This window comes from Metopolophium dirhodum, chromosome 1 (assembly GCF_019925205.1).
Source record: "Metopolophium dirhodum isolate CAU chromosome 1, ASM1992520v1, whole genome shotgun sequence".
In the NCBI taxonomy this organism is placed as follows: domain Eukaryota; kingdom Metazoa; phylum Arthropoda; class Insecta; order Hemiptera; family Aphididae; genus Metopolophium; species Metopolophium dirhodum.
Window position 1 is genome coordinate 117,891,989 of NC_083560.1, and position 60,948 is coordinate 117,952,936.

General features: G+C 29.9%; 2 protein-coding genes across 5 annotated transcripts; one reads left to right on the forward strand and one right to left on the reverse strand.

Moving 5' to 3' along the window:
- The first annotated feature begins 4,671 nt into the window (after nucleotides 1-4,671).
- On the forward strand, nucleotides 4,672-6,636 carry LOC132934524 (transcription factor Adf-1-like). The gene is made up of 2 exons (XM_061000842.1): nucleotides 4,672-4,810; nucleotides 6,473-6,636. The coding sequence occupies exons 1-2, from the start codon at nucleotides 4,672-4,674 to the stop codon at nucleotides 6,634-6,636; spliced, it is 303 nt and encodes a 100-aa protein (XP_060856825.1).
- Nucleotides 6,637-31,585: 24,949 nt separating this feature from the next.
- Nucleotides 31,586-60,425, reverse strand: LOC132935490 (calponin homology domain-containing protein DDB_G0272472-like). 4 transcript variants are annotated; one of them, XM_061002061.1, is made up of 6 exons: nucleotides 59,739-60,425; nucleotides 42,449-43,250; nucleotides 41,383-42,351; nucleotides 37,547-37,808; nucleotides 36,929-37,439; nucleotides 31,586-32,346 (listed from the first exon to the last, which is right to left on the reverse strand). In XM_061002061.1, exons 1-6 carry the CDS (start codon nucleotides 59,999-60,001, stop codon nucleotides 31,794-31,796), a joined length of 3,360 nt encoding a protein of 1,119 aa, XP_060858044.1. In that variant the 5' UTR covers nucleotides 60,002-60,425; the 3' UTR covers nucleotides 31,586-31,793. The 4 variants fall into 4 exon arrangements, with proteins under 4 accessions (XP_060858044.1, XP_060858043.1, XP_060858047.1 ...); XM_061002060.1 differs by having other exon boundaries at nucleotides 41,383-42,354; nucleotides 59,739-60,424; XM_061002064.1 differs by lacking the exon at nucleotides 59,739-60,425 and adding an exon at nucleotides 47,480-47,676 and having other exon boundaries at nucleotides 41,383-42,354.
- Nucleotides 60,426-60,948: the final 523 nt, after the last annotated feature.

The following is a 60,948-nucleotide window of genomic DNA, read 5'->3' on the forward strand; positions in this document are numbered from 1 at the left end:
TCATTTATAAAATTTTACTGAACATCATCAAGTTAAAACCAATATTGCATCAACTAAGTGGGTTTAAAAACAATATTATTATTACGATACATTTTCTGTTTATTTGATATTTAATAATTTGTTTGTGCTTTTAGTCAATGCTCATGTTGTGCTTTTAGTTGGATAAACAAAATAAAACGAAATTTGAAATGTTCTCATAATGATACACGTATAAAATAGCAATCCAGAAATATAATGTATACAACTCTTCGCAAACCCATGTTTGTTTTCCCACAGCAGCTGCGGCTACTAAAGTGCAAAATGTTTCGTACTCCCCTCGTCATACATTAATTCCATATACCCAATAGTTGTAACGGGTTTGACGTACGAGAATTTAAAATGTACCTTTATAAACATATACATGCATAAATATAATATTCAAACTTGATATAATATTATATGTACAGTTAAGAATATGACAAAGAACTCTCAGGTGGTGAGTAATTCAATTTTCGATTATTTCAACCTCGGGAATATTAATTGTTTCGAGTTTTCGAATATAATATATAGTATAGGTACTCACATATTACATACATACTACCAATATTTTATATTATTATAATATACACAGTATTTTGTTGCTATAATAATATATGCACAAGAATTTCCTGGGCGTCAACCGGAGTGATGGAGCACTCAAATTTGAAAGTTGCGTAGATATAATGCAATTGAAATGCAAATGGTACTCACATATTAGTATATTACATTATCACATACTACTCACATTATAATAAATTATAATATATACGTTTAATGTTTTTGTACTCAATAATAATTGTCTGAGTGCCAATGGGACCTATACTTAAAGTTGAAAGATCCGTATCTACTAAGTAGGTATAATACAATTGTAATGCGACCGTTGCTGCCATAATACATCTTACAGTCTTATCACGCGTGTGTTTACAGGAAGGTACGTGGTGTAATAATTTTAACACGATTAATAATAACTTTTCATCTTTATAACAACTCTTATATACAACCCTTCAACCAAGCACAAACGAATACACGATATATGTTTCTTTTCCTTAGAAACGATCCACTTTGAACGAAAAATAATCCATTGCTGGGTACTGTATATACTACAATAGTTAGTATTTGATATGAAATTTCCATCTCAAAGTTACCGTAGGTAAGTGAGAACGGCCATATTTTAATAAATGATCTAAATAATATAGTGGTTAAACGTTTTAATTGTTTGAGAGTTTTAAATAACTGTTTATACAAAAAAAATAATGAAATAACTGGATCAGACAATACCAAAACTAATTTTCAATAGATACATATTTGATTATAATAAAATATACCTAATTATTAAATTTGAGGAGAGTTTTTCTTAGAACCCTTAAACCATATTATTATTAATTAATATTATAATTGGTGACTTTTCGTGTGTAATATTGTGAATTACACAGAGGACAACTAAGTGTGAACTGTGAAGTACGTTGAAATATACCGTTCAACGCATATATATTTAGTGATGCCTTATTTAATAATTGTGAACTCGCACGTCGTATAATGTATACAAGAGGACTTCGTAGAATCAGAGCTGTTAACTTGAGATGATGTAATTGGAAATAGGTTCATTATAATATATATTGGGATGAAGTCGAGCCTTGAACGGCTTTATCTACGTATATATATATACGTATTCCTGCACCGAGCCATCCCTTAATATACCATCACGACATTGTGTATAATTGTTTACTCGACTGTCAATCTATCTATGTTTTCCCACTGAGTGCTTTTGACAGGTCCTAAAACCAACGTTTAATTATAAAATGTATGCAGCATAGACATGATTTCGATTAAACACGAAGTTCGCTTTAACCTCGCAGCCGATTCGATCTAGTACGATCTCCGCGTTAATTGAATACGTGTACATTACAGACGATGACGGTTATCCCCTACGGCAAAACAACCCACCGCATCCATAGTTGAGTTTAATTATTATACTACACATAATGTTCAGAGTTTCAGAGAACCTATGTATATATTCATGACCTGAATGTTTGTGATGTATGAACAAAAGTCAAATACTCAAATATACCCGACGGAGGTCTCAGAATCACCATCTTGAGATAATTATATAAAACACGTACCTGTTCGTCTGTTTATGAAAATTTAGTCCAGAACACTTTGTGATTAAATTTTGAATTGATTCTTATTTTCTAAATAAAATCGATTTTTCAAACATTTAAAATTAAGAAATCAACTAACCCCCAGTTTTTCACTATAAAATTATGATGCTGAATATATTTCTGTTAATTTCAATTTATACATTTTTAATATTTAACATGTAGTTTTCTTGTTATACGCTTTAAATTTTAGTAGAGTGTATGCCGTATATTATGATGTAATATTTCGGTGGGGAAATATTTTTTCACCCCACGAATTTGTGGCGCTCAATATACGTATACGCAGCTGTTTCAGCTATACAAAACTCCTGACTTATACGCATACGATACAATATGGCGAATATGCCTATTGCCAGTGTTGGGAATAGATAACTAAAAAATTATCTAGATAAGATAAGATAATTTTAACAAAATATTATCTAGATAAAAATAAAGATAACATAAATGTAATTTATCTAGATAAAGATAAATACAACAATACATTTATCTAGATAAATATCTAGATAAATATCATTTTTTTACACTTATTTTTAATGTTTTTTAGTATTTTTGTAATATTAGATATATATTAATATAATGACATAATATTTATAATAACAACGGATTGAGCCTTTTAATTTAACTATTTGAATATTATAGCTATAAGAATGAAACATCAAAACATTTAAACCAATACTTGGAATACTGGTATCGGTTTGAATGTTCAAAATGATGAAGTTAGCTGACTCTTTATTCTTTAATAAGTACTATAATAATTCTACCCCTACTTAGTTATACAAATGCATACAATAATGAATTAATAATAATTTATACATTTTAATACAAACTAATCAAGTAAAAAATTATTCCTTTGTATTATCTCAAGGAAAAGTTGGTTCCAAATAAATATAGTCAAATGCCTCTGTATGCACTTATAGGCTATAGCCACTTGTAAATCATATTAAACCAATATAAAAAAGGATAAACTTCACCTTAAATATTTAAAAAACATATAAATAGTAAATATTACATTATAATCAATGTTTGGTAAGAAATAGTTGAATGCTAAAATATAAGCGTATTGTTTTATTATTGAATACAACATTTTTAATAGTTAATAAAACAAAATATAAATTATAAAATTACAACTGCAAAATATTAAGAAAAAAAAATATTTTAAAACAAAAACAAATAACAATGTTTATAAACCTTTTTTAAATGTCATAATTTTCATACAGACATACAGTAAATATTAACAATTATTAGAACTACATGCAATTAGAACTTGTTTGAATTAAGATTCTGACATCTACAACATAAGAGCATCTCAAATGTTTTATCGTTTAAACGATTTCTCCTCGGTGTCATGATCTGTGATCCACTACTAAATAAACGCTCTACCGGCGCAGAAGAGGGAAGTGTTGTATTGTATTTGAGAAAATTTTTTTTTATGATTGGAAATGAATTAAGAACAGTAAAATCTTTATTTTTTGAGTTAAAATATTCTATAGCTTGAACATTAACATTATTATGATTGCTTTGAATATCAATTTCCACATCTAAACAATTCTCTGATAGGACTTGAAAAAATTCTTGGTCACTGCTGTCACTATCTGCATTTTCATTAGTATTCAAAACAGCATCTTTATCAGTATTAATTTAATAGCACTCATCAAAAAATATTTGTTTACAATATGATTTGTATCTATCGGGTATCCAGGATAGTTTAAACTTTGGGTGGCTTATAGCTGATAAAATGAAGGATTTGCTTTTAACTTTTTTTAAATCTAATATATAATCAAATCTTTTTTCTAAACTGCTTATAATATTGAAACATAAAGGTCTACAGTGGACCAAGTTATTCATCTGTATTAACAAAAGTCTTAATTCCAGTATAGTAGGGCAAACAAAACCTAAATGACAAGACCTTTCACCCTGCAATTTATCCAATGAAATTGCAAGTGGACCCATCACCTTACAATATTCTTCTAAGAAACCCCATTCATTTTTTTTTCATTTTTTTCATTTTTAACTCATTAAACACCAAGACTAAATTCTGTTTATTTGTAACTACTTATAGGCTATTGCAGTATTGTCTAGTTGTGACATAATATATTCAAAAGTATTTTAAAATTTATTTTTTATACAACATCGTAATAAAGTACACTAGTTTACAACTATACATTTTTTTTTTTAGTATTGGTATAATAGCTAGGGACACACTGTTCACACGCCACGTGTTAACATGTCTTTACACGCCACGTGTTAACACGCCGATAATTTTAAACCGCGTGTTAACCCGTTTATTTTTAAATATTATTCGGTTTTGTGATTATATTTATAACACGCAACGTGTTCCCACTCGATTCCACGCCACGCGTTTCAAACAATTTTGAAAAACGTGTGACGTGTGATAGTAAAATACGACATTTTACTCCAGACATCGGTTGATGGCAGGCATGCAATTGGTTAATCATTTATTTTCAGTTAGTTTCTTAAATATAATACATTTTTTATAATGTCTTCATTTGAAGAGTCGTTAATTGAAAATGTCCGCGAACACAAGTCTTTATACGATGTTTTTTCCGCCGATTATAAAGATCAGAACATTCGTGAAGAGGCATGGGAAGAGATTGGTAAAAATCTACAAATGTCAGGTAAGATATTAATATTTTAATATATAAATATTTAAATAACTCTTTTTTAAACATCGAATTAATAATATTATTAATAATATGAAATAATACTTGTATATTGAATATTGATACAAATTGATATTATATTATACACGTTAAACCTATGATACTACCTAGCTATGAAGTTATTATACACCATATTAAAAATAAATGTATACATGTTTATTATTTTTTTATTTATTGTATACAAATAATAAGGAATAATTTTTAATTTAAAATAATTTTAACAAGGAACACATTTTGTTAATTATAATCGTTGATCAAATATTAATTCGTCCTCTTCGAATCATCTCGTACTGCCACGGTACTGCCCCAACAGATGACAAAAAAAAATCTTTATACTTCTCGCGTATTTCAAATGATTTTTGAGTGCTATTCCCTCTTAACGGTTCCATATTTTCAAGAACTTCGGTACTTTCATAATTATTTGTTTCATCCAATTGAAAATCATGGCTTTGGCATAACATATTATGAAGACAACATGCAGCAAGTACTATGTTGTCTACGGACTTAGGTTGCACTTGAATATTTGTTCTGAATACTCGCCAACGATTTGAAAGTATTCCAAACGCGTTTTCCACTACACGTCTTGCACGAGAGAGTAGGTAGTTAAAAATTTTGTTTCCTTCATTACCACCCAAAGTTACCCTACTATATGGTCTCATAAGATATGGCTTCAAGGGAAATGCCTCATCTGCAACAATTACGTATGGCATTGAGTCTCCATTTTCTTCAATTGGTGTATCAGGTGGAACATCTAATGTATCATTTTCTAACGCTTTCCCTAACGCTGATTTAGCAAATACATTTCCATCAGAATTCCGACCATAAGAACCCACATCAATAGTTATAAACCTATAGTGAGCATCTACCAAAGCAAGTAAGACGATCGAATTTACTCCTTTATAATTAAAATATGCCGATCCACCATTTATAGGACATTGAATATTAATGTGTTTACCGTCAAGAGATCCTATACAATTGGGAAAATTCCATATTTCTTTATATTCCCTGCTAATATTTTGCCAATCATCTTTGGTGGGTTTCGGCATATAGATGGGTCTTAATGTTTTCCAAATAACCTCACAGACTTCTTCAACGATTTCTCTGGTTGTGCTAAACCCCAGACGAAAACTGAAGGCTAAAGACCTATAAGATTCCCCGGTGGCCAAAAATCTGTAAATATTAAAAAGTTTAAATAAGAATGTTATACTTAAAATTTAATATTAAAATAATAATTTATTTATAATTAGTTAATTATAAGATATTTTATTACACTAAACAATTAGCTATAAAATATAATAGGAAAAAGGTATGATGACCTAAAAACTAAAAATGAATGGCAATACAAAATTACCTTAATAATTTTCAAATATATTACAACTATAATAATTATTTATTATTCAAAGATATAAGAATAATGCAAAATATATATTGAACAATAAATGTGTTTTCACCGTAATGTATATAGTATTATTTACGACTATTATTTACAATTCAATTTTAATATAAAATTATTAATATTAATTATTAATTCGTGCTTATGAAAAATTAAAAATATTCACTTAATATGAAATAAATTCATAAATCATCAAACAAGTAATAAAATATTTTTTGTAATAGCTGAAAAGTGTAAGTCAGAATGGACTAAATTGCGAAATTGTTTTCTAAATGCTATCAGAAGACGTAGAAGTAAGACAAGTGGTCAAGCTACCAAGAATATTCCACCTTGGAGGTTTTCCCAACAAATGGAATTTATATTGCCCTTTTTGGAAAGCCGAGAGTAATATAATATAATATTATAATAGATATATTTAATATAATATGGAGGGTGCAGTACTGTATAGGAAGACTTGACAAACTAAATAACTTTTTTTCTAATCAATATATTTTCATTTTTTTCATTCTTTTTTAATACCTAAGAGAAATAAAAATTTAAATCTGATATGAAATTATCAATTTGTAAATTTGATTATTAGAAAAATGCTGATTGTAAAAACATGTATTTAAGCTTATTGTAGTTTGTCGTTTAAATTTTTTTTAAATCTCATTATTTTTTTTAAAATACTTTTCAAATTAATAAGCTATTTCAAAAAAATTTACATTTTATATAAATGTATTAAAAAATGAACCACTTAGTTAACTCGAGTTACACCGAAAACCAAAATCGATTTAGTCGAGGTCTATTGCATAAAAATAACAAAACTTTATATCGAATACTAATCGTACAGGTAAACACGCACACACAAAAAATAAAATAAAAATAATAATAAATACAATTTATATATTCAAAGCTCCGCTCAGAATCAAAAATGTTGAATTATACGTATATCTCATGAGTCAATAAATTATATATAGATTATTGATTGCAACAAAATTAATTTAATTTGTTAGGTCTTCCTGTTCCACCCTGCATAACAATAGATAAATATGCATAAGACAGTTTAATATTATTTTTTTTTATTTAAATATAATTTTAGAGTATATAAGACTCACCGCCAAATTGATACATTGTTTGTTGCATTAAGTCTAATATTGAAAACCAAATAATTTTTATAACATTAAGACAAATTATTTAGACATTATATGCAAAGGAAGGCCCTAAAATATGTAAGAATTCTACAAATAATTGTCTAGCTACAATATATAACATGTTATGGGCAACAAATATCATCATAAGAATATTACCTATTTTTAATTTTATACCCATGAACCACTATAATTTCAATTATTAAAATCAGGGCTTGCATTTGAAAAAAATTCCGTTTTATGTTTTTTACAATTAAAACATTACACAATTTTTGCGTTTATCGTTGTTTAGAATTAAAACGTTCGACAAGTTTTGCGATTATCGTTATTTAGAATCAAAACGTTATACAAGTTTTGCGTTTAAGGTCATTTAGAATAGTGTCAATATACCTACCTATTACCTATTAAATGTATTAATAACAATTAATGTTGTAGGTAATGGCCCGGATACGGAATATAATATAATCATTTCTAATGTCCGTATGCATGAATTAAATATTTCTACGAAATCAATATAACTTTTAAATAAATGGATTTTAAATTATTTCGTTTTGCGTTATTTTTCATTCGACGAAATTACGTTTCGCGATATTTGTCGTTATGTTTTGTTTTGCGGTATTTAATTCTGTACCTGAGAGGCTAAAGGGTCTAAGACCATTATTGTACATTTTCAGGAGAGCCAAAAAACCGTTTTTCAACTATTTTTATTTTACTTAAATGGCTGGTGTAAATTCAATTTAATGATTATACCAACAAGGTTTGTTTTAAATAATAAACTGTAATATTCTCAATAAGATGAATATTTTTTCTTTTAATTATAACTTACCTATAATTGTTTATTTTACGATTTAAATGAAATGTTTTGGACTTAGATCATTTTGCTCAATCACACAGTGGACTTGGACTCTATTAATCTCCATGTTAATTTTGATTATTTTGAAAATATTATATCATTGAGTGTAGTAAATACTAAATTTTAATATAGATAAAAATATTATAATACAATATTGAATAATTTACAATTTTTATGAATTTTATTAAGGTATTAGTAAAGTTATATTGTATTCCAGTTATATATAAAAATATTTTATCCCTATAAAAGGTCTTATTAGACCAATAAACAAAATCTGATTAAACAGTGTTGATAAAATTCAAAATAAGAACAAAACATATTTTAAAAACAAATCTTTATTAATCAAAACATAATAAATAAAAATGCATAACCATCTTGGTTTGATATTATAATCCAGGTTAGGTTATTATTAACTAGGTACCTAACTACATACAATATTAGAATACAATATAAACTAAAATATAATATAACTTATATCATAATATCTATGATACCTATTATATTACATATTTTAATATAATTTTAAATCCATAATACTATGTAATTATAATAATTAATAATTATAATATTATTTAAACTAACCTTTGTTAGAATTTGCAAGTGTTGAATTGCCATTTGCAAGGCTTACAAGTTTTCTCCCTCTGTTCATATTATTTAGTATATATTTTATATAATTTTTATAATATTATATTCTACACCTTGTGTATCACGTCATTATATTTTATAACATTCAAATTAATATGCTAATTTACTAACAAGTAACAACTAACAACTTTGGTTCTCTTCATAAAACAATAAAATAAAATAAATGATGATGATAATAATAACGTTATAAATTATATCTAAGACACAGCAAATCCTAGCAAGAATTTGAGCCAAGTCCAAAAATAGAATGTTATCAACTGGGTCCAAGTCCTTACAAGAATTTTGCAAAATAATCCAAGTCCTAATCATGGACTTGGATCATAATTCATAAATCAAAATAAATATTTGGCCTTAGTTCTTTTTGTTATTTCCCAATATCTCGGTAAATATTCGTTATTGGACTAAAATGAAGATAGCTAAAATGACGCGTGTCAAAATTTCACATAAGAAAAAACCATAACCTCAATTTTGATAAAAGTGGACTTGGACCCTTTAGCCTCTCAGGTACAGAATTATTTTTCACTATCGCTTTCCGTTATACTTAAGTTTACAAATTTCAATCAGTGTTTGTCAAATATAATTTCATAATCGTAACGTTATTATAACGTTTGCAAGCCTTGATTAAAATGGATAACGAACTTCAAATATTACATTTGGCTAGACTTATTATTATTTTTATTTATTGCTTCGTATACAAACTTAATTATTGTGTGGCACTTAGAGTTTCAAAGTTTCACAGAACTTTTGCAACTATACTTATGTGTTTTTCACAAAGTTTTACATGTATAATAACGGTCATATCCTTAGCCACCCAAATTGGAAAATTACCACGCCGCAATAAAGTAGTATTATACATATTATAATATTATTATACTAGCTGAATTAACCGGCGTTGCAGGGAAAAAAAATTCTGATTGTTCAACTTTTTTTGGGTGTAATATGCTGTGGAAGCAATGTTTTTTTAGTGTAAATGGTATTATCTATATAAATATAATGTATATTAAGGTTTTTCACATTAAAACTCCATATTAATTGATAAGAAGCAAATTAGCATTATATCCAAATACTGTTTTATTGTTTCCTGAAAACCACGATTTTGGAGTTACTGCTAAGTGGCTTATGACGGCAGTAAATAAAACAAAATCAACTTGAATGTCAAAAAAATAAAATAACAATAAAAAACTAAAAATAAATAAAAGAATATAATGTTACCATAATATTAATATTATACAATCTATTACAGAATTTTCCACAAAGATGTTATGTATTCAATATGGTTCATCTTTCTTGTATTATCAGCAGCTCTATGTTGGCTAATTAGCCACGACTTGGCATGTACTTCTGGGTTCCATTAATTCAGAGGTGAACCGTTTATATTTAAAAACTAATAAGTCAAATTCTTTGAATTTCTAAATTATAACGGATACATACTTATAGTTTCTTGGAAGTTGAAATTGTTTAATACTTACATTTTAGGGAAAATACCCATTATTGCAGTAACAATAATTTATAAATAAATATATAAATAATAAATAAACCAAAAATAATAAGCCATTCAATTGCCCCATGATAAACACTATTAGTAGCGTCAGTGGTTACCACTTACCAACATACAACACCGCAAGAAACACGTTTGCCGCGTTTACCTACTAAATTGAACTTACAATACATTAAACACAACGCATATTGTTAGGTATATTCAATACTTCAATAGATAAATAATTCATTAAAACATCATACAAATTTTTTCCTATTAATTAATATTTAATAAATAAGTTTTAACTTTTATTTGGTTTTCGTGCTATTTTAGGAGTGTATACCCGTAAAATGATATCCCCGCGTAACCGTACCAACACACCCCTAGTTAAGACTTGAGACATTCTGTACTAAAATACAAGTGACACAATAATTATTATTAAAACCAATAGCAACCATTTACAAACAAAAATTTCCATCGTAAATCTGAGGTGTTTAAGCACCTCCCCGGGTTGGACATCTAATTTACCCTTTTTAAATTAGCCTATCTCCTTCCCAGAGGTCTAGTCTATCTCTGTGCCAAATTTCTTAGCAATCGGTCCAACCGTAGAATATACTCTGCCCAGGCCTTTTAGAAAGTTTAATGAACAATATAAATGCACAATGCCCGAAATTCCTATTTTGCCTGTAATTATTATAGTATGACCGTACGTCGTACGATACAGTGTTTGCAAATATTCTTACAATAAGACAGTTGAAATATTAAACACTACAAGTCAAATGATGACACAGTAAACCATCGACCCATGGTTTTATTTTTAGTGCGACTGTGAAAAGAAAATTGTCCGCATAAGTCGCAACACTACACCACACCGCTGGTCGCCTCAACCATATAATATACAATATTACGTATGACTGTATGATTATGAGTATACGATGGACATGCCGACGACGCAACAGCAACGACCGAGACGACTTCGAAGATACGTACCTACTATTACGACAACGACGACTTATTTTTATGTAGGTCGTGTCAATACCACCATGGCGGCCATAGTCACCGCAGCATACGTTCATTTTCTTATTACTCAAACCGTGTAACATAATATAAACACACACACACACACAGAAACAACGGTATGTATAACTTTTTAAATTTTTTTCGATTTTTTTAAGCAATACCAATTTTTTTATGATTGCATGATATATATATATATATATATATGCAAATACATTTAATATATTATGTTATCGGCGGTGACGGCGGCATCCGGTTTTTTCGGTACAGATCGTGGAATATGATCGGTAATAATATTATTATTACATTGGTATGTACCTATAGTATGTATATTAATATTATAAAATTAAGCGTCGGTCTCCCTGATATCCGACTGGTCCGCTTACCTACCTGCGGGCATAGTGGGTCGTATAATATATCAATACAATATGACATAAGTGCGCACACTCACGAATTAATGCGAACTTCGATTCACCAAAAAATGGGTTTTTCTAATTTACATAAATTCTTACATAAACAAAACCAAACAAGTTTAATATAATATATACAATTATTATTCATTACGACTAGATTGCAATACTGTGGTTGTACTCTTGCGCGGTTTGTGTTGAATAAACTGATATCTTTAAGACGATATGTTTTCATAATTAGTTTTGTTTGTTTAATATTATTTAGATTCTGAGCAGAGCGATCGAGAGCAATACGTTTTAAGAAAATTAAAAAGCTGCAAACAATTTATGATTAATTTAAGTGATACTACATTTTCAACAAAATTTCAATTATTTAACTTCATTCAGAATCGTATTGTTTTTATTATAAAACTATTCAGTATCGAATTAGTATTATTTAAATACTCTCATCCCAGTTTCACACCCCGTTAACTTATTTAAGTGTGTTTGAGTTTCAACATTTTAAATGTTATCCAATTAATTAATCACTTAATTATATAGATTCATATAAAGAAACAATAATAATTTTGAAGGGGTTCAGTATAGGCAATTTGGAAAACATTTAAACAAAAGTAAGAATTCTACATTTCAAATTCCAATACATTATACATCAGTTTAAAAAAAATCGTCCCGTTAGAGAACTTTTGACCGTCGTCCAAATAAGTTTCATTTCATAGTTATGGCTCGTATAAATATATAGATGGCAGATGTTAATTTGTTACGAATAAAATTAATTGATCCATATAATGGTTGAAGGTATTCTATTCCGTTAATTGTACAACCATTATGCATTTTGTAAAACAAAAATTAACGGTAAAAGGAGGAACTCACTTTGGTATTTAGTAGGTGTGAGTGTACGTTGTAAATAAGTAGGTCACTGTAATTAAAAATGTTGTAAATCTTATGTTCGGTAATAGGATATTATCTAATCTAATTTTCTGTTGTTGATGAAAATTTAATAATTTGATAATTTGTTCGGGCCGGTAAAAATTTAAAAGTACTCACAAACATTTCATGCGTAATAATAATAAACTGCACTATAAACACTATACGTTAACCATTTAACAATAAATTAATGACAATGTTCCAATTTATTATCTGCGTATTAGATTTATAAATGTACATAATTAAAATAATTTGCATAAGATCTAAAGATTTAAATTTAAAAAAGATTGAATAATGTAAAAATGAACAGGAACTGGTGTTATGGACATTGAACACCTCTGTTTCTGTAAGTTAGCTTTTTTACGATATTTCACATTGTATGCAAGTTATGAGAAATGTAAAATGTTAAAAGTTTAAAAATTCTTAAGAAAAATCAACGTACAAACACTGATAATACTCAGAACTTAAATAGTTAGATAATACGTAAATTTACTGTAACACTATAAAGTTAACAACACAAACTATGTTGATATGCTGCTGGTGGATCAGAGGGAGAGAGAGAGAAAAAAAAATAGTGCACTGACATCTTCTATCTAAAATATTCTTATAAAATGGTTATCCCATGGTTATCGCGTCATAAGTACCTACATTAAATTATTATTATTTGTTTTTGGACACGTACTTAACACTGGAAATTTTTGTAGCTTACTGCAATCAATTATCGTTTATCGTGAACAGTAGGTAAATACTGGGTTTTACTTACGAATTAATTCATGGTTTTACAACTTAGCTAAAACCTTCAGGTTTAAAGTAGTTGTGATGGCATAACTATGCATTATACAGAGTACAGACATGTTTTTTTCGAGAATGTATGACTACGAGTATTACCTAAGCTATAGCTGATGATTTTTTTAGTTCTGTGTTTCAGCGGAACAAATACTTAGGTTGCATATTCATATTCATATTCATGTACCGTCGGTCTTACTTTGAAGACGTTAATAAAATATAAAATAATTTTTTTTATATACGTACCTATGAAACCGTTTCATCAAATATTATTATATTATGTACCTAAATAATTTTCACTGTAAACGATTCAGAGTATATGCTGCAATCGAGCTGTATACCACTTAATTATAAAAAAAAAATGTTGTATTTATTTCATTCGAGAAAAAAATCTAATTTTCAGCTAACAAATAAAATATGTGTGCGTCTTACAAAAATATGTTTAAATTATTGAATACGGTCATACGGGTTATAAAAATCGTAATTATTCATTGCATTTATCAGGTTTTACGTATAAATTGTACACCATTATAGTTATACAGTTCAGAACATATATTTTACAGGGCTTAAATTATAAAAAAATATATCATTTTTAACGTTATAATATATCGTTTGTACGTTTTCAGATGTTTCAACGTTAAACAATTTTGATGTTTATCCTTATTGTGCTTTCAAACGTTATTTGATTTCTTCCGTTTGTCGTTTTTAACGCTATTTTGATTTTATGTTTTCTGTTTTTTGTTAAATATTTAATTTTTTTTTTTAATAAATTATATTGTTGTTTTCTGTATAGATAGGCAATTAACCACACTGCGATGTAAGAAATATCAAATTAGTAGAATTTTTTGTCCAGGTAGGACAACTTTCAAAACCTAACCTAACCTAAAAGGATAAAAAAAAGCAGCAGAATAAAAAATTTTAAATTAATAAAAAAAACAGGTTGAATGAAAAATAATATTTAATAAAAAACTTATTTCATCATAAAGGCTCATTAAATTAAAAAAAACGCTGAAGAAAAAAATAAAATTAAAAAATCTCCAAAGTCCAACAGTGTTACAAATAGAGATGAACCTGTGTAGCACAAAAATATGTCCCAACAATAAGTTCCGCTGCTGGCGTAACTTGGCAGTGCAACTACAAACTTTTATACCTGTGAAAATATAGTCCCACAAAGTTTGAAAAATGTCCAACAATGTCCAACAAATCAAGCTGGACATTTTTTATAGGGATGAAATTTCACTAACGTAAAGTTGTGCTGTTGGCAGAACAAAAGTTTCAAAAGCTCTACTGGCTAAAATAATGTCCAAAAAATTTTCCGAGTGGTCCAAAAATGTCCAACAAATGAAGCTGGAAATTTTTTATGGAGGTGATATTTCGCTAACGTTGGGAGCACAACTTTGGAAAAGCTCAACTGGCTAATATAATGTCCAACAAATTGAAAAATGTCCAGCTTGATTTGTTGGACATTGTTGGACCACTCGGAAAATTTGTTGGACATTATTTTAGCCGTTAGAGCTTTTCCAAAGTTGTGTTCCCAACAGCACAACTTTACGTTAGTGAAATTTCACCCTTATGAAAAATGTCCAGCTTGATTTTTTGAACATTGTTGGACATTTTTCAAACTTTAATGGACTATATTTTCACGGGTATAAAAGTTTGTAGTTGTACTGCCGAGTCACGCCAGCAGCGGAACTCTTTGTTGGGACATAATTTTTGTGCTACACGCAGGTTCATCTCTATTTGTTAGACACTGTTGGACAACTTTCAGAACCTAACCTAACCTAAAAGGATAAAAAAAAGCAGCAGATTAAAAATTTAAAATTAATAAAAAAACAGGTTGAATGAAAAATAATATTTAATAAATAACTAATTTTAATCAAAAAGGCTCATTAAATTAAAAAAAATGTTTAAGAAAAAATAAAACTAAAAAATCTCCAAAGTCCAACAGTGTCTAACAAATAGAGATGAACCTGTGTAGCACAAAAATATGTCCCAACAATAAGTTCCGCTGCTGGCGTGACTCGGCAGTGCAACAACAAACTTTTATACCTGTGAAAATATAGTCCAACAAAGTTTGAAAAATGTCCAACAATGTTCAACAAATCAAGCTGGACATTTTTCATAAGGGTGAAATTTCACTAACATAAAGTTGTGCTGTTGGGAGCACAACTTTGGAAAAGCTCTAACGGCTAAAATAATGTCCAACAAATTTTCCGAGTGGAAATTATGAATTATTCATAGTTTATAAGATTTATACTTATACTGTTTAGGAATATTTTCTGTTTCCAATTTTATTAGTCTTTTTTTCTATGAATGTCAATAGATCTTTATTTGTTAGTTAAAAAAGCTTGAAAATGTAATACAACGCTCCTACTTTATTGATACAATGACATTTTAAAAATATTAAAAATCCTTTTTCACAGTTATTTTTTATAAGAATTTAATTTTCAAATATTGACAAAATACGGAAAAATCACGAAAATTAGCAAATTATTTTGAGTTGAGAATTCATAAAAATTTTTTTTTTAAATCTAAGATTTGTGAATGTAATACAAGATTTCTCAAAAAGTTTTTCTACCTTTATTGAAAAAAAAAAATGTCTACAAGAAACCCAAATTAAATTTTTTTGACCGTTTGAAATTCATATTTTTATAGATTTTGATATTCGCTTGATTTTTCGTGTAACGATTTTCTTATTTTATTATAATTAAAAAACCAATGATACTTGAAAATTTCACTGAATGTTGATATTAGCACTTTCTATACACCATACAATTTTGAAAATAATTTGATTAATTTTGAGCTGTTGACGGACATTGTCAGTTTTCAATTTTCTTAGTTTTATTTTTATAAATATCAATAAAATTTTATTTGTTGGGTAAAAAAGCGTGAAAATTTAATGCAAGACTCCTGATATATTGTAACAATAGCAGTTGAAACTGTTGAAAGATATTACAAATACATAGGCACAATTTATTTTTATATGCATTTAAAGTTCGAATTTTGACAAAATTTATCAAATTTAAAATTTAATAATTATTTTGTAGTTAAAAATTTATAAAATGTTCAACTTTTGTAGCTAAGGATTGAAAATTTAAAACAGTGGTCCACGTAAATAGGTAAATATATAAATTACTTTATTCACAATAATATCATCAAATATACCGTCTTCGCTCAGAATCGTTTTTCTCATACATTGCTATTATATCACTAGATTAAAATTTAACACTATCCATTACAATGACCCACTTGTTACCTACTCTACAGCAGAGTGACACCCACATGCCCACACTTTTTTAATTTTTATTTAGTTTTTAATTTCTGTGACTGTCATCACGGTTTGGTGCAGTGAAACTGCTTCGATTTTCTTCAACATTGGTGTACAAATAAAATTATTAATTTTTATTGCACCTAAGCCGCCGCCGCCGAACCGAAGAAAAGTAACGATTAGACCATGAGTCCCTGGTTACTCCACTACACTGTTTTTCGTTTTAGTTCGTATGTTTTGTGATCCGATCAACTCGATCAACCTGAGACGCCAAGGCAACGTGGCGGCAGCGGGCTAATATCAAACTGAACAATAATAATAATAATAATTTTGTTGGTCTGGTTGATTTTGGGGTTGATCACAAAACATACGAACTAAAATGAAAAACAGTGTACTGGAGTAACCAGGGGCTCATGGTCTAATCGTTACTTTTCTTCAGTTTCGGCGGCGGCGGCTCGGTGGCTATTGCGACGATACAAGGCAGCAGCTGTAGCTACACGCTCAACGACAAACATACCGTCGCGCGTAGTATTTAGCAACTTTTATTATCCAAATAACGGTCCCTACAATCACCTCATGGTATAATAGCAACTTTTATCATCTAAATGACGTTCATTATGATCACCTTAGGTGCGATAAAAATTAATAAATCATCCTGGTACTCCAACTCTTTATTTTTCGATTTAGTTCGTACGTTTCATACGTTTTTACTATCCCGATCAACCTCACAGACCAACATCAACATCAACCTCACAGACCAACAATATTATTATTATTATTATTATTATTATTATTATTATTATTATTATTATTATTATTATTACTGTTCAGTTTGATAATAATATGAACCTGCTGCCATTGCTGCCGCCGTGGCGTCGCTAATATACTTTAGACGTATCCGTATTTTTAATTTCAAACAGCTGTGGCCCAATGATTAAGATTACTATTAACAATCGATCGATTAATAAGAATAGAGATATAATATTATGTATATGTGTGATAATAGTAGTTAGACAAGTAGTTTGAGCGTGTAGCTACAGCTGCTGCCGCGTATCGTCGCAATAGCCGCCGAGCCGCCGCCGCCGAAACTGAAGAAAAGTAACGATTAGACCATGAGTCCCTGGTTACTCCAGTACACTGTTTTTTGATTTTAGTTCGTATGTTTTGTGATCAACCCCAAAATCAACCAGACCAACAAAATTATTATTATTATTATTGTTCAGTTTGATATTAGCCCGCTGCCTTGGCGTTTCTGGTTGATCGGATCACAAAACATACGAACTAAAACGAAAAACAGTGTACTGGAGTAACCAGGGATTCATGGTTTAATCGTTACTTTTCTTCAGTTTCGGCGGCGGCGGCGGCTCTGCGGCTGTTGCGACGATACGCGGCAGCAGTTGTAGCTACTCGCTGAACGGCCATCACGATCAACACATACGTTCCTGTTACATTCTGTTAGAAAATATACGGATTGAAAATTTAAAACAGTGGTCCACGTAAATAGGTGTAAATATATAAATTACTTTATTCACAATAATATCATGAAATAACTTAGTAATATATCATAGGCCGCCCGACCGTTTTCGCTCAGAATCGTTTTTCTTATACATTGCTATTATATCATTGAGTTAAAATTTAACACCATTGATTACAGTGACCCACTTGTAACCTACTGTACAGCAGAGTGACACCTACCCTTTTTTTATTTTTATTTAATACTTTTGTGACCGTCATCACATTTTGGTGCAGTGAAACTGCTTCGATTTTCTTCAACATTGGTGTACAAATTAAATTATTAATTTTTATCGCACCTAAGGTGATCGTAATGAACGTCATTTAGATGATAAAAGTTGCTAAAAACGACGCGCGACGGTTTGCTTGTCCCTCAGTCACTACTCTAGTTACGTTTTAACATTACAGAAACGTAACCTATTACAGGAACGTATCATGATGGCCATTCAGCTAGTAGCTACAACTGCTGCCGCGTATCGTCGCAACAGCCGCCGCCGAAACTGAAGAAAAGTAACGATCAAACCATGAATCCCTGGTTACTCCAGTACACTGTTTTTCGTTTTAGTTCGTATGTTGTGTGATCAACCTGATCAACCAGACCAACAATATTATTATTATTATTATTATTATTATTATTGTTCAGTTTGATATGAGTTTGCTGCCGCCGCGTTGCCTAACCTGCGTGGCGTCTCTAAACATTTTCAATGCTGCTGACGCGTATACGCGTCAACAGAGTTTATTCCAATGGGCCAGTGACGCGTCAATAGACGCTATAATTAAATCAAATTTTTTTTAATAAACTTTGAAACTAACAAAGGCCATTAACAATGAATTATAAATTTAAAGGTATGGGTGGTTTTAATTTTATTTTTTCCGTTGTTTCTGAAATCACGGGGTGGTGTTGAACGTACATGCCAATATACTTTAGACGTATCCGTAATTTTAATTTCAAACGGCCGTGGTCCAATTATTAAGATTAGTATTAACAATATTTTAATAGGAATAGAGAAATAATATGTTTATGTATAAATGTGTGATAACAGTAGTTAAACAAAATCAACAGTTAATAATTATAAACAGTACATTATGGTGTAATATTATAAATTATAATGGTGTATAATGCAAGAGGAAAGCGAAGTATTTATTTTACAATGATGTGTGTTGTTGTCAAAACTCAACATTTTAACTGCAAATGCTTAAAAGTTATAATAAAACCATAGTCAAAACCTTAATATATTACACTTTTAAGCTTTTTGTCCCAGCAGACATTTTTTATCAATATTTATAGAAAAAAATATGTTTAATATATGATTACCCAAGTAATACGTCTTTAGTTAAAGAATCATTTAATTCCATGAAATTCCACTCAATATTTAAAAAATATAAGAAAATATTAACACAGGAGATAGGTTTACTGTATAATAAAATATAATTTATTTGTTATACAAAATGTATTTTACATTTTTAAAATTCCAAGCGTATTATTATATTATTATGAACACAAATATAACAATAACACAATAAAGTACAATTTTTTATTTTGAATGATATTTTGTAATGGTAAAGGAATTTATTTATCATTACATAATTATCATTTTATAAAATATTTAATTTTTATATCCAAGGATTGAAAATTTTAAAAAAAGATCCACGTAAATATGTTATAATATATAAATTACTTTATTCACAATAGTTTCATCAAATATACTTAGTAATATCATAGACTACCTGACCGTCTTCGCTCAGAATCGTTTTTCTTATACATTGCTATTATATCATTGAATTCAAATTTAACACCATCCATTAGTTGTAACCTATTGTAGAGCAGAGCGACATCCACTTGCCCACCTTATTTTTATTTTTGTGTCTGTCATCACCAGGGTCCGGATTTGAAGGCAAATGCCTTTCTTTTATTAATCATAATAGAAAAATAATTTTTATACAAAAATGTATTTCGTTAGACAATGGATGCATTTTTTGCCTTTTTTACCTTTTTACTTATAAATTCCTTTTTGCCTTTTTTTGCCTTTTGTACTTATAAATGCCTTTTTTGTGTTTAATTTTCAGTTGATTTTATAATTTTATACACAGCTTACGTATTAATGAATTATCGCTACAAATGGGTTTTATTCTTCGCAATATTAATCGATATCGTCTTATCGAGTATTTGGTATGGCCATAAAATTACCCGTACACCTATTTAAAGATTGAGATATGTTCGTAATGCGTATCAAGAAATACGCCCCGATAACTTCGGTGGACGTAGAAAGATCCTTTTCCATTTATATAAATATTTTAAGCCCGAACCGTAACGGTTTTTCTGAAGACAGCTTGTCAAAATACATGGTAGTCAATTTTTTTTTTAATACCAACTAGTTTATTTTGCATTAAATTAACTGGTATAACTCATGTAAGTTAATTTTTAAAATTGTTTTTAACTAATTCTTAGGACAAACCTGGTTAAAGAAAAAGGTAATCTATTTATACAAAATAGCATAAACTTTAATTGTGTGCATTTGAAAGTGTTTAAAAAATGTTCACTATTTTATTTTTAGTATATTTATGAATTGCCTTTTTATATAAATTAAATGCCTTTTTTTTATATTTTAAATGCTTTTTTTATTGATTATATTGCCCTCGAATCCGAACCCTAGTCATCACGGTTTAGGGCAGTAAAACTGCTTCGAGTTTTTATAGATAAATGAACTTTTTAATGAACATTTAGATAAACATTTAATATACACCATAAAATATTCAAAATATTTTTACTTGTTTTAAGCTGTTTACAAACATTATCAATTTTCAATATTTTCAATATTTTTAGTTTTTTCTTCTATGAATGTCAATAAAATTGTTTTTGTTGGGTAAAAAAGCTTGAAGATTTAATACAACTCTCTTAATATATTGTTACAATGACATTTAAAAAATATTACAAATTCATAGTCACTATTTTTTTTTATATGCATTTAATGTTCCAATTTTGACAAAAGGTGTAAAAATCACGAAAATGTGCAGATTATTTAGAGTTTGAAAAACATAATTTTTAAGTATTTTCCTAATTTTCCTAAAAATGAAGGGAAAACGGGATTTTTTACGCAAAATCGGTTTTTGACAATTAAATCGGTTTTAGTTTTTAGTGTAACTCTAAAACAAATGCATGTACATACATGAAAATTTCACTGGTTGTTTATATTTACATTTTCTATACACGATAACATTTTCAAAATATTTTGATTTGTTCATAATATATATCTCGGACACTTGTCCTAAACGAAAAATTATGCACACCTGTACTATAATTATGTACTCTTACAATAATTGCCATTATCTCAAGTCCATGATTCATTAGTGATACCAGGCGCTAGTGATACCCGTAAGTGTTCACGTCTTGTTTTTGCTAATAGATGAATACATTTTATAAATTTTGTTAATTGTTAAAAGCGGTATAATTTTTCCTGTCGCTACTTCGTTTTTATAATACTTTACCCACCAAAAAACATTACAGGTGTTTACTGTATTTTACTTATTGATTAATAATAATTTATTCAACTAAAATTGACTTAATGTATTTCTGATAAATTATTACCTATGTACTCATTATGCTATAGTATTTTTAAATTTTTAACTTCAGTCGCACCAAGCTAAGTTATTTAGCAGACTATTTTAACATAAACTATATCTACAATAGTTCGTAGACTTAGCTACAAAATGATATCACTACTCTTATAGAGACTTTTTTATAATAAAATTAGCATTTTTACACGGAATTGGCCGGGAAATATGTAAAAAGATATAAAAAAAAAAAATTATACATAAAAAGGTGGATAAGTGGATGTCGCTCTGCTGTACAGTAGGTTACAAGTGGGTCACCGTATTGGATGGTGTTAAATTTGAATTCAATGATATAATATCATTGTATAAGAAAAACGATTCTGAGCGAAAACGGTCAGTCAGCCTATGATAGCTCATAAAAATTTAATTTAAGTTTCTTGTAGATACTTTTTTTTTGATAAAGGTAGACAAACTTATGAGTAATCTTATATTACATTTTCAAATCTTAGATTTAAAAAGAAAAATTTTTATGAATTCTCAACTCAAAATAATTTGCTAATTTTCGTGATTTTTCCGTATTTTGTCAAAATTTGAACTTTAAATGCTTATAAATAAAAACTGTGACTAAGGATTTTTAATTTTTTTCATCTACCTTTGAAACAATAACCTAGGAGCCTTCTATTACATGTTCAAGCTTTTTTAATCAACAGATAAAATTTTATTGATATTTATAGAAAAAAAAACTAAAAAAATTGAAAACTGACAATGTCCGTAATTTTATGGTGTATAGAAAATGCTAATATAAACATTCAATCAAAATGTCATGTCTCTACGGTAATTTGTCTTAGAGTAACACCAAAAACCAAAATCGATTTTCTCGAAAACAGATTTTGCGTAAAAATTCCCGTTTTTCCTTAATTTTTCTTTTGTTTTTCACGTCGCTTTTGAAAACTACTGGGAAATTTTTACTTTTGACCCCTCAAAGTACCAACTAGATTCACTTTCCTATCAGAAAAGTTACTGTTGAAGAAAATCCAAACACTTTTACTGTCCTAAAAGGTGATGACAGACACAAAAATTAAAAAATTAAAAATTAAAAAAAAAAAAAAAAAAACACACATCATTGTAAAATCAATACATTCATCGCTTCGCTCAGAATCTAAAATATTAAACACGGAGAGGTACACAATTTTGTGATATGCTAATGAACTGATATTTAAAAAATCTATAAAGTATAAAGTATAAAATAAATAACTCTCGCATCTTATTGTTAAAGAATAATTTAGAGATAGTGTAATAAATTAGTAAATAAAATATCAAAAAAAAAAAAAAAAATGAATAAAATAATCAACAAAATACCTAGTATTATATAATTTTATAAATGCTTATCCAAATATTATATGCATGCTCGTAACAGTAATCAGTTCAAACAGTAACAGTTCTTTCGCATCCGGAGTGTTATAATTGAGTCTCGATATACCAGGACCACATGCTCTTTCGATTCCACGCATTCGCTGGCATGCCGACTGCAGCCGTCTACCGATACCGGTCGAAATCGGTTTGTATGCTCGAAATTGTAATGTTCTCTTGCAGGCTGGATACCAGGACCCCAGGACGCCGTGGTTCGTGACAACCGCATAGTCGCCCGTCAATACTCAGTCCGCGACCCGTGGTTAAAAATCGTAAATTAAAGACTATCAAAAAAATTAGTCGCAAATACTCACCAAAATATTAATATAATCGACACACAATTAATACAATTAATATTATTATTTACATTCAACATAAAATATTATAAAATCTATATCTCTCTATCAATAGCAAACGAGTAAAATACAAAGTTCACACGCACACATAATAATATCTGTGGTTAGGTATAGTAGCGTCCCGTAAGTGGTGAGATGTCTTGTTTTTGTTAATAGATAAATATATTTTATAAATTTTGTTAATTGTTAAAAGCGGTATAATTTTTCCTGTCGCTACTTCGTTTTTATAATACTCTACCTACCAAAAAACATTACAGGTGTTTACTGTATTTTACTTACTGATTAGTTATAATTTATTCAACTTAAATTGACTTAATGTATTCTTGATTAATTATTATATATGTACTCATTATGTTATAGTATTTTTAAATTTTTAACTTCAGTCGCACCAAGCTAAGTTATTTAGCAGACTATTTTAACATAAACTATATCTACAATAGTTCGTAGACTTAGCTACAAAATGATATCACTACTTCTAGAGCATTTTTTTTATAATTAGCGTTTATTTACACGGAGATGGGCGAAAAATATGTACATCGATGTACAAAAAAATGACGTATAAAAATATTAACACGAATACACGATTTTGTTATCGACTGATGGATTGATATACGGAATAACAGCACTCAATCATGTTATTAAATATTATATTAAAATATAGTAATATATTTTTGAATTATTAAGTTTGTTATTTTTCATTCATACAAGTATTATATTTAATTAAACTATTTTTTATTATCGCCAAAATGGAAGAGAGTAAAAATGTAATTTAGCCGAAACGTCGTTTTCCGAGAATCACGCGTTGGAAGGCTCATATGATAACTCATATTGTTCACAACCTCAGGGCTTCCTTCATGCATGTTGGACAGTGCGTACGCCTCAATACACTTATTGTGTGTACCTATATTGTATATGCGTTGAAAATGTAAGTACCTAAAACCTAGGTATAATAATAACCTGACGATAGTTAAAATTGCGACTTTTAATAATTACAGTGTGTTATTATACGTAGGTATATAAACAATTTAAACTAGAATACTAAAATAAACTGTTCACAGTTCATTTTGTTCATCATTCAATATCATTTAGTCATTTAAAAATGTTTCCCTAATCGTATAGCCTAGAAAAGATTCAGAGCGAAGTTGTGGTAAGCAAAGCATTCTACTATAATTTAGATATGGTGTAATTATAAATATAATTACAAAAAATATATATAAATAAATAAATGAAGTTCTCACCACCATATAATTATATAATTTTATAAATGCTTATTCAAACATTATAATATGCAGCTGTTCGGCACCGGTCGAAACCGGTTAGATGCATTGCATGCTCGAAACAGTAATCTTCTTTTGTGGGCAGAATTATACTTGTGTCCCGATACATATCAGGACCCCATGACCTTCCAATTCCGCGCATTTCCCGGCATGCCGACTGCTGTTTGAAACCGGCTTGAAACAGCTAGTAATATTTTTTGTGGCTGGATTATTATACTTGAGTAGTTGGGTCCCGACATACCAGGACCCCATACTCTTCCGATTACGCGCATTTCCCGGCATACCGACTGGTATCGTTCGTCACCGGTCGAAATCGGTTTGCATGCTCGAACCGTATAGTAATATTATACGCACTACGCGAAGCCGTGACAATTCAATCATTTGACTTCGAATAGTTATATGAATAGATAATGAAATATTATCTAGATTACCTATACTGTTTGTAATTATATTGTTCTCGCAAATACGCACTAAGTGATCACTTTGCCGTTGAAATTACAGATCGGTTTGTATTATTGGCGGCCGTCATCGCGTATAATGCGTACGCCGTACAATATTAGATAGGTATCTCGTAACTCGTAAGTCGTGGTATCAAACGAATAAAATGTTTAAAAATGGTTTTGTAGTGTTACGTATAAATACCATTCGACATAAATGTGTGCAGTAATTAATTCATTTTGCCCACTTGAACCGAGCGGGGTACACTTTGGCCGGGCAATCTCGTACAATGCCCGGCCAATATATGAAAAATTGAGAATTAAAATGGTCATTCTTAGTTTTTCCAAAATGTTCGGGCATTGTATACAGTGCCCGTAACATATATATATAAATAATTAATTTAGTACTATACTAATTACACAATACAAACGTGAAATAATTACCTAAACGTGTTGGATTTTGGGTGAATTCGTCATTGTCTATTTCTATAAGTACTTTTTTTTATTGAAAACTTAATTAAAAAAAAAAAAAAAATTGAAATGTATAGAGAATTAAATTGTCTATTATAATATGTATATTTATTGACATATTATTAACAAACAATTAACAACTCAAGAAAGAAAAACTAAACATTATTTTGAAATAAAATAATATTTATACATTTATTTTTTAAACAGTTATAACTTAGAGATTATAGTTAGTCAGTGTGACCATCTAGTTAAGAGTTATGAATCCGTGAAATTACAAAATTAATAAACAATTATTTGGAATAAATTTAATATTTTATTGAAATTTTTCAAAGTAAAATATTTAATACTTATAAGTCATAACGCTATAGAGGTAAAACTAATATTTTTTTTAACTGAGATAAAAACGCTGACTGCTACAGACAAAATGGACATTGACAATCATGTAATTAGTGGTCAGCTGTGCAGGTTTGTTGAGTATAATATAGATGTAATTTTATTTTATACACTGTGAACCCAATGGCCCATGTTGCCGAGGGTGTAAATTCAATAAAAAAAAAAAAAAAAAAAGGCCAAACTATATTTAATGTTAATAATCATTTCAATTTTCTTTTATAAAAGTGTGCTTTCCAGTTTCCACTTACCAACAGCTGAGAAACGCTGATCTATATATAGTTAAAAATAAAATGTGGATAAGCATGATGTAATAAATACCCCTGTAAGATAAATAGATATGACTTAGTAATACACAATTTCGGTGAAAAGGTAGGAATTTCAGGTTCGGATCCAAGGTGGTGCCTCCCCCCCCCCCAATCCCTAAAAGTAAGTTTGTATTAATGTATTATGTACCTAATACCTATAATATGTGTGACAGACATTTTGTTGCTTTTACGTATTTGTTACAATTTAGACAGTTTAGTCGTAAGTAAAAATATTAAATATAAATATAATCTTCTTTGTTGTCATTATATTTGTATTAAGTATTTGTTTCTCAGCATGCAAGAATTATGGTTGATTACTAAGAAAATCAAAGTTCCAAACTCTATTATGTAATGCCATAAAAGTTCAAAAAGCAATCACTCAAACTTTATAAGTGAAACTAACCATGACTTCATGACTTCTTCTTGTTTAAAGTGTTTGTTATAAACCATCGAGTGGTTACAAATAATGTTGTAAATTATAACAATCTATATATTCACAAAACGTTGGTACAAACTTTCAAAGTTACATCCCGTGCTGATGAGCTGCCATTCTCCTGGCACCACTTTACCAAAATTGTACCTTACAATGATTATTAAAATAATATATTATAAAAGATGAAGTTTCATAATAATTATTAAATAATATTAAATAATCCCAAACAAATGTATTTTGGACATTTTAATTTATTTTGCAATGTTCGTGGTTCGCGTGACACGTCTACAAAGTATCATCTTTAAAAAGTTAAATTCAATTATTAAAGGTTACAACTATACACAACAACGTGTCGACGTATTCCCTTAAGGCTCATATATAGTAAGACGTAATTTTTATCGTTGGAATAATGCTAATATTTGCATTAAATTTAGGTATATATATTTAGTACGAGCCATATGCGCAATTAGTGAGGGGATTTAAGGGGTTAACTTTAGTTTAAAATATTAATTATCATGGTTCGTATATAATTTTACCCCCCCCCCCCCCCTCGCACAAGTTGCACTTATGGCACGAATATTATTCGGATCTACGTGGTCACGTCATGTGCTCATAATAAAACCTACCATCGGGTGTAGTAAATGTTAAATATAAAATTTATTATTTTCCAAAAATTAAATAAGTGTCATCAATTTATTCAGTAAATTATGGGAATGTATTTTTTTCATCAAACATTGTTACATATGTAACCAAATGTTTAAGTAGGTATCAATAGTTTACAGTTAATTATAATCAACAATGGCAAAGACAGTATGATATATTGTGTATAATTATTGAATGTTTCTACAGACATACAGATTATCACATAATATTTTAATTTTTAGGATTACTTAATTTGTACATCATATTCTTCGTATGAATTTATGGTTTTTTTATACCAATGGGAATATGGCTTCAATTTCCAAATTCCCAAAAATCCATCCATTTATTTTTTATCTAAATGACACCCAAATTTATCGAATACAATAAAACATATAATATATTTAATACGAATCTGTTCAACTGACGACTAACATGATTGGTTTTTTTTATTTGTATAGATAAAATAATGCTAAAGTCTGCTAAGGGATATTTGCCTAATTTGTGTGTTACATTTGACTGATCTATTTATAAGGGACTAAATTATAATATATACGAGTAAGGAAAACACGACCAACTGTTTGACCAAATTATAATTTTGACAATGACGTAATAGTGTAATACGATGGGGGTTCAATGACCAAAATCTAATATTCCATTATAATAATACACACTGAAGCACAATTAACATTGGTTTACATTGATGATGGAGTCCATAATTTAAACATTAATGCTCGTTCACGTATGAATAAGTTACATGGACGTGTTTACAGTTTGATGGATATTGTAAAAAGTAATTTCAATAATTATACCATAGAATCAGTAAAAAAAAATCCAAACAAAAAAAACTAACCTTGCAGTTTTTGCCCTTATATACAACCCTTCTGCTTATATAACTAATATAATTAAATCCCCTTTCAAATTAAAATGTATGATTTTTTTTCCAGCTTGCCATCAAATTATGAAAAATATTATAATATATAAATGTAAATTAGAAAATATGTGGTGTTATTATTTATTACTAAAAAATAAAATAAAATTTAATAAGTACTTTTATTTTTCACGTGACATGTTCCAATTCTATCCAGTACGGCACCTCCCACAGTTTTCCGAAGAACTTTATTGCACTATCACTAGTATAAAATATATACTCTATGTGGTAAAAAATATAAATTAATTATAATTAGGCCATTTTATTTTCAACTTTATTTCGAAGTAAAATTACTACATTGCTTATTAGTTATCTATTTATTATGTTATAGTTTTGAAATTTAAATATAAATATTCTTTTAACACACTTTTAACTTAAAAGTCATAATAATAATAATATAAAAAACACATCTGATACAATGCTGGCTGCAGGATTTTCGGTCACAACCCTTGAGTTAAAAAAAGCAGAACTTTTCCTGCTTTACCAGAAACAGAACATTAGGATCTAAGTTTTTATGCGTCGCATTATTATTTTCGCTTTTTGATTACGCACAATAGTCAATAAAATATGTTCTTCAAATGATAACCTAGTTGATGTCAACTGCAGTCATAGTCTATTATAAACAGACTAGCTGTAGTAAGTATCTACAAGAACAGTGCTACTACGATTACCAAGATTGCTACTATAATATCAGCTATAGAAATTCATAAGTAGTCGACTTTTAAACTTCTCAGTGGTATATAGGTTATATGTAGACTACTAGACTTAAAAACAATAATGATGTTAAATTCGGCGTAAAAAAAAAAACAAACCTTGTTTTGAATAATGTTATTTTTAATTTTTTTATGATACATTTATACATAATATACGTTTATGGTTTATTTTTAATAAAATTATTATATTTTAATATTATATATTTGTTTCGTTTATCGTTTATTGTTTTGTTATTATTTTCCGTTATAACGTTATAAATAACGTTTTAAAGCCCTGATTTTTTTCTCACTTTTCTAATAATATTATTAAAATTATTTACATTCACTCTGCGCCTTAATGTTGAGACCCATATTTATGTATGGTTAAAGAAACACTATGTTGTACAATAATAATTAAAAATTATTTTTATACTATACTATTATAAATGTAAGCTATGGTCCAATATGTGACATACCATCAAAATTTGATCTACTTTACTATATTTTATTTGTCATTTCAGTAGCTGAATCGTAATCCGTTTTTATGTTTGAAAATATATACCTTTAATGTCTGGTGTTAGCGAGAAATGTACTTGTACCGATTATATAATCGTTTACGCGCACTGTCGTAAATAAAGACTGACTGAAATTATATAAACTACAGAATACTGAATACAGAATACTATGAATGTTGTTACAAACATATATTTAATATTAAATACATGAGAGTTGTAAGGAAAACATCGATCGCTTTATGTATGTACTACAAGTAGCTGAATTATATAAATTATTACGTTATCGAAAAAATTAAGTTGGTTTCCACTTTTACATTACTATAACGATTAGTTAAAATTTTTTTCTGTCTTTATGACTTAATCTATTATTGAGATACGTTAGGTAGGTAGGTAGGTAGATACGTAGATACGTAGTACCACATTTTTAGACATAGAGCCGCAGCCCGCAAGAGACGGTAACTAGAGATTATTGCATCGTATATAAAAACATTTTTTTGCCCATTTCAACCCCTTACAATCAAAATTATTCAAAATCCTTTCTTATTGCACGCCTAGACAATAATACAAACATAATATACTGGATATTTCAAGCCGTTATCTATCATAGTCGAGAGTTGAGGCTATGCGTTGATTATGATTTATGAATCGGTCAGTCAGGACTTCTTCTTCTTTTATATAGATTGCAGATATTATGACAATTTTTAAATTCATTTTTAACCATGAACTTACAAGAAAAAATTATACTTTTGATTATGATAGATTTAAAATTAAATAATACAGCACTTATATAATGAAAACTTTGACGGAGTCTGTCTTAGACAGCAAAGCATGTTTGTTAATTATTATTTCACAATCATTTCCTTTAATATTTTTCATGTAACCGAACACCAAAATAATTATTTATACTTGTAAAGTTATGTAATGTTGTTATATAAAAATCTATTGTCACGGTGTTAGTGGTCTCACTCCGCCGTAACGACTTGACTGATTTTAATTACATTTTTTTTGTATATTTAGTAAGTTTTAAAATAGGTCGTAAATGATTGCTCAAACGGGGATTTTGAGATTTACGGTCGAAATTGTGTTTATTATTTGGGTGCCATTGGTTAATGGAGAATATGAGGTGCAAGCGCCAAGCATGTATCAAATCAAATTTTCGCACATTGCCTACTTGATACGCCGTCACACATTGTTCACGATCCGATGTAGTCGGATTGCCTACCAGAGAGCCTGAGTCACACCCAAAAGAAGTGGAACAATCACAATTTTTTTAAAAGTTGTAATTTTTTACGGGCAACTAAGTGCGTGGGATCAGCTAGTTTTATATAAGTATATTTACCTATATAGTTTTTTATTTGGTATATACATAATAAATCAATATAAATGAGTAATAATTTTATCATATTATATACTCTCTTATCAGACGCTCTAAGATATAATTTTTCATTCCGTCGTAACTCGTAAAAATTCAAAATAAGTACTCACGTATCTGACGAATGACTCTCTTATCAGATGCTCTAAGATATAATTTTTCATTTCGTCGTAACTCGTAAAAATTCAAAATAAGTACTCACGTGTCTGACGAATGACAGCTCAAGTGCATTTTGCCTTGGTTATCACGTATTAGCTGCCTTATTATTAATCATCATTAATCATTAATCACATTAACTATAATAATATGACCATGGATTGTGAGTATAAAGTGTATGGAGGTTTAGTAATGTGAATAAAATAAAGATCGTTACATTGATCAAAACAAATCACGTGCAAACAATACATTGTATTTGATGTGCGTAAAATTCTTTATTATGAAAAAGGAAGGTGATGGAGGGTGAGGGTTGAGAAACTCGTCGTCTCTGAGGGATGTTCGTGGCTGGTTTAAACATTCGACAACAGCCACGGCACATAATATAATATAATATATAATGAGTAGTAATAATAGTAAAAGAGTATTTTTGAAACACGCGCGTCATAAAAAAAACCCAAATAAATAAATATAAATAAATACAGCCGTAAATAAATAATTATAAACAAAAGTGGGTACACGCCACGCAATAGCAATAGTTATCATATGAGTAAAAATAATAAACATTCAATAGCATTCGTTGTTTGTCATGCGGTAGGTCTCCCGGACGGCCTGGGCGGTGGTGGAGGTCCCCGAAGGTTTGGGTTCGGGGTTTGTTGTTGTTGCTGTTGTCGGTGCTTATTCCGGCGCCGGCTGCTCCGGCTGCTACTGCTGCTTCCGCTACCGCCGTTGCATGGAGGCGGTGACGAATGTGGTAGTGGTCTGCGATCACTGCCAGCCTCTGATCTTTCTGCTCCACCAACTCCACCACCACGGGGTCGACGCCTCCGCTGCTGGAGTTGCCATTGCTCATTCTGTTCATCCTGCTTTTGCTGCTGCTCCTTTTTCTGCTGCTGTTGATGCTCTTCCTGCTGATTATGTTCGTCCAGATCATTTCGATGTTGCTGGTGTTGTTGTTGTTCCTGCTGGTTCTGTGGCTGCTGGTGTTGTTCATGCTTTTGCTGTTGATGGTGATGGTGGTGCTGCTGTTGACGTTGATCCATCAACATCTCCAACTGTCGACGCATCTGCCGTGCATGCCGTTCACGCTGCTCTTCCATCCGCTGACCATGTGACACAATCAGTTGTGCTACGCGCCTCCTGTTGAATAAAATATAAAATATAATATTTAATACACTGTGAAATAATTCTATCGCTAGGTAATCAAAATTTAGTAAAAGGGAAGAAAAATGGTTGATAATGTACAAGTTGTACACTGTACAGCCGATCCACGGGTAACTTATAAGAATTTTTTATTTTGATCATATACAATAGACTTATATAATACTCATTAATAATAGATGTATACTTAAACTATAGAAATATTAAATGTTCATTTAGTATTTAAGACCAGCCCATAATTTCCAAACGGTTTCCTGTGTATTTTATATGTGTTCCTATTTAGTTAACTATCATTAAAAATAAATAGCTACAATTTTATCGTATAATAATGAAAACGCCAAATAAACACATATGTATTTGTGGTTTAAATAAATTAACAAAATATTATTATATGAACGTAAATAATTGTAAGTTTATCTTAACATATTATGGTTTTTCCTGGGGTACAACGGTAGATGGCTTCCACTCAGTGCACCCCGGGCAACGATTATCGGCCAAAGATCTAACACTAAGCACGCCGTAAAAGCACTAAAATCTCTGTACTCTAAGCAATCCCTGTTTTTATAGATGTAACTTCAAAAAGGCCCAGGAGGCCAGCCGCTATATAGACGATTTCAACAAACAAAACAAAATTATAACCGAAATTATGTCATATGCATTCAAGAAACCCACCGGGATGAATACAGTACTCACCCGAAGACTAAGAACATGAAATTAGTAATAGAAATACCTCATAATAAATATGGTAGGCAATTTTCTTCAGGCGAGATTTAAAAATCCTCTCAACAGATTACACTGATCACGACGACATAGAGATCCTAACTATAGAATTGAAAAATTGTACAGTAACATCTATATATAAGCCTCCAGGTATCCCTTTTCAGTTCACCAACCCTAAGAATTTTGATTACCAGAAAACACAGATTATAATAGGAGATTTCAACAGCCATAGTGAAGCATGGTGATACGCGGACACAAACGACGGTGGAGAGGCAGTGAAGAAATGAGCTGAAGACAACGAACTATCACTAATTTCAAAGCTACCTTACTCCTTCAATAGCGGTAGGTGAAATATTCGTGAGTAAAAATATCCGATAACAGGACATCAAAACCGTAAACAAACCCATCCCTCCACCGCCCCATATCGTGTGAAGTCCTGGCTAGAATTATATCCCTGAAGTTCCTTTCAAGAGATGATTCAACTTCATAAAAGCAAACTGGCCTGCTTTCTCAAGGGGATTTGACTCCGAATTAAAATCAATTCCCGCAACACACGTACAGTACGACTCCTTTATTGAAATAGTTAAAAAAAAGTGTCAAGAAATGATATTCCTAGAGGATGTAGAGTAAACTAGGTTCCTGGTCTGAAACTAAAGATCCCATGGTAAAGAAAAGAACTTGAGCACACTACTTTCCCTAAATACCTAGGTTAGGTTTGGATCGTTCGTTAACGTTTAAACAACACTGCAAAAACACGAGAAAAATTATAAGTGCAAGAAACTCTCTGATTAGGAAACTAACTGGATCAACCTGGGGCGCCAACCCTCAAACCTAAGAGTCACCGCCTTATCACAATGCTTCTCAGTAGGATAATTCGCCAGCCCTGCTTGGAGCAGATCTACACACGTATAGCAAGTTGACGTCACACTGAACGAATCATGCTGCCTCATAAAAGGTTGCTTGAAGAACACACCAATTGGACAAATCTTTCCCCTAGCAGGTTCCTCCTGATATCCGCCGAGGAGTCAAGGCTGACTGGGAAAGAACGAAACAATAAAACACGATTAGGTACATCCAATGCTTGGAATAAGCCCATAACCGTTCACCTAAAACCTAGGAAGAGTTTCCTAATATGTACACAAATATTGGAAAGAATTCAGGACCAAGAAAGGATCGACAGATGGAAACTCTCCTTAGACAAGAAGACTAAGAATTAGATGGTACCGGCTGAACATCTACCTACAGAGCTAAATTTAGAGTGGGCAGTATGGAGAAAAATAAATAGACTTTAAATAACTTTTAATAAATAAATTGGATAATCCAAAGAAAACCATGTGAAATGGGGTCTCAAGGGGAATAAGGATTCCTAATGAAGAAACATACTGTGATTGTGGACAGTCTCAGACCATGACCTACCTAATAAACTGCCCAAGCTGCCCAACTTCTTGTACAATGGACGACATGATGTTAGTGACCAAGGACGGAATAGAAGTTGCCAAGTTTTGACAAGAAAGAATTTGACACACAACCCACATTATAACTATACAACACTAACAAACAAAACAGACACCAAATTTATTATTTACTACCTACAGTAATTTTTTTTTTTTTGTTTAATTTATTTATTCATGTTTTTTTTATAATATGTTACTAAATATCTGTTAATTTTATTTTTTTAGTCTATCGTCTATAGACTCTATATACAAGGTTGCTAGACACGGAATAATAATAATAATAATAATAATAATAATAATAATTTGTCCCTGAACATGGCAAACTCATCTTTGGCTGTAGCTATGTGGCAAGTAGTTATTATAACTTTCATTGATACGGTAAACAGGTGATATAAAAAAAATGTATTTAAGAACTTAGAGACTTAAAAGACTTAACAATTTTAATATTTAATTTATATATTTATATCCAGTTATAGAAATATACAGCATGTTAATTAATTGGAAAGTCAGTAGCTCTGATTCGAAAAATAATGACTGCAGTTAATTTGAATGCAGTTAACTACATTTTACCGTGGTCTAAAAAAATTGCTTTAAATCTTTTTTAAATTTTTTTAAAATTTGAATATTGCCATTTTTTTAAACATTTATTTCTAATATGGAGAAAAAAAAATTTGAATTAAGTTGAATTTTAAATGAATAAAATTAATATATATTTTCAAAAATACAACATATAATTGTGGTTTGTAGAATTGTATGGTTTTAAGTTTTTCTCACTTAAATAACTTATGCTAATCCAATTTATAATAATAAACTCACTACTCGTTGAAATTGTATGTAATATATTTTATTTGTTTTATGATATTCTTTAATATGACCACCATGAACTGCTATGAATAAGTCAATTTTATAGGCTCATTATCTTTGTGACAAAATTAACGTGTAACTGGGAATATCTAATAATTTTTTTATTTAAATCTCTAGATTGTTAGATACAAAAATCATGGGCTTATGAAACTGACTTGAGCATAGTAGTTCATGGTGGATATATAGAACAATATTATAAAACAAATATAAATGAGTATACAATTTCAACGTGTAGTGTGTTTATAATTACCCATTGGTCCCATCATTAGTAATTAAAGAGTGAAACCATATAATTTTTCAATATTATGTTTTATTTTTGAAAAAAAAAGTTTCTTTCATTCATTCAAAATTTAATTGAATCCAAAATAATTTTTTCTCCATAACATAAATAATTAATTTAAACTTAACAAAATAGCTGTTTTTGAATTTTTAAAACAAAATTTTATTTAAAATCTAAAAATAGTTTGAGCGTACGTTTAAATTTGTTTTTATAGAGCTTATAGTATATAAGAGCTAGAGTTATAGAGTTATAGTTATAGTTATAGTTTTTTGTTTTTATAGAGCTAGGTTATTAGTAATTTATTACATTAAAAAACCTGCACTAGAATATCTACATTATATTTCAATTTAGAACTACTGACTTTCCAATGAATTAACATACTGCAATATACAAGGTGAGGTGCCATGATGCGCAAATGCGTGATGTTTGCAGATAATGTTGTGTTATTGGAAGAAAGCCCGAGATAAGCGATTTGGAAGTGGAAGTGTAAAGAACGACGCTGGTAGGGAAGGGACTTTGGATAAGTAGGCGTAAAACAAGGTTTTGGAGGAAGTAATCGAGAAATGTATGGGACAAGGCTTGTAATGAAGATGGGGGATGATGTAGTGTTTCACTCGGAGAACATGTCCAAGTATTTAGGTAGTATAAAAGAACCATGATTTTGAGGATGACGTCAGTAATAGAATTATATATTTATGAAGTGGAGAGAACCGTCAAGTATTTTGTGTGAGCAAGATGATGCCGTTGAGATTAAAATATAGATTTCATAAAGCAGTTGTGGGACCAATCATGCTGTATGGATCAAAATGTTGGGTACTGTGCCTTATAAAAAAATAAAGTGACAATGCTAATGTGGAGTAACTAGGAATAATAGAATAAGAAATGAATTCATTAGGGGTAGTGTAGAATACGAAATAAATTAATTTGGGGTAGTGTAGAATTGGTACCAATATTCGATCAAATGAGGTTGGGTGGCACTGATATTCAGCTATGGAAATTCATGTAGATGGAAATAGAGAGTGAGCTAAGAAAATTCAAGAAGAGATAGATGGACAGAGTAAAGAATGACATGAAAATAACTAGTGTTAGTAAAGAAGTGATAGGGGGGGGGGGGGGGCAGCCATATGGAGGTGTAGGACAATTAATGCAAAAAGAAATAATAAGAATAATTTATATATAAGTACCAGCCCACCCAAACAACAATACTGTAGTATAATTATGGTACGTAATCAAGGAAGCTTACTTAACAGCCCGGACGCAGCAGCTCTTCGGTTCTGTCTCGCCATTTATGTCATCGTCATCGGTGGCCATACCACAGCCTGTAGCTGCACTTTCGACGTCACCGTCACCATCCTCGTCGTCCTCGTTTTTCTCTTCCTCATCTTCGTCCTCGTCATTCTCATCGTTGTCGTCACGGTGGTTATTAGCGGATTTCACTGTCACACAGGTGGCCAACTTTTTTTCCATTTCGATAACTTTTTGTTCTGCCACATTCAGTTTGCTCTCAGTTTCCGCCTGCCGATTGGCTGATTGTACCAATAGATTATCCAGGTTGGCGAGATCGCTTTTTGCTGTGGCCAGATTAATTTCCATTTCCGTCAGCCAGCTGGACATTTCCACCAGCTCCTTCTCCGCTTTCGTTTTAGCGCTTTCGGCATCCAACAATTTGTGTTCCGCTTCTGACAGATTCCGTTCCGCTTCCGACTGTTTCCGTTCAGCTTCCGACTGTTTTCGTTCCGCTTCGTCGGCCCTTTCTATGCAGAGACACAATTTGCAATCAGTTAAAACGTAGATAATATAATTAACGATTATAATAGTCCCCCAAGGTTATAGTCTTCTCATTTGATCGTCGTTTACTCACCCGTACATCGGTCCCGTTCAGCGCGAGCCGCGTCAAGTAAGTCCTCGTACCACAGCGCCGTCGTGTCTACAGCCCGTCGCAGTTTGACCAACTCGGCATCTGCTTCGGCCCGAGCCTTGCGGCAAGCTTCAGCGGCAGCTTCCGCGGTTGCAGTGGCCACAATTCTCTTCTGTTCTTCCTGACTAGTACGCCGCAACTCTTCCGCGGCCGCTGCTCCCCTAGCCCGTTCCGCTTGAACAGCATCCTGCATACGATCCGTCCACTACGCAATAACAATTGTATTATTATACGATTCCTTCATGGTGTTACAACAGATTTACATGCATAATAGAGGGGGATGTTTTTATAGCAAACTGGGAAACTCTTATCTAGGTTTTTAAAGATTTTTATTTATTATTTGTTATTATTTATAAAATTGTTATCAAGCCAAGTTGAATTATTATTATCGATACTATTATAGATAAAAAAAAATATCAAAATATTGACTAAATACTACTAATACTTCTAATACTTGGAATACTTTCATTTTACACACATTATGTATGCATTATGCATACAATATTTAGTAAATATATCTCCTTGTGTTGTAGTATTTAATATAATATAATTTATTATAATATGCAAATAATCGTCATTAATCGAAATTGTTGTACAATAAAGTTTGGTAACTTGGAGCAATTTTTTTGTGTGGGTACTGACACCCTTTTGTCTTTATAATTGATCAATAATAAAACTAAACATTCAATCATTATTTAGCAGTTCTTGAAGTTTTGTAGAAATAAACAATAAGTAAAAATATATTAAGTTAGTACTATCTAATTTATAATGAGTAAAACATTAAGTGTAACTATTATATAACTATTAATATTTTAATGATAGGATTTATTTTTATAATATTTTAATATTTTAAATATTTTTATTAGTAATTACACAAACAGATAACTAATATTCAACCCCACTTTGAAAAAATAATGAAAAAGTGTTGTAATATTCAATGAATATGTTTAAAAAAAGTGTGAGGGAGGGGAGTAATTTATCATTACTCGTCAATAAAATGTTAGAAAGAAACAAAAAATTACGTTTCGTAGCTACAATGATATATACAATTATACTGAGTTAGGTGCTTAACTAAATTATTTTTCTATTTTCATATACACGTGTTATTAGCAATTAGCATATAAGTTAAGATAGTCTATATGTCTTGAATTAACCACATATTATAATGTACAATATTATGCGTTGAATTTACGCCAAGAGAGTAATGAAATGTGTACGAAAAATGTTTGGTATTATCTATTAATAAATACAGTTGAATCTCGATAACTCGAAAACCTCGATTACTCGAATTTTTTCTTCCTCCTTAAAGTGTTTTTAAGTCGTGTTTGAGGAATATAACTTGAAAAATACATATGTAGAATTTATTTTTATTCTCCTTGAAATCCGAATTATTGAGACTTGACTGTAAAAAGCGTTTTCTATAATATTTTATCACTATATGTAACAACAATTTCGATGAATCGAAGAAAATTCTATTCATGTATTTTTTACATAAATTAATAAAAAGATTTATTTGCCTTTTTTGATTTTTCGAATTATACTTATATGTTTTTTTTATATTATTAATATAATGTTAGTGTTTGGAATTTCTGCACTATTAATTATCGTATAAAAACAAAGTTACTAATTGGATAATTATAATAATGAGAATATAGCTGGTAGGAAAAAGGAAAAAAAATAAATTGGTTTTTCCGAAGATATTAATTGCCATTTATTAGGTACCTAATTAATTATATAATTATTATTGAAAAGAGAAATCCTAACATAAATTATAAAGGGCTACAATACTTTTGGCACTTTATATTCTTATCCCAAAATGTGACACGTTTGGACATAAAATCTGAAATCATAATACGTTTTGGCACTATTTTTTTCTAATGTCGTAACTCGCAAGGGCACTGTATACAATAATAAATATAATTTTAATAATATATATGTAGGTTTTTATGTACGTAAAGCAGGTATATACCTTTTTATGCAATTTATATATAAATGTAAAAGTCAGAAATCATATATTATTATCAACAAGAATTAAAACTAAAAAGTTGTAATGATGCGTCATACTGACGTCACGTACGAACTTTATAAAATATGTAAATCAAAATTGCGTAGCTACGAAATGGGACTGGCTACAATGATAATTACAATGGACCGCAGTTAAGTCCAATATCACAGACAATGTTAAAAATACATCCGTAATTTTCAAACATTTTTTTTTAATTTTTATAATATTTTATATTGTCAGTTTATTGATATTACCATACAAATAGACGAACCACAATTTTCATATTTTTGAATTCTCATAAATATTATTAGGAGGTACCTATTTTTAGTACAATATATTAATTATATAATGAACCTATAATATGGCTTACATACTTCTCAAGAAAAGGTATATACTTTTTTCATTTTAATTTCTAAATGGCGTATTTACTTAGGGTTATCGAGGGCCCAAACATTGTTAGGATTTTGAATACCAAACATATAAAAATGCCAAATCGTACTTCTCCGATATAAAGTAAACATATTAGTTAATAAATATGAATATTTTTTAATATAATTTTAACCCGAATGATACAATTACTATACGGATATACTATTATTTTATTTTATTTAATAGTTTGTTATCAATATTTGTATCACACAATTTCAGACTAAGTAGGTAGGTACGTTATACGGGATGGGAAAAAGAAATTTTTACAAATCATAGTTTGATTCTACATAAGTATAGCTAACATAAGTATACCATTATAAGTAAGGTACACATTTTATGTCTTCAGTTACTTACAAAATAAAAATATTTTTTTTAATTCTTATTTCAGTTTTTACGAGTTGTTTAACTAGTTTGACAATACGTTTATATCTAACAAATACCTAAATGCAATATGCACAATATACATATACATATAACGTATGTAAACAAACACTAAAGTAGGTATTAACTCTTTAATAAGTTATACTTACGAATAAGTTTAAATATGTAATGAAGTTAATTTTTCGTTACTTGAATAATTGTTGAACGAAAACACTCGTTATTATACCATTCCAGTTTTCAGTAACGGAATTAGGTAAGGTAACGATATAAAAGTACGTTACACATAAAAAGGTATAATTAATTTATGATTTATACCTTTAAAAATAGTACGCCGCATAGTTTATAACCATATGTTTTATACAATATAATATATTAATAAAAAATTAATACATTTTATAAAAATTGTTTCAAAATATTATTATATTTTTAATAATATATTGTACCTGATTCTGTGCTAATTAATTATTATGTACAGAATTTGGTAAAATATTTTTATGTTAGTTTTGCAAGCTAAAATCAGAACCGTCATATTTATAACAACAGGGAAAAATATGTGACACGTTTTATATCAATGGAACATTTTCTTAATCACAACTTACTATGAAGACAATAGTCATAACAAACATAATGAAGTGTAAATTTCAAGATTTTTCCAGAAATTCCAACTAAAATGTTAAATAGGTATCTGGTATAACTATATTGAAGAATTACGATTCTCGTGAAATCATACTAAACAATGTATATCATAAATTCCTTAGTACAATTTGTTTTTGCTTTCTTAAAATTTGTGGTGCCATTAACGAAATTGTAAAAAAAACTAATTAATCATGTGCATAGTATTTTTACCGTTATAACCTATAGACTAGGTCAATACTAAGCACCAACCAATCATTAGTCGGTTGATTGTATAATAATTACTAATTATATACGACACACCGAATAGTAGAAATACAAGTATACATACTCTTGTTTCCAGGGCGGCGATTCGGTCAGTTCGGTCGCGTTCCCACGCTGTACGGGCTGTGGCTAGCTCACGCTCGGCCCGCTCCTGTTGTTCCTCTACCGCTTTCCTGTTCTCGGCCATCGCGTCCCGTTCCCACTGCCGCCATTGCCTGCGCACCTGCCTTTCAGCTGCCTCCACCGCTCGCTGTTCACGTTCCTCTGACTCCGCGGCCAGTTGTCGTTCCCGGGCCGCCCATTCTGCCCGCAGCTCGCGTTCACGTTTGGCCGCCTTGGCCACCTCAAGTTCAACCATTTCCCATTGCCGGCGATCAGCTTCGGCCTTGAGGTCTCGCTCTCGCTTGTCCGCGTCCGCCAATAACTGTTGCTCTCGCTTCGCGGCCTCCGCCAACGCCGTCGCCACCGCGTCCCGTTCGCGCTTTGAAGCCTCCACCGCGGCCAGCCGGCGCTCCCGTTTCGCCACCGCTATCGCTTCCTCTGCCTCAGCTTTAAGTTCCTTCTCTCTCTTGGCCACCTTTGCCTCTGCCTCGGCCATTATCGTTTGTTTCCGGGCGTCCACTTCAGTCTTGGCCATAGCCTCGAACTCAAGCTTACGTTCGGCCATCTCCGCGGCCGTCCGCTCCTCGAGATCTCGTTCCCGTTTTATCAACACGCCCTTGAGGTGTCGCTCATGTTCCACCATCTCCTCAGCCATCCTCTGTTCCCTTTTCATCACCTCTTCTGCAAGCTCCAATGCCCGCCGGTCCATGTCATCGTTCAGCTCACGCTGTCGCTTGGCCATCTCATCGGCCAACTTACGTTCGTGCTCCGACAGTCGGCGTTTCCACTGCCGATGCACCTCGCTGAGCTTCCACTCAAAGTCTTCCAATAACCGACTCTCCACATCCTGGACAGCTGCTACAGTGGCTGCAATGTGTACCATTGGTCCCACCATATCTTGTACGGCGGTCGAGATCATTGATGGTTCCTGTTGCTGCTGTATATAGATAGAAAAAAAGATCATATCGTTACGGCAACTGCAAAATATACGAGTAACTTGTCTCACTAATGGTCAGACCTAAATACCCTACCTGTTGTGATTGCAGTGTAGTCGTCGCCGTGGACTGGTGGTCACTGTCGTCTTTGGCAGAGGTAGTGTCGACAACCGTCGTACTGGTATCGGTAGCATTACTATCGACGGTTTTGGCAGTTATATTATCATCATTGTATTCAATATTGGTATTACCATTATTGATTGACGCAATGGTAATAGTGGTGTCGATGGTATCCGTCGTAATTATTTCTGCTGGCAGTGACGGGGACGGTACCAACGGTTCCTCTTCGCCTACCGTACCGACCACAGGCGCCATGTGGACATCTGGATCGCTAACCACCATGGTGGTGGTTGACGACCGACGTTTGCGGCGGCTTCGACGCGAACCTTTCCGTTTAATGACATCATGGTTGTGATGCATTATGACATCTGGAGGTGGCGAAGTAGTAGTGTCTACCACAGCACTGCTACAACTGTGATCCTTGGTCTGAGTATTTAAGTTGTGGTCAATGTCGTCTTCGTCACAAGTCACTTTTGTCACAGTGGTTTGACGGCTACCGTCACTGCCATCGCCGTTTTCGTCCTCCACCGATGACATTGAATACGATGAGTACCGCTCGCCGTCATCTTCGTCTATCTCGTCGTCGATCTGTACTTCCATGGTTACGTCCTCTGTGGCGATTTCGGTGGAAGTAATGCCGTTGGCCCTGCAGACGCCTTTGACCACTTGCGCCGCCGTCAGGGGTGTTGTCGCCTCCGCGACAGCACCGCCCGTGGGGTCGTCGGTGATTTGGTCGTTGACCTTAGCCGTATTGATAGTTTGGCCGTAATTGTCGCATCTACGAAAATACAAAATAAATATTAAAATAAAATTTGATATCTATGATATCAAATACATTTTCTATGCTTGTAATGTAATATTATATTGAACGGTTTACAACTATTGTACTGCCCATGTAGTCGTATGTAATTAAATTACTTAAACTTGAACGTTATTTTAAAAAGTTTTATAATACACTAATGAATATTTTTTTAGATTCTGAGCGAAGCGATGAATGTATTGATTCTACAATGATGTGTGTTTTTTTTTAAATTTTTTTTTAATTTTTTTTTAATTTTTTAATTTTTTAATTTTTGTGTCTGTCATCACCTTTTAGGACAGTAAAAGTGCTTGGATTTTCTTCAATAGTAACTTTTCTGATAGGAAAGTGAATCTAGTTGGTACTTTGGGGGGTCAAAAGTAAAAATTTCCCAGTAGTTTTCACAAGCGATGTGAAAAACGAAAGAAAAATTAAGGAAAAACGGGAATTTTTACGCAAAATCTGTTTTTGAGAAAATCGATTTTGGTTTTTGGTGTAACTCTAAAACAAATGACCGTAAGGACATGCAATTTTCACAGAATGTTTATAATTGCATTTCCTATACACCATAACATTTTCCAAATATTTTGACTTATTTTGAGCTGTTTACGGACATTGTCAATTTCCATTATTTTTAGTTTTTTTTTCTATTAATATCAATAAAATTTTATCTCTTGAGTAAAAAAGCTTGAAAATTTAATAGAAGGCTCCTAGGTTATTGTTTCAAAGGCAGATGAAAAAAATTAAAAATCCTTATTGACAGTTTTTATTTATAAGCATTTAAAGTTCAAATATTGACGAAATACGGAAAAATCACGAAAATTAGCAAATTATTTCGAGTTGATAATTCATAAAAATTTTTCTTTTTAAATCTAAGATTTGAAAATTAAATACAAGATTATCCATAAGTTTTTCTACCTTTATCAAAAAAAAAATGTCTAGATGAAGTCAAATTAAATTTTTATGAGCGTTTGAAATTCATATTTTTACAACATTTGATATTCACTCGATTTCTCGTGTAACGATTTTCTTATTTTGTTGTAATTAAAAAACATATGATTGTAGATACTTGAAAATTTCACTGAATGTTTATATTAGCATTTTCTATACACCATAAAATGTTGAAAATATTTTGACTCTTTTTGAGCTGTTTACGGACGTTGTCAGTTTTCAATTTTTTTAGTTTTTTTTTCTATAACTATCAATAAATTTTTATTTGTTGGGTAAAAAGCGTGAAAATTTAATATAAGGCTCCTGATATATCGTTCTAATAGCAGTTGAAAAATATTAAAAATACATAGGCACAATTTTTTTTAATAAGCATTTAAAGTTCAAATTTTGACAACATTTATCAAATTTATAATTTATTAATTATTTTGTGGTTAAAAATTTATAAATTTTTAACTTTTATGGCTAAGGATTGAAAATTTAAAACAAGGCTCCACGTAAATAGGTTATATATAAATTACTTTATTCACAATAATATCATCAAATATACTTGGTAAAATCATAGGCTGACTGACCGTTTTCGCTCAGAATCGTTTTTCTTATACAATGATATTATATCATTGAATTCAAATTTAACACCATCCATTACAGTGACCCACTTGTAACCTACTGTACAGCAGAGCGACATCCACTTATCCACCTTTTTTTAATTTAATTCCCGAATGTGCTAAGATTTTTTTAAATATTTTTAAAAATAAAAATTGTATTATAGTTAAGTCTATCAAAATAAAATTTAAAGTTTGTGTCTTGTTAAAAAAGTGCTATGCAAAATTTACCCGAAAACATTATTGTTTTTATGCTTATTTACAATGGATTTGTTGGCTCTAAAATCACTTGTCAATCATTCATAACATTATAATATCATTCACTGTTCTCTATAAAATTGTTTTGATATTTTACATGTGTAAGAATAAATAAAACAAATCTTGTTGTAGCATCAATATACCTTATTAGTTATTACTCCATATTATTAGGAATTTATTAAGAGAAGAGGCTCTTTGAATACTGCTGCCAACCCTTTATTACTATTAGAATATGTGTATAAATTTGATATATTATGCTTAAGTATTGCTATATTTTTAACTTTAGTCTTTGAACGGTAAAATAGATGTTATAAGTATCTACCTAACTGTAAATATCATTTTTAAGTGCCAAATCTCCCCTAATTATAGTAAAGCGATTGAACTTAGATAATAACTTACCTAAACAATAAAGCAGATCATTTATCTTACCTATATCATAATATATAGGTAAATTTTTGAATTTTCCAGTAGTTCCTTAATTTTATTCGACTTATAATATTAGGTTAGAGACAAATCACACAATGAACCATAATATTACTTTTTATCTTCCTAAATTATCTAAAAGACCTGTACCTAACTTTTGGTCGAAAAATTTAACTTTCTAGTTTAACCTAATAATATCAAAAATATGTTAATACAATTTAGATTTTGTTTCATCACATTAATGAGTACATTTTAGATTTATTTGTACCTAGGCATATAGTTTATATTAGTTTTGATTAACTATTTCAAGAGACTATATTGACTATAAAATATTGTATTTACTATCATGTCAACATATTTCAAAAATCTTAAAAGCTTAAGGGCCGTATTCATAGTCGGTGCTTAAGAATAACTAATGCTTAAGCTATACTTATGAACTATGACAAATAAATTTTATAACGAGACTTTGATTTAAGAAAAAAAAAAGTATTACTTAAATTAAAGTTGGATGAGGTCTACCTTAAACATTGCTTTTAGTTATTATCACATTTTTTTAATTATCAAAATTAGCTTAAGCAGTACTTATTCTTAAGCATCGACTACGAATACGGGCCTAAATATTTAACTACTTTTATATTTTTTTGTATACATTTTTATAAACAATTTGAGCTTCACTTAGAATTTTTTTACCAATGTTTAAAATATGATCTTATCATTGCTCTAAACTTCGTGTACAACTTATCATAATAATAATATATACTTTGGATATAGGTAATATTTTAAAAAATATTTAAGCCCACTAATAATAATTATTAAATAGATACTAATGTTAAGCAATTATTAAACGTCTTACGTGAATTATAATTCATGTTTACTAAATATCGATTTCGTTCGTAAATTAAATATTATAAACGCAATATTATAATTGCAAATGCAGAGATTACTTCATTATAAAATTGCTTGAAAAAATACTAAAATGCCAACAACCAAGTAATAAATACGTAAAATTAAATTAAATTGGTACACTAAATGATTGTATACAAATATTAAAATAGTATCTCCGACTATACATCAAACTATACAACGTATCTATAATTCATGGTAAGTCCATTTATTTTGTGAAAGGTTATTTGCGCTCAGTGTTATGTATTTATAAATCGATTACATAATTTATTAATCGTTACAAAATTCGTATTAGAATATTATTATAATAATTGTTTAATGTTTCATAATATTAGCTGTATCCAGTATCGACAAAGAAAAGTACTCGGAAGTACCTATACAGCAATTAATTATACGGATGTAATGCGTGTGAATTTGTGACACATAGGTAAGGAAAGGCTGGGCAAATTAACAAGTTTTTTTGGCCTCGTTAAGTTAAAAGTTGATTAATTTTTTTTGCTCATTAAATTAAAAAAAACCACTTTTAAATAAATGTTTCAATTAAATTAATTTAAAAGTTGAATATGTTAAAAAAAAATAACTGATTTATAATGCCCAGGTGTTATATTGCGGTATAATATTTAATAAATCGTATACGCATAAGTTAAGATTAATCAGATAATTAAATCAATAGACAATAACGTCTAAATAAATACATACATATTGCGAGACTTCGCCTCGATGTATTATAATACAATATTGTACTCGGGTACTCGTTGTCGTAACATTTTTATTTTATTTTAATTTTTCAATTTGACCGGTCGCCGTCGTGATCGTTGATTAAAACCGATTAACCTGTGTCGATCGCGCACACGAACGAGCAGGCGCAATTCCATATAATAAATAAATAGATATTCTAATCAATATTTAATAGCAGACAGTTTAAGTAGGTAAGCTGGCGATCAGAAATTGTGTAATAAAAAAAAAAAAATTAATCACGAGTGTGCAGTAATATCGCAGGCGTCCGACCGAAGATGACCGACAATAATAATAATAATAATAATAATATTAACAATAATAATACGTACCTACATAATAACGTGATGATTGTGTCGTAGGTATATACTTGTATATTATTATTAAATTACAACCGACGGACGACACGCGACCGAGGTGACGGACTATTATAATACACCGGTGTGGCGATTGCGAAACGATGCATCAATTCGTGTCGCCGTGTACCTATAATATATCCAATGCCGACGACGTCAATGGCAATGAGCGCCAGAGTTCTAAGACGGGCGTGCCGCCGCCGGCTGCCAATACGCCGCCACCGCACTTTACTAATAATAACTAATTTATACACGAGTGCAATGTATATATATATATATATTTACAGCTATATACATCACTATACAATACATACTTATATACAATATGTGCGTAGTATTGTTGCAGTAGTGCACGACGGGATAAGAAGGAAGACGGTTTCGGTTGATGTTAGGGTACGAGTGGAAGGGGCGAAGGGACGAGCAGTGTTTTTCTAATTATATACACACTCGGTTATAGTGGTATATTATAAGCCTCTGTCGTCGGCAGTCGTCGTCATCGTCGTCGTCGTCGTCGAATTTAATGTATAAGCACTTTGTATTTGTATGTATTGCATACATTATATACTACAGTCTACAGTATACGCATTAATAAATTATACATTATATATATATATATATGGGTGTAGTTTAATCAATGGTTTTATATCGTATATATTATATTATACTAATATACTATATAATATATAATGCTACCTAATACTTACATACATAATAAAAATAATCAATAGGGTTTTGAAACTGAATAGACTAAACAAAGTCGATGAACTGGTGAACGTTTATGCCATTAATAATTTAACTCTTATCCGCAAAAACAATGAGTTCCAATAAAAAAAAAATTATGTTCAGTTATTGAACTTTAATGGTTATTTATAACCTAAATAAATAAGTAGCAAATAATACTATAAATAGTCAAGTTTTGTACGACAAAATAACATAAATAATAAATCTTGACACAACACTGTTTTAATTATGTTTTAATAGTTGTATTAAAAATAAAGTAAGAGGTACTTGCGTTTCCGAAAGTTTTAAAATATACGTTTTTGCACATTTTGGTAATGATTATTAATGCATATCAAACAGTTTTTGAATTAACATCCCTAATTTTAATCATCGATTTCTTTGATTAGTTGAAGCTTGAAGCTACTAAAGACTTTGCTAATAAAAGTTTTGTAGTATTATAAATTGATGATGTGTTTGTAAACGATGCAAAGTGGACCGATGACATCAAGCTGACAACAAATCACTTTTCTCTGTTAAAGGAAACCCTGGTTATATCATAGTATTAAATATGCACATAATCCAAAAGGATGGACGTCGACATATTATTCTTAAGATTGAATTGGAAGCACAAGCGATTGTATGAAGCAGCGTCTACCGCGTGGGCATGACGTTTAATCGGCACCGCGAGAGATTGCAATATCCTGCCAACATGTCTGGACAAACTGGGTGACTGCCATCTATGAGTATAGAACTGACGATTCATGTTGTCGAATCAAAAACAGATATATCGTTGGATCAAGACGTCTATCGTTTGTTATGCATCATGATTGACGTGTCGATACGGCGATATAGAATTATTGACTAAAATGCGGTTCAGTAACCATAAATGCTCACTTAAATATTATATATGTAATAACTTTTAATAATAGGTATAAAATAGACATTCCATTGAACTCACATTAAATTTATTTTAGTCGGTGTACTTTAAAACGGTTTTTGTCTGCAGGAATCGAAATTCTGAAATATCACTCTATTCAAACAAATTCTCTGAAATTTACTATTTAATTAATTAATCTAGACTGATACATGATAAAGTTTGAGATCTATCACCCACCAAAAATGTGAGTAAAACAAAACTGTTCAAAATACATTTTCTGACCTGGCACCATTTAAAGTAATAAATTGAATTCCTCTTCCAGATTGAAACTATAACGGAAACCGTTACAAACAGTAATATAAAATTATAAGACATACCTACTCGTTATTATAAAACTGATCAATCGAAAGTTAATCATAATATAACAATAATTATACGTAGATAGTAATTCTTCCAAAACACTTCAAAACCACAATGTTGTAATGTAACATCTGGGTCTTTTCCCGTAAAATAAAAAACAACACTAAGGGCTGTATTCATAGTCGATGTTTACGAAGTTACGAATAAGTATTAAGTACTGCTTAAGGCGCTTAAGCTAATTTTGACAATTTAAAATATAAAAAAATTGTGATAAAAACTTTAGCAATGCTCAAGGTCTCTACCAACCTTAATTTAACTAATACTTTTTATTTTCTTAAGCAAAAGTCTCTTTTATGAATCTCTTTTGTGTCATAAGTAGGTATATAGCTTAAGCAATACTTATATTCTTAAGCATTGACTATGATTACGGCCCTAAGTGTTTTGACTTTCAAGCAAGCATTTTCTCTCCAAATCAGTGGTCTCAAACCCACTGCCCACCTTGTTTTATTGTGTACCATGCATATATTTTAAGCATAGCATATATATTTTTACACATTTTTAATCGTTTAATAATTGTTTTAATTACGAATGCGGCACTCCAGATTTTTTAAAAACGATAGGTGGATCCAAATTAATAAAATTCACCGTCGTAATTAATATTTTATATTTTATGTCATAATACCTATATTAAATTATATTATATTTTAACTAAACTTAAAAAAAAACCATGCTTATTAGAAAAACTAATATATATTATATTATTAAGTTGATAGGTAGTTATTGTAAAAAGTATAATAGAAGCAACTTATTTATGCATCGCATCAATCTAAAATATAATAAGGAAGTAAATAATATTGTTTTTTTTTAAGGGAAATTTAATTACAGTATCTACTATCTAAATAATATATATAATAAATACCATTACTATATCTACTACACAACATAATTTAAAGAATTAATTTTACCAATTAGTATATTATTAGAAAAATAAAAAACTATCTATTTGAAATCGATTTGTTAGTTTATATCCACATAATTTGTACACAACATGTTATGAGTAAAAGTTCAGGAAAAACAAGTTTTTAAACATCGGCTGATTATAATTTGTAATTACCTACATCATTAAATAATAATTAATAAATAGTAAAAGGTAAGACCTAGCACCTACTAATAACTACTATTTAACTATAATAATATTAACAATCAGTATTTTATGTCTTTTGGTTTATGCCTACGTTTATTTACGTTTATTATGATATGACCATATTTTTTACTCTGACGTAATTTAAACATAATATAATAAAATATACAGTACCATAAAAAAGTTGTACAAGTATAATTTTTATAAAACTCACTCTTATTAATTGTTCATTGTTAGAAAAAAAGGTATATTTGGCATTATATAGTTTTTGATGCCAGAATTTTAATGCCCATAAAATAGTTAATATTAAATGAGACGTATTCAGTTTTAAAAAGTTCTGTTGTGAAATTATAAACGTATAAATACGTCATATAAATATAACTTTTATAAAAATAGCATTTTATTCATGAACAAACAATATTTAATTAATTTTATACCTAACTTGAAAATGCAATGCAAAATCTCTTTTAGAATATGGTCTATTTTATGTTTTTCAAAAAATAATAAATATTATTCATATGGACAATAAGTTAGAACATAATATAAATGTAAGTTAAAATAAAGTATGGGTATTACTTAATTTGATTTTACGATTTTAAATAACAATGAACATTAATTAAGTAGATTATATTTCTGACTTGAGGGTATGCAATTTTAAAAATGAATACAAATAATAAAAAACGATTACATGAAATAATATTATAATAATTACTATATACCTATAATATAATATAAGATTTTTTTTCGATACAAATTCGTTAAATTTAAACCATACGAGTATAGGTACTAAAATCCATATTAGATACTAATAAAAAAATTAATTACCCACAGTAATATATATATAATTTATATTATTTATTATTGTAGTTAAAACTTAAAAATTCATAACATTTTCAATTTTTATAGCTAATGATTGAATTTTTAAAAAAATGGTCCTCATAAGTTGTTTTTAGTTAAAGCATGAATTTAAAAAATGGGAAAAGGATAGTTTACTTAAGTATACTAACCTATAGCTAACCGCTTTGCTGTAGAGTAGATATCAAGTAAACATCGTCATTGAGTAAATCACTTTAATGTATGTGTTAAATACTTAATTATAAATTCAATGATATATCATTGCATACGAAAAATGGTTTTGAGTGAAGACAGTTCGTCAGCCTATATTACTATTTACTTAAAAAACATATTTCATGATATTTCTATTTAAAGTAATTTATTTCACTATTAGTAATTAGTAGGTTGATTTAATTTTTGCGAAAACAATGCATTTTTTAATATTATCAATTATTATAATAGTATTATATATTCATATAATTTATTATTGTTATTAACTTTTGAGTCAATACTGCCTTACCGAAGAACGGTGTGAACGGATGCATGGTAGATATACGAACATATAGGTTAACGGACAATAGCTTAATTAATCAAACATTTTTGAAAAATATTTAATGCCATTGTGTATATATTATTAAATATAATCATTTACAACACATAACAGTTTCAAGTACCAACAAATAATTTATAATTTTATTGAATAACAACAAAACAAATTAAAATTTTTATTCTTCTAATATATATAATTTGATAAACTTTTTAAACTTCAAATATCTCTAAAAAAAATTATGCACATATATATTTAGATTTTTTTGGTTTCAGAAATAAATAACATATGAGAAACCTTGTTTGACGCTTTGAAGCTTTTCCAGCACAAACATTTTTGTTAACATTTACCAGAAAAAAACGAAAACTTTTAATTTTAAATATCTATGATAATTATACCATGTGTAAAAAATGGTTCTATAATCCATCTGGTAAAAATTACAAATATTTATACGGTTGCAGTTCGTTTTTAAATGATTACAATAAAATAAAATTATTTTGCTAATTTTGCGTGAATATTTTTTTTGGTTTTTTTCTAATTTTTTAAGAAAATTAAGTACTGGGAATTTTTACTTTCGACCTCCCCAATGTGCCAACTAGATTCATTTTCCTACCAAAAAAAATTGGTAATAATCACCTATAGGTTTGTAAAGTTGAACATCTAAGCATTTTTACTGTTAAAAATATACTGACACTAAAATAAATTGATACATTTATATCGCTCAGCTCAGAATCTAAAATATATGACACAATATTATTATTAATTTATAAACTTTATTATCAAATTTTGACAAAATTAGGTATTTAAACCAAGAATCTTAGTGATTTTGTCGTAGTTCGTAGTGTCGTAGTGTCGTAGTAAGTTATATAGAGGTTTAAGATATTACGTAACATACCTAAATAATATTGTTCTTTTAAAATTATATACGTAATATTAGTTTTATAACAATCAATAATATACGATAGTAAATTTTACTATTAGCCTATTTCTATTACATACCTATCTATATCAAAATTAAAAAATATTTCTCTTAATATGAACTTGAGGAACATAATTTCAATAAAATTGGTTCAAATTATAAGAGTCTAAACATGTAACATATAGAATTGTACATCTCATAACAGGGTTTAAAGTTATTAGTTTTTAAATTATATTATAAAAACTTGTCTCGTTTGAAAAACGATTCTGCAGAGCGAAACTATAGATGAAAAACGCGTTTGCTGGCTTATAGGCCGGGGCCATGCTTTCCGTCGAAATAAAAATGCATTGGTTTATATAGTAGCAGTGGGGCTATACATGACGGATTGAATACGTCGCGTTTTTATCCGCCGCGGAAAGCGCAAGCCGATCGGAGTCTAATCGGAGTATAATTTTACAATGGGGTGAGATTTTTTTATCAGTCATAACCTTTTTAATTTTGTTGAAAATTGAACTTTAAACACTTTTAAAAAAAAAATTGTAACCACGAATTTTTTATAAGTTTACATTAAATTATATAAAAAAAAAACTTATGTTAGGTCTTGTATTTTAATGATAAGTTCATGCTAAATTGCATGACAATTTCGTACGTTTTCTTTGCATATAGCTCAGGACCTAGCTGTAACTTATAAGTTATAACTGTTTTAATACATATTTTAAATTCATCGTAATGTATTTTTCAAAAGACCATAACATATGTGATATTACGAAAATCACGTTGATAGGTAATTGTTTTTCTACTATAATATTAAAATATGTCTTTCGTAAATATTCATACACATTCATTTATATTCATAAATGTATAAGAAATGCCTACTTTTTTAGGTTTTTTTTTTCTTAAGATTATATACACCTATCTCTAGACGTGCGTACAAGAAAAATGTTTATACAATTAATATAATTTTTATAAATTGTATTAATAAAATATAAAAATTATAAAAATAATTATATTCATCGGAGCAAGCGAATGCGATTAATTATAAACTCGAGGCGGCGGTATCTCATGTTTCGACAACGGCGGATGTCGGCGGCCGTGGTTTGTCGCCGCAGTTAACTATTATTAGACGCGTGCGCGGGAGACTCAAGTGTTGCCGGCGACGAGTCTAGCCGGTGTACCGTGTACATCAAACATTTAAACTTATTGGTATGAGAGCATGGGTGCGTGCGTGCGTTTATTATTATTTATCTATTGTACATTTTACTTATTAATATTTTTATTGTAATAATAAGTGACAATAGACAAAATATATTGGTGCTCCGCGACCGGTACCTAACAGCTGACAGGTGGGTCGCATAGATTTATTTAAAAAAAAAATACTAGATACCTGTTTTCTATTTCTTAATACTAATTATAAACAATGTAAAAATATCAAATCCGATCAAAACATGACCAATATGTAATTAAATTCTTAACTTCTCGTCTCAGACTTGAAAGATAAATACTTACTAAGTTATAGCTAGTTTAGGTACCTACCTATAACTATAGTATAATATAGTCATATAGATATGCCACCGCAAATATAATATTATAGTGTTTGGTATAGTGGTTACACAGTCGAGTAATTTTTTGTAAAATAATAAGTAATAGTACTTCAAGTTCAAATCATGTTTATGCATAATATTTTAATATCTATAACTGTGGCTAAAATTAAAAATGTATTTAATCATTTTGTTTATTGTTTTTTGTTTAACCATGTTGTTTAGTGAATATGATTATTTAAATGAGAACAAATAGATTAATATTGCTTGAACTAATAATTTAGTAGACATCCAAGATCCAGTACCTACAGTTATTTTAGAATAAAAAGGAATAGTATAATGAAATTTTAACAAAATAGTAAGTTTTGTTTAAAAAATTGAGATTTGTGCTATCAATGTGTGCAAACCGAGTGGTAATTAAAAAAAAAATGAATTAGGTACCTTATTTTTAATTGAATTTAGTCCTGCATTATTCTCCATATAAAGTTTTAACTTTTAGAGTTAAATATAATATTCTCGAACTATTAACTTATAACCTTACGTTCTTAATGTATACTTAGCATAATTAACATTTAACACGATATAATTTTAGTTTCTTAGCGGAGCAATGAATGGATTGAATTTAAAATGATGTGAGTTTTTTTTTATTCTTATTTTTATTTTTTGTTTCTGTGTAGGTACACAATAAGTTTTCAAAATAATGCTTCGATTTAAAATAGGAAATTGAAACTTCTAAAGTATATTATTATATTATACCTACAAATATAAAATATATGTAAATATTTTAATTCAACTTATTGGCTACTCCTATACCTCCTAATACCTATAAAATTCCTAGGCTGACAAACCGTCTCCGCTCAGAATCGTCTGTCGTATACAATAATATTATATCATTGAATTCAAATTTAACATCATCTATTATAGTGACCCACTTGTAACCATTGTAAATTTGTAACATCACTCACTTACCCGCTTTTTATTTTTTTTTCAACTCTCAACGTATATATTCGTATTATACATATTGTATTAGTAATAACTTATTGTTTATATTAACACCAGCACTTTCGATCATGGATCCGATTTGAATTCACAGGGCTGGTGTATATGAAAATATAATGTCTGAGTTGGGTCCCTACTCCCTAACTGAGGGATAATATAATTTAAAACACTGGGGGTTAATCACTAGTTGGGCCCCGGATTATTTTAGGTAAGTAATACGAATATACAATATATACATACATATTTTCAATTTGAATAAAAACAAATACAAATTTGTTGAAATTAATGGAAAAAAAACTAAAAAAATTTAAAACTGAAAATGTCTGTTAACAGCTCAAAATAAGACAAAATATTTTAAAAACTGTATGGTCTATAGAAAATGCTAATATAAACATTCAGTAAAACTTTCAATACATCTACGGTATTTTGTTTTAAAGTTACACCAAAACCAAAATCAATTTTGTCAAAAACCGAATTTGCGTAAAAATTCCCGTTTTTCCTCAATTTTTTTTTTTGTTTTTCTCAATGCATTAGAAAACTACTGGGAATTTTAAATTTTGACCTCCTCAATGCACCAACTAGATTCACTTTTCAATCATAAGTATCAAACAAGATACTGAAGTTGAAAATCTAAGCATTATTTCGACTACTAATCGTGTGGACACAAAAAATAAAAGTAAAATAATAAGACACACATTATTGTAGAATCAATACATTCATCGCTCCACTCAGAATCTAAAATATAAAAATGGTAAAAATGTATAATTAAAAAGGTGGGTAAGTGGATGTCGCTCTGCTGTACAGTATGTTACAAGTGGGTCACTGTAATGGATGGTGTTAAATTCGAATTCAATGATATAATATCATATAATATCTATTGTATAAGAAAAACAATTATGAGCGAAAACGATCCGTCAGCGGCTGACCTATGATATTACCAAGTATATTTGATGATATTATTGTGAATAAAGTAATTTATATATAACCTATTTACATGGAACCTTGTTTTAAATTTTTAATCCTTAGCTACAAAAGTTTAACATTTTATACATTTTTAACTACAAAATAATTATTACATTTTAAATTTGATAAATTTTGTCAAAATTTGAACTTTCAATGCTTATAAAAAAAAATTATGCCTATATATTTTCAATATTTTTCAACTGCTATTGCAACAATATATCAGGAGCTTTGCATTAAATTTTCACGCTTTTCTAACCAACAAATAAAATTTTAATGTTATTTATAAAAAAAAAAAAACTAAAAAAATTGAAAACAGACAATGTCCGTAAACAGCTCAAAAAGTATCAAATTATTTTCAAAATTTTATTGTGTATAGAAAATGCTAATATAAATGTTCAGTGAAATTTTCAAATATCTACAATCATATGTTTTTTAATTACAACAAAATAAGGAAATCATTACATGAGAAATCGAGTGAATATCAAATGTTGTAAAAATATGAATTTCAAACGCTCATAAAAATTTAATTTGACTTCATGTAGACATTTTTTTTTTGATAAAGGTAGACAAACTTATGGATAATCTTGTATTTAATTTTCAAATCTTAGATTTAAAAAGAAAAATTTTTATGAATTCTCAACTCGAAATAATTTGCTAATTTTCGTGATTTTTCCGTATTTTGTCAATTTTTGAACTTTAAATGCTTATAAATAAAAACTGTCACTAAGGATTTTTAATTTTTTTCATCTGCCTTTGAAACAATAACCTAGGAGCCTTCTATTAAATTTTCAAGCTTTTTTACTCAACAGATAAAATTTTATTGATATTTATAGAAAAAAAAACTAAAAATAATGGAAATTGACAATGTCCGTAAACAGCTCAAAATAAGTCAAAATATTTGGAAAATGTTATGGTGTATAGGAAATGCAATTATAAACATTCTGTGAAAATTGCATGTCTCTACGGTCATTTGTTTTAGAGTTACACCAAAAACCAAAATCGATTTTCTCAAAAATAGATTTTGCGTAAAAATTCCCGTTTTTCCTTAATTTTTCTTTTGTTTTTTACGTCGCTTTTGAAAACTACTGGGAAATTTTTACTTTTAAACTCCCAAAGTACCAACTAGATTCGCTTTCCTATCAGAAAAGTTACTGTTGAAGAAAATCCAAGCACTTTTACTATCCTAAAAGGTGATGACAGACACAAAAATAAAAATAAAAACACACATCATTGTAAAATCAATACATTCATCGTTCCACTCAGAATCTAAAATGTATGTAAAAATGTATTATTAATATAACATATCGATACATCAAATGAAAAAGGTTTATACTTAATATACTCAATTTTACAACTTTTTTTTTATTTGGTATTATTGTATTATAATATAAAATACAATTCAAAATTATGTGTATTAAAAATTAATTTAGTTGTTCCATGAACTATTGATATATAATCTAAATACTTTACTTCGTAGGTATCACGTATATATTATAAATTTTTACTGACATAGGAGTTATTTTGTTAAATCGTTTATTACTTTATATTATATATATAGGTACGGTATACCTATTTAATATTTTATTTTTAACATTTATGTGTGGGACTTAGTGAAAAATATCCTCGTATTATGAGGTAATTTCCAACCAATTCGACTAACGCTAAATTGATTTGAATTAATATCAGTATATTGATTCGATTCATAGATCTTTTTATCGTTATTTGTTATGTTTTATGCGAAAATAAGGAATATTTATTATAAGTACTATGATAGTAGGTATAAGTTTTCACATAAACAATTAATCAAAAATTAACTAATAATAATTTTAACTATACATAATATTATTATGTTTAGAATGTATCTCTTGTTCACATATTCTGTATTTGTCTCAGACTCATTAATTAAAAAGTCTTAAAATATTTCTAAGGATAGGTACTAATATTTATTACGGACCAATAAAATTGTAACTTGTAAGTATTGAATAATATTTATTTCGGCAAAATAATTTGTACCCAGTGTTGAAATCGAGGTGGAAGATGCACTGAGTAAGGGTACCTCTACTATTTATTTCAAGTAGGTATTTGTGTTGGTGTTTTTGAAATTTTTCGATAGTACTACCATCATTAATAATTCTTGTTATATTTATGTTTCACTTTTAGGTTATCATTGATCGTTCTTTTGAATTTTATTTTAGTCGGTCTAACCTCTTTCTATAAAACTAGATTTTGAATCGAGCGATTTTTAAATTGTTTTATTGTTGTTTGTTTGTCAATTAACTTGTAATTATTGTTATAGAATAACTTTTTAAAGTTAATGTCCGTACAATAATTGTTAAAAAAAAGCTCATCAAATGAGTTATTTTCATATTTTAAATATCAATGTAATTAATATAGTTTCTTGACAGTACCATATTTCATTTAAATTAAATAAACAAAAAAATCTATAGTAGGTACCTAACTGAAAGTGGGTAATATACAAAGATCAAATTTTAAAATTTTGATGTATTAAGTTGTAAAATATATTTTTTATAATTAAAAGATGGTACATATCGTATAGTGGTTGGGGTCTCGTAGTCCCACAGTACAGTGAAATATAAAAATAAATTATGAGGTCTGTTTTTATAAAAAAGTAAACAGTTTCTCTATAGGTACCTACCTACTATTATTTTTTATGTACCTATGATATATTAGTATACTGTAGTAGGTACTATATTGTAGTAAAAATATTGGTCAACTCTATATGACGTAGTCTGGTGCAGCTAAACTGAATATCCAGGTATTAGAATTTATAAACAGAACCTCTTGAATATTATTATACCAAGACTGGACCGATATTTTGAAGGAAAGGTTCTTACTGAATATTTTAAAACTTATTGTTTTGGTTTCCTACTTAATTATTAATTCAAAGTGTTTTGAAGTCAAAATATGTCTAATGTACCTAGCTTATAAAAAAAAAAAAATGTTTTATCTATGACATTCTCTGACTTTTCTAGATTACATAGTTTCTAACATAATATTATACTATTATACTTAATAGATAATTACACTATTCCTACCTATGTGGCGTTTACAATTAATTTTATTTAATGCATTAAAATGTGATTAAAACCCCATGGACAAAAATTATATAGATAGGTAATATAGAATATTATAAGTTTCTCCGAAAAATAGGGAAATGTGAAAGACCATTAGGCCCATATCACGTTACGTCAGCCTTTCCACTATTCTGACATATGCAAAACGACCGTAGGCGTCATCTCCTTGCAGTATTATAATTTATTAAAGTCTCATCACTGAACATCATAAAATAGACAGTATATTAGATTTAGGTAGGTACTCACTCTGTGGGAGGCGTATAAGATTCGACGTCGGCCGCGTGGCCTTCTTCGGTCTGTTGTCGCTGACGGTTCCTGCGGTTTCGTCGCTTACGGTTCTTCTTTCCGGCTCCTCCGGCTCCACCGGCTCCACCGCCGCCATCGCCACCTCCGTCACCTACGTCACCGCCGCCGTCACAGCCTCCACCGCCATCGTCAAACTTGTCCGATTGACGACGCCGTTCCTCGTCGTCGGGTCGATCCACGGCGTCTGTCGGGGTCACTAGCATTTCAGTACGCTCTGGCCAACCACCGCCGTATCGGTCTGGCACGTCGATGACCGGCGACTGGACGCGCGTAACGTATAGTATATATATCGTGTTCGCGGCCACTGTTTGTGAGTATACGACGTGGGCGCGTAAATAAGTACGATTAAATTAATATAATATTATCAATAGTGCAGTAAACCTATCACTTTTTGTCGAGCCACGCGCGTTATTAAATATTTCGTCGCTGTTGATGTTTTTGTGATTTTCAAAAATCTAAATCGGGCGCGTCGCACGCACAGGGTCCGTCCCGATCGCGAGCCAGAGAGCGAGAGAGAGAGCAACGAACGCGCTACGCCGGTGGCTGTGGCTGGTGTAGTGGCGTTAGGTTTGCGACAGCGATTTAAACGGCCGGCGCCGGAGACACGTTGTCGTGGCCGCCACCGTCACTTGCACACACATACTCACAAAAACACATACACAAACACAGGAAAGGGATACGACACAAACGCGCGTGCGCACGCCGTGGCTGTGGAGGTGACTGCGGGGATGACGGTGACAGGGACGGCGGCCAACGAAAATAACTATGCCGCTGCCGCCGCCGTCGCCGAGATTGCACTAGCTGTAGGCTGTACAGCTTGCGAATGAATTAATGTGGTACAGGAATCACGTGTGGGTGGAAAAATAATAATAATAAAAGTTAATAGGAAAATAACAATAAATTGTGTACAACAATATACAGCGGCGCATGAGACGGAAGTGATTTATTGAATTTTGTTGTTTTAAAAATAATACGACGTGGTTGACATAGCGTGTGCCTGCAAACATTATAAAAACGCCCGCAAACGATGACGTACAATGTCCACGGATGGTGACAGTCACGAGAAGTAAGGAAGGGTTGGAAACGTGTTGTGTTAAAGTACTTACGCCACACGCCACACACCCATTATAGTTGTTTGTAAAACCATTTT

Coding starts and splice junctions, on each gene's coding strand:
- LOC132934524 (XM_061000842.1), top strand. CDS start 4,672: ATGTCTTCATTTGAAGAGTCGTTAATTGAAAATGTCCGCGAACACAAG. Junction 4,811..6,472: donor TAAAAATCTACAAATGTCAG/GTAAGATATTAA, acceptor TTTTTGTAATAG/CTGAAAAGTGTAAGTCAGAA.
- LOC132935490 (XM_061002060.1), bottom strand. CDS start 60,001: ATGCTAGTGACCCCGACAGACGCCGTGGATCGACCCGACGACGAGGAA. Junction 42,355..42,448: donor CTACACTGCAATCACAACAG/GTAGGGTATTTA, acceptor ATCTATATACAG/CAGCAACAGGAACCATCAAT. Junction 37,440..37,546: donor TGAACGGGACCGATGTACGG/GTGAGTAAACGA, acceptor GTCTCTGCATAG/AAAGGGCCGACGAAGCGGAA.